This window comes from Tenrec ecaudatus, chromosome 12 (genome assembly GCF_050624435.1).
Source record: "Tenrec ecaudatus isolate mTenEca1 chromosome 12, mTenEca1.hap1, whole genome shotgun sequence".
NCBI classification, from domain to species: domain Eukaryota; kingdom Metazoa; phylum Chordata; class Mammalia; order Afrosoricida; family Tenrecidae; genus Tenrec; species Tenrec ecaudatus.
In genome coordinates, this window is record NC_134541.1 from 119419225 (window position 1) to 119490203 (window position 70979).

At 44.4% G+C, this 70979-nt stretch overlaps 3 protein-coding genes across 4 annotated transcripts in view; 1 reads left to right on the forward strand and 2 right to left on the reverse strand.

The window, feature by feature from the left end:
• Nucleotides 1–1404, reverse strand: part of NDUFAB1 (NADH:ubiquinone oxidoreductase subunit AB1) — a 19064-nt gene extending 17660 nt beyond the window's left edge. Inside the window, exon 1 of the mRNA XM_075564616.1 lies at nt 1200–1404. Coding sequence (XP_075420731.1) covers nt 1200–1367 — 168 coding nt within the window. The 5' untranslated portion in view covers nt 1368–1404. The remainder of the gene's footprint in view (nt 1–1199) is intronic.
• A 6404-nt stretch (nt 1405–7808) lies between these two features.
• PALB2 (partner and localizer of BRCA2) lies at nt 7809–37282 on the reverse strand. 2 transcript variants are annotated; one of them, XM_075564617.1, is made up of 13 exons: nt 37073–37282; nt 35266–35325; nt 35033–35132; nt 32900–34348; nt 30890–31719; nt 30507–30578; nt 28667–28828; nt 27223–27308; nt 26800–26961; nt 23566–23682; nt 14741–14828; nt 11261–11409; nt 7809–8276 (listed from the first exon to the last, which is right to left on the reverse strand). In XM_075564617.1, exons 1-13 carry the CDS (start codon nt 37118–37120, stop codon nt 8069–8071), a joined length of 3531 nt encoding a protein of 1176 aa, XP_075420732.1. In that variant the 5' UTR covers nt 37121–37282; the 3' UTR covers nt 7809–8068. The 2 variants fall into 2 exon arrangements, with proteins under 2 accessions (XP_075420732.1, XP_075420733.1); XM_075564618.1 differs by lacking the exon at nt 23566–23682.
• Nucleotides 37283–37372: 90 nt separating this feature from the next.
• DCTN5 (dynactin subunit 5) lies at nt 37373–54899 on the forward strand. The gene is made up of 6 exons (XM_075564619.1): nt 37373–37520; nt 38263–38331; nt 40450–40568; nt 44105–44216; nt 48755–48857; nt 53475–54899. Exons 1-6 carry the CDS (start codon nt 37473–37475, stop codon nt 53570–53572), a joined length of 549 nt encoding a protein of 182 aa, XP_075420734.1. The 5' UTR covers nt 37373–37472; the 3' UTR covers nt 53573–54899.
• Nucleotides 54900–70979: the final 16080 nt, after the last annotated feature.

Genomic DNA, 70979 nt, shown 5'->3' on the forward strand with positions numbered 1-70979 from the left:
TTGATTCAGCCAATAGCACAAAACTCTGAACTAATCCATCACACTAGTTGGGAAGCTCAACAAACGCACTTGGGGACTTTTAAAACTAGATGACGAGGCCTCAGCTCAAGTGATACTGACTGAATTGGTTTAGACACCTGTATTTTAAAAATTCTAACATTTAGTCATACTTGAAGCCATTGTGTCAGCGTAAGTCCAAGAATTAGAAACGGGTTTCTCATCTTGACCTTGAGAGATGCTATCCTATTCGTTCTCTACCTTAGCTGTACTTCAGAGTCATGTGGGAAACTTCAAAATATAAAATCCATGCCAGATACACACCTTACAAGCCAGAATCAGAATGGAGATGGGGATACGGGAATTTAAAGTTACCCAGGTGATTTGAATAAGCGCTAAAATTGACAATCACTGCCTTACTCAGTTTTGACCGCTCACAGGTTTCAACAGTTAACTAAAATACACCACCCCGCCGCACCCCCCAGAATTAAAATAAACCACTCACTGCCGCTGAGTCGACTTTGACTTATAACAGACCTATGGAACAAAGGGAACCGAGGGGAACTGCCCCTATGGGTCTCCCTTACTGTCAATCTTCACGGGAGGAGAAAGCGGCACTATTACTTCCCACCCTAAACGTCCATTGGTTCCGGAGTTGAGCAAAAGATGGCACTAGAGAAATTTAAGACAGACCTGGGGAGACCACTCCTCCGGAGACGGCTGCGGCCTATCAGGCTTCCCTGGAACGTTTACATTGTTATCACACTATAGATAACGGGGGCGAATACATCGAGAGTTCGGTCCTCCAGCCCGGCACTAAATCTTGTCTAAACCTCATTGCACTTCCATGGAGTAGACCAGTGACACAGACTGAGGCTCCCGGGAGACCTGTACCGTTTCAGTAAATGGCGGCCAGCGTTCGAGAGATTTGAGGTTTTGCTCCGAACTACTAGATAACCTAGCTTGAAAGCACGGCAGGGTCGGGGAGCGAGCCAAAATGTCCCCGGGGTCACGTCGCAGGCGGCCGACGGCCTCGCGGCCCGGCCTGGGACTCCTCGGCCCTCCCGTGCAGACCAGGCGAGGCCCAACTCGTCGCCTCGGAGCCTGACTGGCTCCGCTCCCACCTCAGCCTGCTCCGCCTCGTCTCCGAGCATGCCCGATCCCTGACCCCGCCGGCCCCAGCAAAGTCACCGTGAGTTCACCTGCACGAGCACCGAGGCCGACTGCGGAGCCCTGGGGCTCGTCCGGATCCCCGAGGGAAACAGAGTAGTGCTGAGTGGCCGGGTCACGGCCAGCGTGGCGGCCCGAGGCAGCGCCACGAAGGCCGCGGGGAGGCGGCGGACACAGGTGGAAAGGACACGAGCCGCCATGGCTACACCAACCCAGAATGCACTGCGCCGCAGCCTCAAGGCCTGGTTTCCCCGCTCTCCCGGCGCAGACAACACACAGTGGTGCCGTGGGGCGCCGTCGGCGCTGGCGGCCCCTGGCGGACTGGAGGATCCTGGCAGCATTGTATCCCCCGGGCCAAGGCACATGGCCATTCGGTTTGGCAGCCCATGGCATGCAGAGCACTGTGCAGATACATTTTCGTACATACTGATAAAAATATATAAAAAAGGAACTTATTTAATCTCTGAATATTCTAAAACTTATTTTTTTCCTAGACTTCCCCTAGCCCTAGCTGTAGCCCTTGCCCTAACCCTAACCTTCAGCTTCATCCTCGCACTCACCCTTTCCCTACCCCAGCCCAGCCCTACCCCTAACTCTAACTCTGTATATTAACTCTTAATCCTTAATTCCAATGTTATAATTTAAGGCCTAACCTGGCTTTACACCTAACTCTAGCTCTAGCCCTAGCCCTAACCCTAGCTCTAACTCTATCCCTTAAGTCTTAATCCTTAATTCATGTTATTCCTTAAGGTTCTAAAACTTATTTATTTAAAAGTTTTGATGACACATTCTAACGTAGGTATTAACATTTATTTCATAGCTTAAAAACTTAAAAGTAGACAATGCAAAACAATACAAAATAAGTGTTAAAATAAAAATAGGTGAAAAGCAGGAGTAGATTTAAATATATAACTGAAACTAATAATGAGGAAGTGATGTAAAACAATGTGTGTGTCTAAAACTTGAATAAATTGTAAACAACCCAATCAAGTTGATGTGGACTCATAACATGGTGACCCTATGGGACAGGGTGTAACTATTCCTGTGAGTTTCGAGATTAACTCTGAGAGTAGACAGCCCTGTCTTTCTCCCGCAGTGACTGGTGATTGTGAACTGTTGACCTGGTAGATTGCAGCCCCAGGAAGCTAGCAAAAACTGGGACATAGAGAAGATGAAATCTGCCAACTTGTTCCTATCAGCCACCAGACTTTTCTACATCTTCACTCCATCACCACTACTCCACTGGTTACTAGCAATCAGAAGAGAAATTGAATTCCCTTCAGAGTGATCAACAAATAGCAACAGTCCCCAATGTAGACGCAAGTTGCAAGGAACCACCTGTGGGGGAAACCAGTCCTTCACAACTAATCCCGGGTTCCATAGCCACAATTGTAGGGTTGAGATATATAAAGATTAAAGTCATAAAGAATAGGAGAGTAACATAAAGAAGTTAGATGCATTTCATAGTAGCATGCTCACCTCAGCTCCTCTTGGTGGTACAAGTGGAGATGGGACACGAGAGGGCAGGAGAGAGCATGAGGTTTTATTTCTAACTAAAGCTTATATATCTTTGGGGACATGCAAGCCCTCTGATTACAGATAATGACCTACATCATAGGAAGGAGTTGTAACACAGGCAATACAAGCAATAGGATGAAGATGACCTAAGGGTGTACACCCAATAGTAAAGGGAGGGAATAGGGATACATATGTGGCAAGATGGGCGGACACTTGACTCAATACAGTAGCCTACCCTTAGTTATCCTTGAGTGGTCCTGACCTTGCCTTAGGTCTCTCCTTCAAGGGAACAATCACTATCCTTATCAGAAGGGAGTGGACCCTACTTAGAGTGGGTCAGACTATATTCTTATTGCTCTAAATGGCGGATAACCCTTAGGGAGAATAACCTCTGACCTACTTTTGTTGACTCCCAATGTACATTTACCATGTGTAGCAAGCAGCGTGTTGGGTCTGGCATATATTTGGGGGAGACAACTTGGGAGAAATCTTTCCGTATCCACAACCACCTTTAGTGTATCTGTAACATTTGCATCCTCCTGGAGGGAAGCTGTGGGAAAATGCATGCAAGGGACATTGGGGAAATTGTTGAATTATGTGAATACATTCTAAGATAATATGCTGGAAGATATTGGTGGGAAGATAGACTAGAGGTCAAGAACACTGAATTGAGAACTTGATCATTGCAAAAGTGGTCTAGTTCAAAGGTCAAGAAGGGGAATTGGCAGGCTAGGACTTAATATTATTTTGAAGAGCTAAGCCATGCTAAAAAGAAAGAGTGAGGAAGAGGAGAGAGAGAAGCGGTAAACTAAATTTTGCAGTGGGATGAATACTTACTGCCATCAAGTCCATTCTCCTAGCGACCTTAGAGGCAGAGTTGAACGGCCCTGTAATTTCTGAGACTGTAAGTCTTCATGGGAGCAGAACTCATCTTTCCCCCACAGAATGGCTGGTGATTTTCAACTTGTGGTCCGCAGCCCAACAGACAATCTACTACACCACCAGGGTTCCTCAGTGAAAGGATGCATTGGATTGTTTTCTAAACTAGATCAGGGGCTTCCGCTGCTTGAAAACACGGACCAAACTCAATTCTTTTTGCTAAGGTTGATATGAAGATTCAGGAGGCAATGCGATGTTACTGCAATATATGTAAAGGGGGAAAAAAACATATGTACCTAACTGACAATAAGTTTAAAAATAAATAAAGAGAAAGTGAAAAAAAAATCATACACCTCCAACGAACTTTTTGACTAGATATGCCAACCCCACTGTTGAAGGGAGCCTGTGGGCAAGCAGAAATGGTTGCTAGGTGTGACCACCTGAATTGACCTGAGTGGAAGTGAGCAGCAGTTCTCAACCTGTGGGTCATGACCCCTTTGGAGGTGGAGCGACCCTTTCACAGGGGTCGCCCGATTAATAAACATAAGCAAAATTACAGTTATGAAATAGCAACGAAAATGATTTTATGGTTGGGGTCACAACATGAGGAACTGTATTAAAGGGTCACAGCATTAGGAAGGTTGAGAATGAGTGACTTATAGGATGTTGTTTCAGTGAGGGTGGCACATATTGAATTGTATGCATTTTAGTTTATCCTGCCAACTATGCCAAGGGGTGGACTGTGGTCATTATATAATCTGTTGTCAATTTGAGAGTATTAAGAGTGAAGTTGTGTTTAGCCTGTCAATCAGGTCGCAAGTTGATGAGCTCATTTGGAGGCGCTAAGGAGATAAACAGCTCACTGGAGGCGGGACGCATGCACACTACCTGCGAGACATTCCTGTTGAGAAGACACGTGGAGCTATGCTAGAGCCCTGGAGCTGGAGGAGCCACGTGGAGACCCCTGCCAGCACTGAGATGCTTCCACGTCATTGGATCGAGAAGACTTTCCACCCACTGGCCTGTGATCTTCCTGCATTCGGCATCCTTGCATGTGTTTCGTGAGTCTGAAGAGGACTTTATAGATTGGTATCAAACATATGGGGTAATATCAGACTTATACACTTGATCTGAGCTGGGCTGTTTTCTCAATATTCAATTGCTCTTGTATAAAAAGCTCTTTCTTATACACATGAGTATTAGGCTTGCTGCAAAGATAAACTGAGGCCAGGCCAGAGAGAAGGAGAATTTTATTCTAAGCTCATGGGCAAGATTCACAGACCAGAGAGATGGGCCAGTGAAGTCACAGCAACCTGTGGTATTCCAGATTTTAACACTGGTAAAGCGGGACACCAGTGGGACACCATTGATAAAACTCATATCCTGGAGAAATAGTCACATGGCAGCCGAAAACCCTATACCCTAGCTTGTCATGAATTCTTTCCAAAAATTGGGAGTTTTTGAAAACGCTGCAGGACACGGGAAAAATTGTTAAAAAGTGGGACGTCCGGTCACCAACAGCAAGTTTTTAAGCTGGTTAGCATAGTAAACAAGAAGGGAGTGGGCAGGAGCTGCAGCTGCAGGGGCTTAAGAGGTCTCCATCCATGGGGTGGTGTCTAGATCGTTGGCTTGATAGCGCAGAGGTGGCTCATCTTCATGGAGCCAGTTTAAGCTAGTTTTCAAGGTCTGATAAGGGCAGGTCAGGCTGTTCCTGATGTCCCCGACCTGTGCCTAACCCCAAAATGAGTATGTATCTGTGAATCTGTTTCTCTAGTCTACCCAGAATACACACCCACTACCAGGCACAATCCCAAAGCTTCCCCAAGTGGAATTTGGACCACATTTGACAAAATGTCCACACCATCTAATTCTCCTTTATCCTCCATCAGTATTTTTGTATATGGAATAAAATACATGTTTTTATGTAGTGTTTCTAACCCCCAAAGACAAAGGTTGAGTATCTTTATATACAGGTATACCTTTATATATATGTAATAATATAAATCTTTAGATAAAGGTACCTTTATAAACTGATAATAAAGAGCAGAAATAATGAAAACTAAAGCAAAATGAGGATTTGACTTATATCAGAACCTAGTTACTAGTACCTGTAAATGCCCACTTCTGCAGAAAACTGGCATCAACAATTGTTGCAATTACTGGGATCAGGACCTATAAAATCTGCTTAGGTCATCAGCGATATACCAACCTGATTCCTCTTGCCTGCTCAGACTATGGAGATGGAGACAGACCTTTGATACATCAAAAGCAGTGTTCAGCGAGACCCTGATAGCTAATGGCAGTGCAGTGAATTGTTCAATATGGTCCTTCTAGCCATTAGCTTTACTAACTCCCACCAAATGACTGGGTAGGACCAGGCAAATGAGGTACTTGTGGCTTACCAAGGGAATTGGATAGCTTGTTAATAATGTAAATAAGGTGCACGGCACCCTTGGGTGAGTGGGACCATGCCAGTATAGCATATAGAACCCTAAGAAGGGGATTGATCACTTTTGCCATCCCACTAGGCATGAAATGAGTCATCTCAGAGGCAGAAAGGGGACTTTATGACCATTCAGATGAAGAGATGAAAGATGAAGACATAGGGAGGAGACGAGCCAGTCAGGGTGCGGTGTAACAACAATGAAAAATACAACTTTCTTCTAGTTCCTAAATGCTTCCTCCTCACCCACCATCATGATCCGAATCCTACCTTTCAAGTCTGGCTAGACCAGAAGATGAACACTGGTACAGATAGGAACTGGAGACACAGGGAATCCAGGGCAGATGATCCCTTCAGGACCAGTGGTGTGAGTGGCAATACTGGGAGCATAGAGGGAGGGTGGGTTGGAAAGAGGGAACCTATTATAAAGATCTCCATATAACCTCCTCCCTGGGGGATGGACAACAGAAAATGGGAGTGAAGGGAGATGCTGGACAGTGTTAGATATGACAAAATAATTTATGAATTTTCAAGGGTTCGTGGGGGGGGAGGGAAATGAGGAGCTGAAGCCAAGGGCTTAAGTCGAAAGCCAATGTTTTGAGAATGATGAGGGCAACGAATATACAAATGTGCTTTACACAATTGATGTATGTATGGATTGTGATGAGTTGTATGAGCCCCCAATAAAATGATTTTAAAAAAAGAGAGCCCAGAGACAAGGTTGAGCCAACTCAAGGATGACCAAGGTTAGATTGTCATCTTGAGTCTAGGATCTGCCCAGTTTGTCACGTGTACCCCTAGTCCGTACCCTTCCTATTGCGTATACACCCCATCATGCCACTCCCATTACTTGTATTGCCTATGGCACAATCCTTTCCTGTGATATATGTGGTTACCTGTAATCAGGGGGGTTTGCATGCCCTTGAGTATACATAAGCCTTGATTGGAAATACACTCCCCCTCCCACCACCTCCTCTCTTCTCCCATCTCCATGTGATCACCAAGAGAGGCTGAGGTGAGCATGCTACCATGAAATGTGTCTGACTCCTTTATCTTCTCTCCTACCTCTATCTTCTATAACTTTACTATAATATTTATAATATTATCGCCTTACAATTTCACCTATGGCTGGTTAGTATCCTGCAATAAGAACTCTTGTTCATTGCTGGTGGAAATGCAAAATAGTACATCCACTTTGGAAAAGAGTTTGGGAGGTTTTTATTTAACCCAAACGAGTTGAAAACTCCTGTCCACCCAAAAGTCTGCATACAAAAGCTTCTAGCAGCTTCATTCCCAAGTGCCAGGTGCTTTGCTGTAGGCAAACGGATGAACACACTGTGAGGTGTCTATGCCGTAAAGGACTCATCAGCAATGAAAAGCTATAATCATGAAAAGATATGGAGCAAATTTAAATGGACTTTCACAATAACACATCAATATTGGTTCCCCAATTGTAACAAATATGCAACATCAATACATAGAACTCTTATGTGTGAGCATTGGTATTTTGTTTTGATTTTGTATATTTTCATATATATGAAACTAAGGTTAAGTAACTTTATAGAGTCAACTGGATTGAGAGATTACTGGGACATGGCAGAGGAAGCTGGTGGCAACTGGAGAGCTAATGAGTACATGGAAGAAATGTCCTAGAATTGACTGGCGCTGGTTGAACAACTCCTGTGAATGTGACTGAGCTACTGAGATGCATATGGGAATTGTGTGGCAATGAAACTGCTAAAAATAAATCAGCCAATTTTAAATACTACTCTGAAAAGATAAGCCAAGCAGAATGTCTCAAAATAAATATTTATTAGCATTTGGAGCATAAACCTGTTGTATGTACATCTGGAAGGGCAAATGTGCAAAATTACCACCAAAAAAAGCAGCTTAGAACCTCCCTCCAAAGTCAGTGTGAGTGATCATTCAAGATCAACAGTGCCACCACCAGCAGGAAAAGCAAGTCTGTCGCAATGAGTAAAATGACTTTAAAGGTAACTCCACGGAGGCCTTATGAGGCTAATATATCCAGAACGTGGCTCTCCTTCTATCCAAATGTTATTAGTAACGGTATACAAATACAGTTCCATCTTTCTGTCCGGCCAGCAAATGAGAATCTGTATCTGACCACTTAACAAAAGACCAGTTTTGGTCAGCGACAGGTGGCAGAAGCGCAGTGCAGCGACCCAGAAGTAAGTCCCAAACGGCAATGGTTCCAGAAGTCAGTACTGCTGCTGCCAAGTTACCTTTCACCTCACCTTCCAGGAACCTAACACCAAGCAGAGAAGAGACCATTCAAATACAGCAAACAGACTTCTCTTTAAAATATAACAGAAGCCAACTCACCAGAGACAAAAACACTTGTGAACCTGAAAGCCTGCTCCGAACCCTGGTGGCTGGCCTGCTGTGGACAGAACATAGTTGTACTCATCTGGAGGCCGCCCATCTCCCTGTCTGGCCATCTCTCCTGCTTTAGTTAACGCTGTCCTTCCCTCTAGTCTTCAAACTAGTCAGCCTCACTCTGCTCTCGGGGTCTTCCCATTTGCTGTTCCCGGTGTCTGGAAGGTTCTATCTCTCCAGCCCACAGACAGAGGCTATTTACCTCCTTAACAAAAATCAAACCAAGCCCACTGCCATGGGTCAATGCAGACGCATAGCAACTCTGTAACTTCCCAAGAATGTAACTGATTAGGGGAATTGGAAGCCCAGTCTTCCTCCTGCAGAGCTGCTGGTGGTTTCGAACTGCTGACCATTCAGATAGAACCGAATACATCACCAGGGCGTCACCTCCATAGAAAGGTCATGCCTAATCACTTATCTGAAGTAGCCAATACATTGCGTCCCCTCTCCAAAATGTTACCTGATTTTATCTTCACAGGTAGGTGAGATTATACTATTTACACATTTTGGTGGTTTATCTACTTGCCCCACAAAAATGTAAGCATCTTTGAAGCAGTGATCTGGTCATCTTTTTTAGGAGCCAGGACTCTGTATCCAACTACCTGAATTTGAATTCTAACTTTCCAATCTAAGAGTTGCATGACCACGGGCAAGTTAGTAACTCCACAGATGATAGTTCTGAGGCTTCAGGAAATGGATCCTATGAAGAGCTTAGCACAGCACCTGCTCAATGAAAACGAGCTATTATTTCTCACGGTTGTATCACTGGAGCATCAGCTTTCGAGGAATATTCTCAAGTGAACTGAATGTTTTCAATCCGTGGTTCCCACTCACGGTTGTGTAGCTAACACCCAAGTCACTCTGAGAAATTTCACAAAGCTTTCCTTGACAATCTCCTACAATACCCCACTGCCAATTAAGGTGCCCAGCCATCCTGTTTGCTCTCAGTGCAAATCCTCCACGTGGCACTCTCTATACTGAACACAAGCACTAGTTTTCTCTTTCATGAAGCTGGAAACAGTAGTGCTTCCTACAGAGTGGACATCAAGTAGGCTTTTAAGGTCTGCTGAGCTTTGACAAAAGGTTCGAAAGATAACAGAGAAAATCTTGAATGAGTACTTATTTTTATCTTCATTGTCTCTCTAGATCAATGATTATGGTTCTCGCTTCCATGTTCAAGAAAGCAAATTTTGCAAGTAAACACATGTTCCACATGGCGGTTTTGAGGCTCCTGTGATACTAGGAACATCTTCTGGAATGCTCCAGCTGGTCGGGTGCACTGGGAGAGAGAATACCTTTTAGAACATGCACTGATCAAGCAAGCTTGGTATATTATCCAAAGAAATAGGCACTGTGCCTATCAAGGCTCCTTATCCTTGAGTTATTCAAGCTAAACTTCGTGATTTTGACTTAGTCTATTTTCAACTCTTTTTGTTGGCAGGCCAGGGTGAGGGGTGGGTGGGTGTATTTTCAGTGACTGAATCAAGTAAGATCCAATATCACAACTTCTGGAAGAACCACTTGTGTTTGCTTGTCTTGTACCTTTCCTTACATTTGACCGTGGCCTCCTGCCAGGTCTTGCATTTAAGAGCAGGGTCTCTGAAGACATCCTGTGGACGACAGCTTTGTCTGAGGAGAGATTCATGGAGTGTGTGGTGGGCATGAAGTGTTAACAACTATAAACCTTCACCAAAGGCTCACTCTATGACCTCTTGACATTTTTCTTCTTGCTCATGGCAGCTGTCACTTTTTTAACCAGCAGACTACAGCTGTAAGGGTGATCTGAGGTGCCACCATCCATGTTCTTCCTGATGATGGCTTGGCATACAGTGCAGTGTCTGGCCTGGACCAGCACCACCTTCTTGGTTTTCATGAGCTTGACCATTTGGACAGCAACCGCCCAGGTCAAGAGCAGAAAGGAAGAAATGGTGATTTTCAACTCTTTTTTTTTTCAACTCTTGCTGCTGATTTCATTCAACTGTGAATAAAGGCAGTCTTGAGGAATTACATGTTTAGGCATTATTGGCTGGCCGAACAATGCCAGTGCTACCTCGGAGGTTTTGACAGCTGAAAAAATGCTTAGAATGTCAATTACTGGGTTATTAATAAGATATATCATATCCGATTAACTAGATAAATCAATAGAAAATTATCCATTGCTAAGATGATTGAGACTCGGCTTGGTTATAAGTCAGTTTTCAAAGTAAAGATATTTTCCAAAAGTACTTAAAAACTTTTTTTATGCTAATACAAATGACAGGAAGAACATACATGAAGGTTTTGTAGAAAACATTACTCTAACTTAAAGATGTTTCCTTGTCCCCTCCCAGGTGGATGGACAACAGAAAAGTGGGTGAAGGGAGACATCAGTCAGAGTAAGACATGAAAAAACAATAATTTATAAATGAACAATGGTTCATGAGGGAGGGAGAGGAAAAATGAGAAGCTGATACCAAGGGCTCAAGTAGAAAGAAAATGTTTTGAGAATGATGATGGCAACAAATGTACAAATGTGCTAGATACAATGGATGGATGGATGGATTGTGCTAAGAGTTGTACAAGCCCCCAATAAAATGATAAAAAAGTTTCCCTGATGGAAAAAACATGGGGTTGAATATGGACAAAATGTCTTATCTAGTTTGTGCTGGTCGGAATCAAGATGCAGGGAATAAGGAGATTGACTCTCAAAGCTACTAAACTTCTTTCTACTGATTAACATTCTTACTGTGATCTGTCGCATTCCATGTTCTCCATCTATCTAAGTGACGCAAGATGATCTGGTTTTGTCTTTATGTTTGCACAAGTGCCTTTCACACGGTTTTGACTCCCTGACGGGCAGTCGCACCCACTTGCCTGCCAGCCTGGCCCTGCGGAAGGCAGTAGAGCATCACGCCCACACTCAGCGCCGTCCTGGGGTTAATCACGCTCAGCTGGAACACAGGGCTGCCCAGGCACGCCCTCTTGTTGGCACGAGGGTGACTCAGGACAACAAACAGGAGGCCCTAAGTTAGGAGGGAAAATGCATTAACCAAAGAAATTATAAAGCGACTGTTGGCAAAAGGAAGGATTGGCAGGTAGCAAAGAATTCCCAGAAAGGTCACCTGAAATGCTCTAAAACGTCCAACATGTAATTCTGTTGAAATTGTCACTGAGTTGGTTGGACCCCTGGATTCTCGACTATACAGTTCCAATGTGTCCCAGCCAATCTAATAGGACACGGATTTAGCTAAAACAGCGACACCACATCTCCTGCCATCCACTGACTGGCAGTGACGTAGGGAAAGAGCCTGTGAGGCTAAGTCATCAAGTACTGTGATTGGGGTCTCAATTCATACACACATGGCTTTATTGCCAACAAAACATGTTAAACACACTTCAACCTTTGGTGGATGGCTGCAGACAAGTTCTCTCAGTTATACAATCTTAGCCTGATGATGTTGCCTAAAAGTGTCCAATCAAAACAGTAGCTTTTGGGGGGACCTGCAGGGCCAGTTAAAGTTAAGCTGGAGGTCAGGTCAGATTAGGGCAATTATTGTGTGGGACCCCAAAGGGGTAGTCTTCACAGCTTTTCTTACAGGACTTGGAACAATCATGGGAATTTTGAAGTTCTAAGGAAAATGCCGGTGGAGAAAAGTGGGCAAAGAAAGTTGGGTTGAGAGTTTTTCCCAACACAACAATGCACCTGCTCATTCGTCAAAGGGCAACAAAGGCTGGTTTATGATAATTTCACTGGGAAACCTTACCTCATTCACCCTACGGCCCTGATCCTGCCCCTTCATATTGTTCCCCCAAAGCCAAAGAACATTTAAAAGGAGGAAGATTTAGTTCCCTTGAGGATGCTAAAACTACCATTTAGAAAAACAGCACTGAAAAGCACACAACAGGTGAGGACATAGACATGGAAGCACTACCTTTAGAGGTGTATGGAACTAGTGGAGGCTAGTTCAAACATCACACTTATTTACACACATATCTGATTATTTTTCCAACAGTTTTATTGGCATATAATTCACATATCATACAATTCAATAGTTAAAGGTATTTTTGTTTAATAACGGGCTCCACAATATTGAAGCAATACCTTTTTTACCCTCATAATATGTAGAGTTCTTTAAATGAGAAATATTCATTTATGAATTTTTTTTAGACGAGTCTAACTCCAAGCAACCCAATCCTTCCAGGAGCAGGAAGACTCATCTTTCTTCTGCAGAGCAGCTGGTGGGTTTGAACTGCTGACTCTGCAGTTACCAGCCTAACACGCAACACACCAAGCTACCAGGACGCTTATCTTTGTAAGAATGAGAGTGGCCAAAAAAGAATACCACATCTATGGTTGTTTTTGTGGGGAAATGTATTAAAGCCCTCTCCTTGCTTTAAAACCATTTTAAATAAAACTATTAATGAGTAGAAATTATGTGTGTGTGTATATGTATGGAAGGATGGATATGCAACCCCCCTCACAAATGCTAACAGTAGCTATCTTTTGTATGGAGTCAATAAAATGAACTATATTGCCTGCTAAAGTTGGCCCCTACTTATGGTGACTCCATGTGTATCTGAACAGAACTGTACTTCATAGAGTTTTGCATGGCTGATTTATCAAAAGTGGATTGCCAGGCCTTGCTTCAGAGGTACCTCTGGGTCGATTTATACCTCCAACCTTTCAGTTAGCACCTGGGTGCATTATTCATCTATATTACCCCTGGGGCTCCATCATAAGGCTACTTAGCATTAGTAATATTCAGGTTTTTTTTACTTTGTACATTTGGTGAATGATTGAATTTTTATGACAACTTACTTTTGCAACTGGAAAAAGGGATTGAAAATGTTAAATGTCAGTACACATAAAAAAGTAAAAGTACTCACTGCCGTCAAGTCGGTTCTGACTCGGAATGACCCTGTGAGACAGAGAACTGCTCCCCGGGGTTTCCAAAGCTGGGCCATCTTTATAATAGCAGCCACACCTTTCTCCAGTGCGGGCAAGGTGGCTGCTGGACTTGAACCGTCAACCTTTTAGTTATCAGCCAAACACTTTAACCACGATGCTAGCAGGGCTCCTATCAAAACTCGGACTTGACAAACTATAACTCACAGGCTAAATATGGACAAATGCCTGTTTTTGCATGAACTATTCTCCAACAATGGTTTTAGTACTTTTGAACTGGTTGGAATAAAAGGTAAAGGCAAAAAAAGCCAAGGGAGACCATTTTAAGCCATGTGAAACGGAGTGTCTGTAGGCTATGGCTGCGCTTGGGCTCCAGTGGAGGGGCTGAGCATCTACCACAGAAACTGTATGAGCCGCAGGCCAAACTACTAGCTGGCCCTTCACAGAAAAAGTTTGCCGACGTCTGGTCTAAATGATAACGACTGATTCTGGAGATTGGCTTCATGAAGGACTTTTGCTTACTGTGGTACCTATTTGTGCCTTATTAACTTTTTTTTTTCCATTTTAAATAGGTATTATAATTTTAAATAAAAAAGGTATAAAGCAAGATGGGATAAATAGCCCCCCCGCCCACAACAAATAACAGAAATGTGGGCAAAGGGAGACAATGTACAGTGTAAGATATGAAACAATAATAATATATAATTGATCAAGGATTCACGAGGATGGGGGCAAGAGGGGAAAAAAGAGGAACTTATACCAAGGGCTCAAGTAGAAAATGTTTTGAAAATGGTGATGGCTTCATGTGTACAAATGTGCTTGATACAACTAATGTGTGGAATGTTATAAGAGGTGTAAGAATCCCCAATAAAATGACTTGAAAAATGTGCTCATAAATAATAGGGACATTTAATAATTCTAGTGATTACTCCTTGGAGGGATGAAGAGTTAAACTCAAGATTATGTGACCTAAGATCACACAACTTTTGAGTTCAATTGCACAAGTCCTGTTAAAGCAAGGAAAGATGCAATCTTTCCGCTCAGAGCTTGAGAGTTTTGAGAGTTGCCACTGGGGCTTGACTACCAACTTCAGCCCAGCGCTAGAGCCTCTACCTGTAATTTCAAAGGGAGCATTCACGTAGTTACCCCTGACTCCTAGACAGCGATCTTAAATTTGTTCAGATGTCAAACTGAAGTGTTGTTAAGTTGGTTTCAACTGTGGGAACTTTATGCCTAACCACAAATACTACCTGTCGTGTACCACCTTGATAACGGTTGGTATGCTTGAGAACACCAATTCAGCTCCTCCGTGGATCCGTCTCAACGATTCCTCTTGTTTTCACTGACCCTCGAGTCTACCAACGAAGATGTTCTTTTCTAGTAGCTAATTATGGTTTGCTACGTTAGTGCTCCCCCGCAGAGGGCCCCAGGGGTCCTCTTCCACTTACCATTTCAGCATAGGCCTTGTGACAGACTGAGGCCTGGCAGGAATCACCCATGTGCATCTTTTTCAGCAGCTGACCAGTTTTTAAATTCCTAGTCACCAAAAATAAGCAAAAGCAGATAAACATTATTCCAGCAAAATGATTTTCCTATAATAATATATTTATCATCTCATTCTTTTTTTAAAAGTCATTTTATTGGGGGCTCGTACAATTCTTATCACAGTCCATACATCCATCGTGTCAAGCACATTTGTACATTTGTTGACATCATCACTCTCAAAACATTCGCCTTCTATTAGAGCCCTTAATATCTGCTGCTTATTTCCCCCCTCCCCACTACCCCCTACCTCATGAACCCATCATCATTCATAAATTATTATTATTTTCTCATATGTTACACTGTCCGACGTCTCCCTCTCCACCCACCCCCCGCCTTCTTCTCTGCTGTCCATTCCCCAGGGAGGAGGCCATATGGAGATTCTTGTAATCAGTTCCCCCTTTCCACCCCACATTCTCCCCACCCTCTAGGCATCGCCACTCTCACCACTGGTCCTGAAGGAATCATATGCCCTGGATTCCCTGTGTTTCCAGTTGCTATCTGTAGCAATGTACATCCTCTGGTCTAGCCAGATTTGTAAGGTAGAATTGGGATCATGATATTGGGGTTGTGGGAGCATTTAAGAACTACCAGAGGAAAGTTATGTTTCATCGTTGCTACCCTGCACCCTGACTGGCTCATCTCCTCCCCACAACCCTTCAGTAAAGGGGTGTCTGGTTGGCTACCAATGGGCTTTGAGTCTCCACTCTGCACTCAATCACCTTTACAATGAAATGATTTTTTTGTTCCTTGATGCTTGATACCTGAACCCTTCGACAGCTCATGGTCACATAGGCTGGTGTGTTTCTTCCATGTGGGCTTTGTTACTTCTGAAATAAATGGCCACTTGTTTATCTTCAATCCTTTAAGACCCCAGACGCCTTATCTTTTGATAGCCGGGCATCATCAGCTTTCTTCACCCCATCCGCTTATGCAAACGTTTGTCTTCATTGATCGCATCAGGGAGGTGGGCACCCATTGATATGATTTTTAGTTCTTTAATGTCTGATAACTGGGCCCTTCTATACCTCGTGGTCAGACAGGCTGGTGTGCTTCTTCCATGTGGGTTTTGATGCTTCTCAGCTACTACATGGCCACTTGTTATCTTCAAGCCTTTAAGACCCCAGATGCTATATCTTTTATAGCCGGGCACTGTCAGCTTTCTTCACCACATTTGCTTATGCACACATTTTTCTTCAGCAATCGTGTCAGGAAGGTATGCATCCTGGAATGCCCATTTAATAGAACAACGTGTTCTTGCACTGAGTGCTTGAATGGAGGCCCAATGTCCATCGGCTGCCATAATACTAAACCTATAAATATATGCACATAGATCTGTTTCCCCACACTCTTATTAAATATATTTACATATGTACATTCCAGTCTTTAGACCTCTATAAATACCTTTTGTCACTTAGTTCGTTCCTTTATTTCCTTTTATATCACCTCATTCTTTAGGAAATGACCAAAGGAAAAAGTAACGATAAAACAGAATGGTAGTTTACTTCTGCTTTATCACTTATTCAGCTAGAAATAGAACTTTCCGAATAGATTAGTTTGATTAGATTGTATCTGCCATACAGGGATAAATCACTCCAACTTCATTTAAGTTTTCGTTTACCCCATGGTACTTGGCACTGAAATCAGGTACATGGTTGATCTCTATCATTATAATGTAGCAACGAAGCCTACATTTTGCATGGAAGACAAAGGTCAGGAAATGAAACTCGGTTGGGTAAGGGACTACGCCTGAAACACGTAGAATTTGTCTCTACGATATGCTTACATGAGCATTAGACCAAAACAATGGAAAAAAAAGATTTTTTAAAAAGTCTAGGAAATATTGGATTATCATATGGAATATAGTACTAGGAACAGAACAAGTAGGATGCAATTAAAGAGAATGCTGACACATTTTGAAAAATGTACTAATGTCACCGAAGTTTTTTATAGAAATTGTGAAATGCTGTGTAAACTTTTATAATACAATTTGTTGTGTAAACTTTTAGTACAATACAATCAATTGTATTTAAAAAGAGATAGAGAAGAAAAGAAGTAATTTCCTGGAACTCCCTCCTTATCTTTAATCGAAAATCTGAACACTAGTAACTGTTTTGTCATGTCACTTTACTCACAAAAAATTTTCTTTCACTGCTTCCACAATTCACTCCGATGAAGTCCAAGTTTTTAAACCCTGCGGAATCCAGTGGTGCAACACCGTGGCCATGTCACTCATTGCTCTCACCTAAACTCCTGTTACCCATTAAACGAATGGTATTCCTAGTTCACAGTGACCCCCAAAGCCAGAGTGACACTGCCCCAGTTTCTCAGGCAGTAATCTTCTAAGACCAGAAGCAGACAGTCACGGTTCTTCTGCACCACACTGCAGCTCTCAAAAACTCACTGCTGGTTAAGTTCTGTGACTCAGATCGACCCCACAGTACATGGTAGAAATGCCCGTGTGGGTTTATAAGATTAACTCTACGGGAGCAGAAAGCTTGTCTTTTTCCTGTGGAGCGGCTGGTGGTTTCTAACTGTTAGCAGCTCAGTGCCTAACCACTATTCTACCAGGGCTCACACAGAGCAGCTAGTGGGGTCAAACTGCTGAGCCCCTTGTGCGCAGCGGAGTGCTTAATCATTATGCCACCAGAGCTCCTGCAGACTGACGGGGCCTGTTGCCATTGAATTGCCTTGACTCACAGCAAACCTCCAGGACAGAGAGCTGCCCCACAGGGCTTCCAAGGCTGTACATCTTTCTGCGCTTTACATGAACTATCTTTGCTCACTCTCATGCTTCAATCCAGGAACTCACCCTTTCCACCCTTGGGTATCTATACCATCCCTCAGTGCTCAGCTCAGATAAGCCACCCCTCGACCACGTCGTGGTTAAAAGGTAGTCTCTGATTTACAAGGGGGTTCTGCTCTAGGCCTCCAATGTAAATCAGTTCTGACACAGAGAAACAATATTTGATTGCTCTATGGTTTAATAAACAATTGGCAAACTGGGACAACTTTCTTCTCCTGTGAGAAGAAACCACTTCCTGAGGATGGCAACTTCACAGAGACGTCAACAGTTTTGCTTAATAAATACAAGTCTCCATGTATTAACTACAAGTCTCAATTATCACTGAGCTAGCATTAGAAAGTAACTCCTTAAAATTTTATCCTTTACGTATTTGTAGATCTTGAGACCTTTTGAAATTAAGGAAGTGCACAGTCTTTTCCATTAAATTCTGAGGTAGGTTTTATATTAACTGCTCTCTTTACAGTGAAAAACACGCACACACACACACACACACACACACACACAAAACAAGGTTTAACCACGACACAAAGCTGATTAGCAATTTAGGGCAAAGAAATCATGTGAATGAAGCTATAGGCAAGGTCATCATTGGGTCAGGGGTTTTGTGGGTAGGAAAAAATCTCTTGGTATCAACGTAAAACGTCTTTTTTTAAAAAAAATTCTTTTTATGAGGTGTGGGACGCAGAAGGGTTTTTTCCCAGGTTGTCTCCCCCAAATATATGCCAAACCTAAGATGCATGACAGGGTAAATGACTGTACACTTGGAGGTCAACATCAGCTGCTTAGAGGTTATCTCCCAGAGGGCATTCAGCTACCTAGAGCAATCAGACTCTATTGCAGAGGTTCTCAATCTGTGGGTCTCGACCCCTTTGGGGGGTTGAACAACCCTTTCACAGGGGTCATCTATACCATCCGAAAACACATAAATATTTCACAACATATAAATGGATATTGTTTTGTGGTTAATCACTATGCTCTAATTATGTTTAATTATGTTCAATTTGTAGCAATGAAAATACATCCTGCATTTCAGATATTAATATTACGATTCATAACAGTAGCAAAATGACAGTGATGAAGTGGTAACAAAAATAATTTTATGGTTGGGGGTCACCACAACATGAGGAACTGTATGAAAGGGTTGCAGCATTAGGAAGGTTGAGAACCACTGCTCTATAGTCTGTCCCACGCTAAGTAGGGCCTACTCCCTTCTGCTAAGCATAGTGGATTGTCTCCCTGGAGGAGAGCCGAGAGACAAGTTCTAGCCAACTTAAGGAGGACCAAGGTTAGGCTGCCATCTTGAATCTAGGGTCTACTCATCCTGTAACATGTGCACCCTTAGTGCTGCCGCTTCCGATTGCATTCATAGCCTTAGCTTGTCCCCCTCCGGTTGAAGTATGCCGATTGTCCACCCCTCCCCATTATGATGTAATTAGGGGGGCTTGCATATCCCCAAAGTGTATCCATGCTGTGTATCTACGCCTCCTCCCTCTCTCGGTGCGGACCGGGCTGCTGAGGTCATGAGCGACTGCATGCCTTCTATTGTCTGACGTCTCTTTACAATTACACAACCGCCCCTTGGACCTGTTTGATTGTGGGGCTGGTACCCCACAACCAGGACGTCAGATACAAGAGTAGGTTTACTGGTTAGCATAAGCTCTCTAACAACTGCGCCCTCAGTTCCAAAGTGATTGAAGAGAGCACTGAAAAGGAAATCTTTCAAGAAAATACTATTTACAAGTCTCTCAAAAGAAAAAACACCTAGGAATGAATGAACCTAACCAGAGAAACAAAAGACATACAAAGAACGCTGCCAAACATTACAAGAAACCAGAGACCTACATAAATGAGAGGATTTTCCATGCTTATGGGCACGAAGGCTTATTGTGAAACTGCCCTAAGCAATCTACCAATACAATGCAATTCTGATCCAGATCCCAAAATCATTCTTTAAAGAAATGGGAAACTAATCACCAACTTTCGATGGCAAGCAACACACTAGTTAAGAAGAATAAAGTTGGAGGCCTCTAATTTCCCGATCTACAGCCATGGTAGTCAAAAAAGCCTGGTTCCCGACACAATGGCTGGAGCCAAAGTGGGTGAACAAGTAAATGTGGTGAAGAAAGCTGATGGTGCCCGGCTATCAAAAGAGATAGTGACTGGGGTCTTAAAGGCTTGAAGATAAACAAGCAGCCATCTAGCTCAGAAGCAACAAAGTCCACATGGAAGAACACACCAGCCTGTGTGATCGAGTGGTCCCAAAGGGATCAGTTACCAGGCATCAAAGAACAAAAATCATATCATTGACTGCACATCTCCATGATAGGATCGCTGAAGACAAATGGGTGCATAAGCAAATGTGGTGAAGAAAGCTGATGGTGCCCGGCTATCAAAAGAGATAGTGTCTGGGGTCTTAAAGGCTTGAAGGTGAACAAGCGGCCATCTAGCTCAGAAGCAAATAAGCCCACATGGAAGAAGCACACCGGCCAGTGCGATCACGAGGTGCCCAAGGGACCAGGTATAAGGCATCATGCAAAAAAAAAAAAGATATAAGTGTGTGTATGTATGTGTATATATGTGTATATGTATATATGTATGTATATATATGTATATATATATATCATATTAAATGAAGGGGGAAGTACAGAGTGGAGACCCAAGGCCCAAGTGTCGGCCAATGGAGATCCCCTCAAAGAGGGGTTTAGGAGAGGAGATGGGTTAATTAGGGTGTGAGGTAGTACCGATGAAGAACACAGCTTTCCCCCAGATCCTGGATGCTCCCTCCCCCCCAACTACCATGATCCGAATTCTACCTTGCAGGCCTGGATAGGACAGAGGCTGTACACTGGTACATATGAGGGCTGGAGGTACAGGGAATCCAGGGTGGATGATACCTTCAGGACCAAGGGTGTGAGGGACGATGCTGGGAGAGTGGAAGGTGAGTGGGTTGGAAAAGGGGAACTGATTATAAGGATCCACATGTGACCTCTTCCCTGGGAGAGGGACAGCAGAGAAGGGGGGAAGGGAGACTCCGGATAGGGCAAGATATGACAAAACAACGATGTATAAATTACCAAGGGCATATGAGGGAGGGGGGAATGGGGAGGGAGGGGGAAAAAAAAAAGAGGACCTGATGCAAGGGGCTTAAGTGGAGAGCAAATGCCTTGAGAATGATTGGGGCAGGGAATGTATGGATGTGCTTTATACAATTGATGTATGTATATGTATGGATTGTGGTAAGAGTTATATGAGTCCCTAATAAAATGTAAAAGAAGAAAAGAGAAAAAAATGGTTAGGGCAAAGACTGTACAGATGTACTTTATACAATTGATGTATGTATATGTATGAACTGTGAAAAGAATTGTATGAGCCCCAATAAATTGTTAAAAAAAAAAAAAAGCCTGGTACTGTTATGAAGCTACGTAGACCAGTGGAATAAAATAGATAATCCAGATATAAGTCCATCCACCTATAAACAACATGTCTTCATCAAAGGGCCAAAAAACACTAAATGAGGAACAGATTGTCTCTTAAACAAATGGTGCTGGCAAACTTGGATTGCCACCTGCAGAAGAGTGAAGCAGGCCCTCTATCTCATTCCAAATACAAAGACACACACTCAAGATGGAATAAAGACCTAAATGGACATCCCAGAGCCATAAAGATCACCAGTGAGGAAACAAGGACAGATCTAAGGGCCCCAACACAAGGTATAAACGCACGAGCACACATAATAAAAACACACACAGCAAAGACGGAATAGATGTCTGGGACTAAAACATGACGCTTACGTGCATCCAAAGACTCCCACCACAACACTGGATGCACAGCCCCTCCCCAAGGGGACGGGTGATAGAAATGCGGGTAAAGTGAGATAATGGACAGCGTAAGATAGGAAATAACAATATATAATTGATCAAGGATACATGAGGGAAGGAGGGGAAAAAGAGGAGCTTTATACCAAGGACTCAGCAGAAAATGTTTTGGAAATGATGGCAACACATGGACAAATATGCTTGATACAACTGATGTATGGAATGTTATAAGAGCTTTCAGAGTCCCCAATAAAACGACTTAAAATAAATAAAGCAGAACTAGAGTAGGTTAAAAAACCGAAAACAACTTCATCAAGAGTGAAAAGAGGACCCAAGGACTGGGCAATGACACATCATTAAAATGTCCATCTCTCAAAGTCTGTCCAAGACTACAGCACCTCGACTAGAATATACCCTAAACCGGCAGGCCGAGGTCAGGAAAAGGCAGTTGCTCAAAAAAGATAACAAGGCAGCCAATAAACATAGGAAGAAATGCCCCTGATCACTATTCATCTGAGGGATGCAAATATAAATAATGGTACTGACAACAGAATTAAAAAGAGAGAGAGAAAAAAAAGAAAAACAGAAAATAACAAACAAGTAGTGGTGGAGTGGATAGAGGGAGACGAGAACTGTCATACACTGCCGGTGGGACTGTACAAATGGGAAACCACAGCTGAAAGCAACACATGGCAGTATCTCCAACTGGGAGTAGAAATTCTCTGGGATCTGGCAATCCCTTTGCTGGCTACATACCCTCAAGAAGTCAGAACCGTAACACGGACATGTTCACACCCACGCTCATCTCAGGACGCTTTGCAATTGACAAGAAGATGAAAGCAACCGAATTACCCGTTAAGAGAAGACCGGATCAGGAAACGTCAGCACATACACACAATGGAATCCTATACCAAGCACGTCAGGGCACGGGTAACCGCAGAAGGCATTGTGCTGTGTGAAACAAGGCAATCACAAAAGTATAGTGTACTTTTATCAAGGAAAAAATCAAGACCAAGGTTTTTATATCAAAGGAAAATAACTTTGATGCTAGCCAAGGAGGGGAGGCCGAAGTAGGGAAGTTGAAGTCATAGGCTAGACTTGCAGCAGTTCTCAACCTGTGGGTCGCGACCCCTTTCACAGGGGTCGCCCAATTCATCACAGTAGCAAAATGATGGTGATGAAGTAGCACCGAAAATAATTTTTTGGTTGGGGGTCACCACCACGTGAGGAACTGTCTGAAAGGGTCGCAGCACAGGAAGGTTGAGCACCGCTGGGCTAGAGGCAGACAGGTGCTAACCTGGGTGAAAAGGAAGACAGTTTCCACTGCAGGGAGAAGAGAAATCAAAGGGACGGGCAGTGCAAGGTTGCAGCTGCGGGGTGGGGATGGGGGTGGGGCGGTTGCTGGTAAGTAGTTTAAGTTGAATACAAAACTGATGGTCTGAAATATAAACCCCCACCTAATTGACAATAAAAAATTCAATTAAATAAATGAAGCCAATATGAATCCAGAAGAACTATCAATGAACACCGAGATAATGCAACAGAGAAGAACGCAAGAACCTAAGGGCTGAAGATCCCCTTAAAGGAAGGTCAGACGTCAATACAGAGTCCCTCCCGGTGCAGCGAAGGTTTCTATAGGCTTCGTTACCCAGTGCCCAGACGGGGGCTGCCCTCTGTCATAAAAACAGGCAAAGCGTCCAGTGCCACTTGCTTCGTCAGTGTGTCAAGTCTCTCCGAGATCTTGCTACTCCTGCTTGCTCGGCAGCGCCCTCAAACAGTGCTTTTCTTATTTTGCGCAGTGTCTACAGTCCCTTAAGGCACACAATCTGGCTCTATCGAAGCTACTCAGCTATTACCCAGGTGCAGAAACAACTGATAATTGACAATAATAAAATTCCATTTATTTTAGAATATTCTCCTCAGATGGTCTGACCCTACTTACAGTATCTGAATTCATATGCTCTTGCTCAGACAAACGTGGTAACACTGAGAGGAAAAGAAAGAGCCAATCACGTTTCTGCCGTCGTTACTGCTCACAGCAACCCCGTGAGGTTGGGTGTATGCGCTCGGGTTACAGCGGAGAGATGTGTGACCCAGAGGGAGAGCTCACCAAATCACAATGTTGTTCATCGGCGTGGTGCCAAGCAGAGCTTCTGGCATCCCTTGGACCTCAGCAAAAGTAAGGATAGTCTCCTCAGGGGACATCAGAAATTGCTTTTCTTTGCTTCTGCATTTGTAAACAGCATAAACAAAATCAGCACTTTGCACTAAACAATGAAGCGATTCTTCTATATTTTCATGAACAATGTACAGTGAACACTACTCTAATTCTAGAAAAAGAAATTTAAATTAAAAATACATATTCTTGAACATGTTTCACTGCATATTAATGTTGGAAATACTTCAAATTCATCATAAGTAAAGCTCACGTTTTATCTTTGTTTGTTTTTTACGTTTTTATCTTTAATCTCATGTTTCCTTTTATAGTTTTTAATTCAACAAACTCCACCAGCTAACCAAGTGACCACTGTAAAAACCTGGGTATTACCCTGCCCTCCATTCTGTCTCTAGCTGAGCGCCAGTCCTAACGACGTCACGCGCGCCTGTCACAAGCCGTGCTTCTCTCTGCTACACTTGCACGTCCCTTCCGAATCCAAGCATGCCAGGCTGTCTTTTCCCTAAGTCACAGCAATGAAGGTCATGAGTGGGCAACACAAGATCCTCACTCTCCCTTGTTAGAAAAGACAGATAAATCATCACAAATTGGGGTTAATATCTGAGAAAAAGAAAGGAGGCTCGAAGAGTTCAACATGTTGAGTCTGAGGAGTCCAGGAGATATCTAAAAAACAGGTATGTAGCTCACAAGTTCACAGCCAAGGACCACTTTTTGCAAGTAATCTGCACCAAGATGAGAACTGAAGAAATGGAAAGCGTGTGGACCAAGAAAAGGGCCTACGACCGTCACTACCCATCACTACTGTTGTTCCGTCTGCGGAGTTGGCTCTGACTCAGAGGACCCTAGGTACAGCGGGCGGAAACAAGGCCCAGCCCTGCACCACTCTCACAATTGCTGTGTACACCCATCGTTGCAGCCACTGGTCAACCCACCTCCTCGCGAGTCCTTTTACACCGACGTTCTACTTTATCAAGCATGGTGTCCTTTTCCGCAAACTGCTTGCTCCTGATAACCCATCCAAAGTACGGAAGATGAAGTCTCACCAACTTTCCTTCTAAGGTAAGGTGACCAGACGTCCCGATTTTGGCAAGACAGTCCCAATTTTTAACAATTTGTCCCATGTCCCACGGCGTTTTTAAAAAGTCCCGATTTTTGGAAAGAATGCACAAGCTAGGATATACGGTTTTCGGCTGCCATGTGACTATTTCGCCAGGAATTTTATCAATGGTGTCCCGCTTTAGCAATGTTAAAATCTGGTCACCTTATTTTAAGGAGCATTCTGTCTGCACTACGTTCAGACAGAAGCCTGTTCTTCTGATCGTCCGTGGTACATGCAACATTCTTAACCAACACTGCAATTCCAACGCATCAGACCTTTAGTCTTCCTTATTTAATGTGCAACTTACACAAACACCAGGCCAGTGAAAATATCATGGCTTAGAATAGGCTAGTCCTGAATGTGACATTGTTGCTCTTTAACAATTCAAATATGTATTTTTCAGCAGATCTGGCCAATGAATACATCCTGTCTCAACTGCTGCTTCCATGAGCCTTCATTGTGAATCCAAGTTAAATGAAATTTTTGACAGCTTTAATCTTTTAAAATTTATATTGGCTAGTTGTAAAAGGTTTGCTTTTCTTTACACTGAGTTATAATCCAAATGGAAGGCTTCAGTCTTTAATTTCATCAGCGAATGCTTCAAATCCTCTTTCAATAAAGTTGTAGCATCTACATACCACAAGCAGTTAATAAGTCTTCTTCCAATCCTGATGCCAAGTTCTTCCAGCTTCTTGAATTATTTGGTTGAACAGCATACCATTTCCTGATTTTAAATTCTGCAGCATGATTCCCCTGTTCTGCAAACAACTGCCTATTGGTTGATGTACTGGTTCTGCATGAGCACAATTAAGAGTTCTGAAATCCCCACTCTCTTCAATGTTCCCCGTGATCCATAGTCAAGAGTCTCCGTCTAGTCAAACACAGGGAAACATTTTCTGGTGTGCTCTGCTATCACAATACCAGTCTGTTTCAGCTCACTAATGACAAGGAATGAATGAAAGCATTCCATTTAACTTTTGACAACTTCCCATTTTCCTATGTTCCATGTTCCAATTCTTTTTTTATGGGCATGCTGTTTATTACTATGTTTTCTTTTTTTTTAAAAAAACATTTTATTAGGGGCTCATACAACTCTTATCACAATCCATACATATACATACACCAATTGTATAAAGCACATCCGCACATTCCCTGCCCCAATCATTCTCAAAGCATTTGTTCTCCACTTAAGCCCTTTGCATCTCCATGTTCTAATTTATTAATAGATGTCTATAACTGTTTCTTCTTATTTTGAGTCCTGTCCCAACAACAAATGAAGGTCCTGAAAGCTTTACTCCATCCATCATTAAGACTGACTCTATGGTGAGGAGGTAACTCTTCTTCAGTACCTTTTAACTTGAGGGACTCATCTTCTGGCACCAAAGTATCTTAGACACTTCTAATATTTAAGGAACAGAGGTTACAAAGAAAACCAACAAAGAAAGAAACCTATGTTGGCTGACTCTCTCGATCCCCTGGTTATCTTCTCTGAGTTATCGTCTCTTATCTTGTCTAGCTTCTATCTATAAACTGCTTCTAACTTATAGCCTAACTCTAGCTATGTTAGAAGCTCTGGTGACACAGTGGATTATGTGTTGAACTGCGAACCACAAGATCAGTGGTTCAAACCCACCAGTTGCTCCACAGAAGAAAGACGAGGCTGTTTACTCCTGTGAAGATTTAGTCTGAGAAAACACAAAGGGTCCATCCATTTTACTTTGTGTCACTGAGTTGGTATCAACTTGACGACGATGGTTTGGGTTTATTATACCTATAGTAACACCTAATCCCTCTGAAGTCGCTCAACTACCCTGAAGGACAGAGTAGACCTGCCCCATAGGGTTCCCAAGGCTTTACAATTGATGGAACCAGACTGCCACATCCTTTCCCTACAGAGTGGCTGGTGGGTTCAAATCGCCCACCTTCCAGTTAGCAGCTGGGCATGTAACCATGGTGTTACCAGGTCTCCTTCATATTACACCTGCAGCACAGAAGCAATCCAGTTTCTGAGCCCTGTGGTATAACCATTCTCTATTTCATAGTTGAAAATCAACCAATACTGTTCTCACCCTCCATCTTCTGAAAATCTCATGACCTCCACTTGTTGGTCATACAGGGTCCCACTGCTGCTGACCAGCCTCCTCTTTGTCAGACCAAGCACAGCTTTTATATTTCCAGATTTCAGTAGCACCTGTTTTTCACGGACATCGGTAGAGGAATAAAATAATGCCCTAAACAATAAAAGAAAAAAACAAGGGAAAGCTAGGAATAAATCTTTAATATTAAAGAAGTAGTTTCATATTTTAACTAGAAACTTTAGTTTAAGATGTCATTCTATTGATAGTCTTCATTTCTTATTTAAAACACATTTCTTCTTAGAACTAAATTCAAGTCCTTTCAAAACTACAATATACACTCATAACAGTCTGGCAGAGGCAAAGATAAAGGAGGGAGAAAAAAACAACAAAAAATACCCCCTGAGAACAACATACCTGATTTCTCGGATTTCTAAATTTCCCAAAGCGACACACACAATATTACACATATCAGGCATTGAAACAATTTGTAATACTGGAACCTACAGAAAACAAAAAGAATCAAAGATTGTATCAATTGGTTGGTTGTAATACTGATTTCACTGAGAGAAATGGCTCTCACAGAGCCCTGGCGACACTAGGCTCTTGAAGTTCACATAACCAGTAAAGCACAGTCAGGACTTAAATTCCTTCCTTTTGGCAACAGCACGGTGCTCCCTCCCATATCCCCATATGGCCTCTGGGACTTAGTTTTTCAAACGTTTATCCCGTTTCTTTTTTCATTACAGGAAGTTAGTTTCTAGCATTAAAATCATGAAAAGGTTCAGCAAACAGTTGTAAAGCCAAATGAGTGATATGAGTAGTAGTGTTTATTATAGCAAGCCGGCCTGGTCGCACAGTGATTAAGCACTTGGCTGTTAAATCAAAAGGCTGACAGTTCACACCCACTAATAGCTTTGCAGAAGACCTGGAAATCTAGTCCTATAAAGACTCTCACATCGAGTGAGTCCAACTCCCAATGACCCTATAGAACAGTGTAAAACTATCCTTATGGATTTCCAAGACTGTAACTCTATACAGGAATAGAAAGCCTCATCTCTTGCCCATGGAGTAGCTGGTGGTTTCAAACTGCTAACTTTGCAGTTAGTAGTCCAACACATGACCAGTCTGCCACCAGGGCGCCTGTAATGATTACATCCTATGGGACTGTGGGCCCAGGGTTTGCTTGTCCCTTCTGGTACATGGGTTCGTTACGCGTTACCATCAACACAATAATACTTATTAGCAACAATATTTATTGGAGCACTAACTTAATACAGTCCATATGGCTAATAAAAAGGGAATAATTAGTAAATTTTGCCATGATGCAGCTATTTAAAATTAAAGCTTATTCAATGAACATATTTACTGAACACTTGTGTACAAACCATAGTGCTGGATATATGGTGGAGAACAAAAATGAAAATGAACAAAAAATATGCAGCAGCAAGGAAAAATAATGATGTGGTAAGAAAAGGCAGATTCAACAACTATAAGCATCCTAGGATTTCGACCATGTGTGACTGTGGACAAAGACTAGAAGGTAATGTATCTCAAAACAAAGCAAAAATAATGTTTTGGTAAAAGGCAAAGTATATAAATATTGGCTAGTTTAGAAGTCAAAATAGGCCTAAAACACCAAACTCCACCAACATGTCTATTAATACAAACCCATCTCCCTGGATAAGTGTATGATGGTAGGATAAGCATATACCAATTTTCTGTATATGTAAATAATTTCATCAGAAAACAATAATCTACACACTATACACTGTCCTAAGCCCCATTCTTGGTAGCTGCCCCTCGACAATATCATACATGATTGCACAGAGCTGTTTCAGCACTAAGCTTTCTGACTTACCTCTGTGAAGTGCCAGGTATAAATCTTTTCCCACTGACACGTATCCAAAGGTTTCCAAAGAGAAACTGCATATTCACAGGCAGTTATGATGCATGACTCTTTATAACCAGCGCTTTCCCACCACATGGTACTCACGTCTACAGAACACGAACCTGCAGGATTCTGACAACAAATCAGAAATGAGTGGTTTGAAAGTCATACTTGACATGTCTATGAAAGGAAAAAGAAGCTGAAAATACATCTCAAAGATTAGATGAATTACCAAGTTACTGTAATTTAAGTCTTATATAGGTTAAATGATAAATAGTTTGGGGGTCTAATTTGATAGATTAAAAAATATCTAACCAGATGGAATAGATTTCATTTTTAAAATTTCATTTTACAAAAAGAGTACTTATGAGAATTTATCCACTTGGATAAACATTCTAATCAACCACATAGGTTACAGGGGATATAAACATTGAAATGACAAACTATTATTAGAAACAAACAAGAGAACACAGTACATCTAAAACTACCAGGCATGGTCAAATAGTATTAAATAAATAAATACTGGAATTTATTAGAAAATAAGAATTAAATAAAGAATGCAATTTTAAAAGTTGTTTTAAAAATCACCATAAAAAATAAGATATTTGAATGAAATAAAAACACAATACTTGGTGAGGGGGGAGTGGCAGGAAAAAAAAACAACAATACAATCACTAACAACCTAACAAAACTGGTGCTTTGAAAGCCTAACAGAATGGTTAAGTTTCTGAAACATCTGATATAGGGGAGAGAAAAAATGAAAAAAAACCGAAGTAAATGCTATTAGAAATGGTGAGGGAAGGGAGAAAGCTTAATCACAGATACACAGACAAACTACATATACATATATATATAACTAGTTGCATATAACATTGAAAAAAATGAAATAGTCAATTCCTCAAGATACCAAGTCATTCAAACTGACTCAAGAACATGTTTGAAATAGACCACGGGCATTACTATCCATCTTGTGCACAAAAGGATACTGGGATTATGAAGCTAACAATTTGCCGAAGGTCATTCAGTAAGAGGCAAAAACAGTGTCTTTAGCTCTTTCCTGCACACCAATGCTTTCCATCTAGGATGATTTTGCTCTCCTAGGAGATATTTGTCTGTCTTGGTTGTCACACTGCACAGGGGTTTCCTACTGGGCATCTAGTATATCGAGCAGGGGTCCTCAAACTGCGGCCCGCGGGTCACATGCGGCCCGCCAGGTGTTTTTACCACCACTGCCTGTCCTGCTTACGCAGCAGACTGGTCCAGTGTGCATAGGAATTTTTTCAGTTTTTTTTTTTAACTATAGTCCGACCTTCCAACAGTCTGAGGGACAGTGAACTGGCCCGTTGAAAAAGTTTGAGGACCCCTGGTAGAGAGGATGCTGCTAAACACCCTACACTGCAGCAGATTCTCGCAAACACAATTGCCCCGGCTACAATGTCAACAGGCTACAATGTCAACAGCGTTCTGGTGTGTTACTTCCTAACTCCATAAGCAATTCTTCTAGGAACATTACACCGATTCCACTTTTGGTCTCAGTGCCTGATTTAAATTTAGATACAAAGTTGAATTACTTAGCCTCCTTGCTGTTGGCAATACCTTCTCATGTAAACGTCTTGGAATGGCAGGGATCTCAAAGTACAAACAGAGGTAGGATACTTTGAGTTTTTCTGGATCTATTTGACCTCTTTCATTTCATAGTTTTAAATAAAAGCACAGAAAGCTGTATTATAAATTTTTTAAAAATTATCTTAGAAATGTATTCAATGTCTCAAACACAAGATACACTACTATACAGAAACACTCTTCTGACCTGTAACTTTGAAACCAATTGCAGGCTGCCTGGGTTTGAGCTATCACAGGTCGCAAGGTCGGCGAATTCAGTCTGTGGAAACAAAAGTCACCGTGTCAGTCTCTGATTTACGTATGCTGTCAACACAGTCATCCAAAGATCTACTTTGCATATTTTTATTTCTTCCAGTAACAGCAGCAAAGTTCCAAATGCAACTGCTTCATGAATGACAAAAATAGGATCACTCTAGATTTTTAAATATATATTTTAATTTCTTCAGCATGAACTTAATATTTACAAAGACATGGTAAAACATTCTCCAATACCAAGGAGACATTGTGGAAGGAAGTTATGCTATCCATGCTATTTCTTCAAGAAAATTCCATGAAGGCAACAGACTATACCTGCTCAACGGAATCTTCACACAACTCCAAGCGTGCACTTCCAGGGAGCTGACTTCCTTTGGCAGTGGACGACTCCATGGAGAGAGGTGCTGCTTGGGAGTCCGAGACACAGCAGTCTGCTTGTCCTTTTCGCTGTGAAACTTGGGGGCCGGCACCCGAGTTTAAGCATTGGATGGAATTGTTGCAGGGCTTAGCATCACTAGTCAGACTGATTGTGTCTTTCACGTGAGAAGGTTGGCACGTAGAGTAAGTACGTCCAACAACGTCCGTAGACACGTTTTTACAGGGGGCTTGGGAGCCAACAAGAGGAGTAGAGCCTAAGATGGGGAAGGAAGACGAACACATGTCTGCCGTCAGTCTGACGTGTTCTTCGGGCGTAACAGTAATTAAAGGAGTACAACGTATCATGGATGAAGAGAGCCCCTTGTTCTTAGGCTGGGCTTGTAGGTTTGACATTTTAGGATGTGCACAGCCCGCTGGTATGAAGAGTTCCTTTCCCAAGACTCCCGTTTCTACATCCATCTGCTTAGGAATCAGTTCTTCCCAAACAGCACCCTTTCCCTCTTCACGATGCTTCTCTGCACACATTTTTGACTCAAAAGAGTAAACCATTTGTTCTGAGCGGGGCTTCAATTTTTTAAGCTTAAGAGATCCAAAGTCTTCATCAGGTAACTGAAAGTCTGTGATTTTATAAAGAGATGACCGTTGCTTTGAACTCAGCATTTCATCCACAGGCAATGGGAGTCTGACGGTATCACGATCCAAAGCTAAATAAGAAACACTACTTCTGGGAGTCATGGAGTTCTCTTTCTGACTATGACCTTCCTTCCCTAAAATACAAAAACAAGCAACAACAGTAACAGCAAAGATCAAGGTAAGAAATATTAATATCCAAGGAGTCTACTTCGGATTCAAATATAGTAGCAACCCACCGCCTGTTTTTATTTAATGGGAACACAGTACTGTTTACATACTGCCCACACCATAGCTGAGAAGTTGCACCCAAGGCAGTAACAACCCAAGGCAGTATCCACGTTTTGTTTATCAGGTAACTTTGAGTAAATTAATGTTTAAATTAGACCACAGCACTCCAGGAGCTGGGAGCCCTAGTGAGATGGAGGTAACTAGTTGGGCTGCAAACAGCAAGGCCAGCATTCGAAACCACCAGCAACTCCTTGGGAGAGGGCTTTCTACTCCCGTGGTTAGTCTGGAAGCTCACCGGGGCAGTCCTACCTTGACCTACAGGGTCGCTGTGAGCGGACATCAACTCGATCGCAGTGAGTGACTTAAAGAACTTTGATTACTTTAGACATTTTAATCACAAAAAGAAAGCTGCATTTTGAAGGTATGATCACACCTAAGAGAATTATCTTTAACGAGAAGTAGAAGCTAAAATAAAGCAAAAGCAATTATGTGTCCGAGTAAAAGTTCTCTGAAAAAGATCCTGTTGAATCTGAGCCAACACTCTTTTGGGTACCCTTAAGTCAAATTCTGACTCAGTGACTTCATGTTACATAGTACTGACCTACAGGGTCCCTATGCTACCCCACTCATGGGACTAGATCGGCAGGTTTTTCTCCCACAGAGCACTGGCTGGGTTCACACTGTCAGCCTTTTGTGGGCTACTGAGCTAATGGGTCACCAATGCTCTGCCAGGGCTCCTTGAAAAAGTATTAACTCAATCAAAGAGAAGGTTGACACATTGTGGACTGTTAACTAACGATACATTTTTCTTTTTAGTGTCTACGTTTTCAACCACTATTTGTAAGCTCTGGCGTTATACTGCCAGGCTTGCCTACATACTAATTGTGTGAATGGGTGAGACAGTTCCATTTCGCTTGCCTTAGTTTCTACTTCATACAAGACTGCTAAGATGCCGCAATAATGTAGCACTTGTACAATATTTAGACCACCCATAGAAACCAAACCCAGTGTCGTCAATTCTGACCCCATGGAACAGAGCAATGTCAACTATCACCATCACACCAACCACATGAACTCTCTTCTCACCATAGAAAACTTCTTTTTCTTTTTGCTCTTTGTGCAAGAGGGTTTCTTCCTTGGTCCTGTTAACACCTGATGTGCCAGAAGTGGGCAAAATAAGTTCCTGGTCATCAGATACTGGGTTACAGACTGCTTTTATTTTCCTTCTGTTTCTATTAGATGCCTGGGTTACTGACTTTCTAGTAAAGTCATTATCGCTTGCAGGTGAGGTGGGGCAACTTGGCTCAGTTAAAGAAAGAAATTTCACAGGAATTCTTGAACTTGGTCGTCCTGCCCATGAGTCACTCATCTGAATTCTGCTTTCATCAGCTTCTTCATAGGAAAGGTTTAACTTTTTAGTTGCTTTAATTTTCTTTTTCAATCCTTTCCTCCTATCATGCAAATGGCTTTGAATTACAGCTTCTAGGGCTCCATTCCTTTGGCGATTTGACATGCTTCGGGTGGTTCTAACGTAATATTCTGCAGGAAACAGAAGCCCTTCTAGAACCGCACAAGAATGTGTTTCATTTTCCGCAGAAACAGGACAGATAGATTCTAGGCTCAAGCTCTCAGATGAACATAGAGCCTCGTTTTCCTGAAGACTGTCATATCTGCCATCAAAAATATTAGGTTTTAAAGATTTCCCACTGAGACTTTGGTCTTTCAAGTTTTGGGTTTGACTTGCTGACACGTTATGGTAAGCGTGCTCATTTACAAAAGGTGACTTATCGGCTGCTAAGCGAGGACCTTTAAGCAGCTGGTCGTTTGCACTTTTATCTGTATTTACCACTGGGCTCTTTGTAGGGACAGTCAGTGTCTGATCTCGAGGCTCTCCATTTAGAGGTAAAGTAGTGCTCCTTTGAGTGAGCTTACAGCTTGCTGAAGGAGGCATGCCTTCGAGTTGCTGGCCACTCCTGTTATCTAAGGGCGTATGCGAAAGGACTGTGGTCACCTTGGGAAAACTAGTTTCCCCTATGGGTCCACCAGTACTTCTTTCTGGCTGGGCAGTTCGTGGAAGTACTGCATCCCTTCCATTAGTTTCCGTAACAAGTGCAGGAAAATGTGGGACTTCAGGTTCAGGACTAGAAAGGTAAGGTCTTATTTCGGATACTGGTGTCTTAGGATTTTCCCCGTTGAGTTGTTCCTGCCCCTGTAGTCTTCTTCTAGAAAGCATAAGTGAATCAGAGTACAAGAGAGATTTTCTGTCCTGAGAAATAATTGTTCTTTTCTGTTGCTGCTTTTTTCCTCCTGGCAGTTTACTGTGTCTTTTATCATCATCTGGGTGATTGACCCTGTAAGAAAAATGTTCTTGGATACCATCTGTCCTTTGTCGATGTAAGTCTTCCACTGGGCCATCTTCAAGGTTGAAGGAATCAGGTTCGATATCAGGTGTGAAACATGTTTTTTCTCCTGTTTCTTCATCATGACGAGTACTGATTTGTAATCTGTCCTGAGGATATACTTTATTTCTAGGTTCTGTGGATGAAAAATATAAGAAATATTTTCCTTTTGAAAGGGAACAAAAATATATATTTTAATTATTATCTAACATTTATTTAATAAAGATCAATGGTATTTCATTTCAGCATATCCAGGTTCAAGTTTTTAATATGCTAAGAAACTATGGTCATTTTTAGTAAACAGACAATAGGATTTTAATGACAAAAGTACTATTAGAATTAGGAGATTTAATTATCCCAATCATCTAGTCTCACCTAATTTTTAAAATTTCTTTTCTTTTAGCTAAAATAATTTTAATGTTATCTACTTCAATAATCCCAATTTTAGGATTATAAATTATCTTACTTTTAATACCAAAATGCTTGTTGGCTTTTAAAGTATTTCTATCCAGACTTTTTTCTTTGTGCATAAAAGAGGCTTTAAAATGTTCATGGAAAAAAAGGAATTAAAATAATGGAATTTTCCCATGAACATTTTGATGCCTTTCTTATATATTTAAATCATCTAATACTTTATGTATATGTTCTGCAAACTGAGAGTAACTAAATAAACAATTCAGGTGAAAGTATAGCATCTATAGTTCAGGTAATGGGAGAAGACACTGCCAAGTCTGTAAACTATCTCTAATTCACAATAAAAAGCAAAAAACAATTGGCGAACAAACAATAGAGCTAGCATGAGTGAATGTGTTAACTTTACCTGAGTGATTTAATGAAGGAGAAATTCCCTGCTGGAGCGAGCAATTTTGTTCTACTCTCTTCTTAACAGAATCCTTAACCTTCTCAGCTTTCTGGGCACGCTAGGGGAAATAAAATCTCAGAAATAAATTTAAGGCACATAAATAAGCTTCCAAATAAATCTTTATAACATGAAGAACTGTTTCTATGAAATTTTTTAACACAATGCCTCAATTTGAAAAAAGAATCACTTACCTGAAGACGGGCCAATGTCTTGCTGTATTCTCTTTTCAAATATGCTAGTTTTTCCTTCAACTGCAAGAAAGACACCCAACAATACTGAGGAAAGACGGAGTCAGCAGGAAGGGACACCGTACCCACCAGACATGAGTGTTCAGTGCTAGAAGGGGCCCTCAGCAAGAGGCAGTGCCTGGAGGGGTCCACTTGTAGTTCTCACAAACACTACTCTCTCAGGACTTTCTCATGAGCGATTTCTATTTCGTGGAACATTTCCTCCCCTACTTATTTTTCTAATCCCACTCAAATCTCCCTGGGTCCCAGGGAATAAACTGCTTTAGATTGGGTGCCCTTGAAGAGGCATTTCTGAAGAAAAGTTGAACTTAGATCTGAAAGAGAAAGGAGCTAGTTTGGGGAAATAAGATAAAAGGTATTCTAGGCAGAGTGGACCACAAAGGTAAAGGTCCTGTGGTGGGATGGGCTCGGGGGATTTGAGGAACATACAGAAGGCCACTGAAGTCGAAGCTTTCACTGTTGAATATCTAGCCAGGTACACAATGGGGATTCAAGACATACTTATTACATAAACACATAAACTTGGGGCAGAGTCCCAAGTACTACTCTGAAGATTAAGATTCCCTTGATCTCTGAATTCTGAGGTTCAAAGAGTTCTCTTGACAGCAAAGTCACCCTCTCTCGTTTTCCAAGACATAGGAGGAGGAGTCTTTTCAGGAGGTATTAGTTCCTTGACCAATAAAATCCTCTGCTCCTTTAAAAGAAACAAACACCTATCATCACCTGCCGAACACGCTTGCTAGTAGGCACCTTATTGACTGTATAAGTTTCCTGTTTTCATAGCATCCTGTTCAATAGTATCTAAAGGAGCCATTTTGCCCCTACTCATTCTCCATTCCACAACAGTGGACACTTTCACATTGTGCTTCAATTGGTGTGCCAAGAACATTTCCAACTTCCATACATTGACTCCTTTCAACCCTCCTGACTATCCTATTCGTTGAGATCAGTTATTACCCCCGTTTTACAGATGCGATTATGCAATTTGTCCAAGGTCATAGCCTTTATGTGAACTGATGCACACTCAGGTCACTGGGCTGTGGAGTCGGCTCTTAACCTCTCATCTTGACTGCTTCTCACTGAGCCTGTTGTGAACATGCGGAACCATCATGCTGCCTTTGCAATGGTCTGTCTCACCCCCCACTAGATGTTGGGAAAAGAGGGCTGAAGGGCTAACGTGAATTCGGCAGGATGCCTGGCACAGCCAGCACGCTCAAGCCCTCCGTGTTAACATGGATGTGACTGACATTCGGAATAAGAAAACCTAAGTTTAGAATCATACAGGTCAGGGATGATCATTTCCCTCCCCAAAACTACGCACTACTTGCGGGTAGTTAGAAAGTAGAACCACACCACCACTCACTCCGCCCCCCTCCCCGATAAATCCTGGAAATCCCTGTTACCAAAGAGTTTCTCATTAAGTAGGGGGTGAGGGGGGGACGGGGACCAAGATTGGAAAGTGGGCGAAGGTCCGTGGCGGGAAGGTCACGGGGGACATCGTCTTTATAAAGTTATACATTTTGCAACTTCTGCATTGGTGCTGCGATCATGAAACGTTGTTAAATGCTACCCCGTGGGCACAGTGCTCTTCAGCATTTTCATCCCGGTCCCCACTCTACCCCGAGGGGACGACAGGTCAGAGGTCGCTGCTACCTTCCGACGGCGGAGGGAACCGTCAGGCCTAAAACTAGGGAAGTGGCGGGGGGTGGGGAATCACAGTGCGTGCCAGCCCTTCCATGGCCCCAGGCACCTTTTCCTTCTCCTCACAGGTGAGGGGCTTTCCGGGAGGCTCTTCCATCGGGCCGGCAGCCGAAGAAAGGAACGGAGATCGCTGGCCCCGATCCTGCGGCCACGATGGGTCCTGGGTCCCCAGCGAGAGAATGTGGGCCTGGGATCACCCCAGCGCGTGCCCAGCTGGTCCTTACGGGTTTGGCGCGCCGCGCGCCCTCCGCCAGGCCAATTAGAGAGAGCGCCCATCCTGCGCATGTGCAGAGGGCAACTGCCGAGTTATGGAGCGGGGCCACCGAGCGGATAGTCGAGACGTGGATGAGCCGCCTCGGGGCGGAAGTGGCCGAGCAGCCGGAAGTGGCCGGAAGCCCCGGCTGTTCGGGCGTGACCGAGTCGGAGCGGCGGACCGGAGGTGGCCAGCCATGGAGTTGGGCGAGTTGCTCTACAACAAGTCCGAGTACATCGAAACGGTGCGCATGCCCCGGCGCAGACGCTCCCCCGGGCGAGCCGGCGCCCCGCGGGGCCTGGCCAGGGGTCCCCATGCAGTTGCCAGCCCCGGCCCCACCCCGGGTTCCTGTGGGAGCCAGCCCGCGATTACCTAATGACACTTCATAGATCGGCTGGCTTTGTTATTTATGCCGGGCATAGCCAGCTTCAGGCCCTTCGTTTATTTTTTAAAACGAACGTGTCTTGCTCTCGTACTGAATGCTAAGGACTATTAGGTTCTTCCTCGTCCGTAATTTACTTAGGTTTAAAGTGCTGGAAGCGGGATAAATGCCCGATCAGTATTATTATTATTATTGTTTCTCGTTGAATTCACACTGCGATGTGAGGTACAATGATCGCCCTCCTTTTTGGCTTATAGAACCGAAGCATAGAACTGCAGTTTGATCCATGTCTATCTCTGTAGAGACCTCCCACTTCCAAATTCGCAGTCCATTCCTTGGATCCCGTTTATTCATCCATCTTGCTTTTTTTCTGTATCCGGGATGCATTCCGTGGTTGACATGCCTCGTTTTAAGTTCTTTTTTCTCCAATAGGAGCTTTCTTGAAGAAACCAGCAGCCCTGAAGCTACTCAGTTTGCCCATCCCACCTTTTGTTTGTGTTGCCCAACACAAACAACCTTTGTGTTGTTTCTTTTTTTTTTTTTTAGCATGAGTTAAACTTTATTACAGCAGACTCAGTGTCATCTCATGTGTTGTTTCTTTCAGGCGTCTGGGAACAAAGTTAGTCGGCAGTCCGTGCTGTGTGGAAGCCAGAACATCGTTCTCAATGGCAAGGTAAGGGGCTGAGCCAGGTTGCGAATGCACATCTTTGCTTTGCCTTTTCCTATCACCAGCTATTTAGGAAGGAGTCCTGGTGGCTCTGTTGATAAGTGTTGGTTTGCAAATGACACGGTCTAGGGTTCAAACCCACCAGCCGATTTGCAAGAGACAGATGAAGCTAATCTGCTTCTGTGAAGCTTTGCATTCTTAGAAACCCTATTTAGGGCCAATGTGAATCAGAGTCCACGGTAAGGCAGTGGGTTTGGTTTCTGATTTATTACTTAAAGTAAGGTAGATCCAATGTCACCATGTCTCCTCTTTATTGTATATTTCCTGAGTCAAATTTCTTTTTAAAAAGGTGCCTACTTGGTGATATTTGGTGTGCATAAAAGAGTATGTGTCATGTATGTAAATTAGGAAGCATAAAAATCCAAGAAATACTAATGAACCTACCACCCAACTGAACTGGACTATAATCAATACAGGTAGTCCCTGACTTAAGATGTGTTCGACTGTCCTTGTGTGTGTGTGTAACCTTATCATTAACAATATGTACTCATTTAGTGTTACAGTTTATACGTAACTCTAATGTTATCATTCTGAGATGTTTCTTAACTAATTTTCCAACCCAAATGACAAAGACCAGATTTATAAAATTATTGATAATAAAATGAAATGATAATAAAAAACTAAGAAGAAAAAAAGAAATTCAACATACTGTAGAAGTGACTCGAGTCAATGGACAGTTTTTTCTTCTTTTTAAAAAAATATTTTATTGGGGAGGGCTCCTACAAATCTTATGACAATCCATCATTTAATTGTATTAAGCACACTTGAATATATGTTGCTATTAACATGTCCAAAACGTTTTCTTTCTACTTGAGCCCTTGGTATCAGCTCTTTCTTTTTTTCCCCTCCCTCCCCCAGAGTTGTTTCTGATAGATCCAAATTAACAGTACCTTTTCAACCTCTTTGATCGTCTGAATTTTTTGTTTCCAGGTTAGGGTTACATAGATCTCATAATCTGTTCCCTGGTAACGTTTTCATCTGCAACTCCAGCTATTTAACTTCCACTTTTATACTCATTTGCCTCATTTATTCCACAGACATTTCTAAAGTGTTTTTACCAAATATGGGCCTTTACCCACCTCAAATTCTCCATCGGATTGCTCCATCCCATCAGACAACCTCAGAGGGAGCCAGATCTCCCAGCTGGCTTTGTAGCACTTGATCTGAGCATAGAAGTTGGAGGTGGAGTCACAGTTTTGTTGGGTCCACCTTTGGAAGCCTGAAGTGGGAGGCAGTCAGTGCTGTTAGGAGATAAGACAAAGCAAGCAGCTAAGACTTGGGAGGCAAAACAAAACCCACTGCCGTCGTGTCGATTGTGAGTCACAGGGACCCTATATAAGGTTTTGAAAACTAACTCTTCATGGGAGTAGACAGCCTCATCTTTCTACAGGGTGACAGGTGCATCGGAACTGCTGACTTTGTTGTAAACCGCTGATGCGTACCTCACTGCACCACCAGGGTTCAAGTAAATCTAAGGCGGTGCAAACACTGTACTGCATTTTCCACATATAACACAGCCAGATAAATCATGGGCATCATGCTGTGTAACGGTCACACATTGGGCTGTGATCCACAGGTTGGAAGTTTGAAACCACCAGCCGTTCCGAGCAAGAAAGATGGGCCTTTCTACTCCCGTAAAGAGTTCCATTCTTGGAAACTCACAGGGGCAGTTCTACCCTCTTCTGTAGGGTCGCTATGAGTTGGAATCGACTCGATGGCAGTGAGTGTGCACAGGGCGGGGCTGCACAGTTTGCAGAAAACCCCAACCATCTAAGGTTATGTGTGTAAAACATATATGTCTGCAGCAAGTGCTCCCAGGGAGGGCGGTGTGTTCAATGGGTTCTCTTTGGAAGATGAAGGGCAACGCTTCTGATGGACGGTGGTGATCTCTTGAGGCTCTGTGGTGACAACCATGAAAGCAACTTTCTACCTGACAGCTTTCTCTTTGGCAGAGTCTGTCACCTGGTGCGTCATGATGTAACTCTCCATCAGTGTGGTGTTGCGCACTCCACTGCTCTCTGTCTTAGTCCACGTGGTAATTTTTTTAATGTGCTTGTTTTGCAGACCATTGTGATGAATGACTGTATTATCCGAGGAGATCTGGCAAACGTAAGAGTCGGACGCCACTGTGTGGTGAAAAGTCGTAGTGTCATTAGGCCACCGTTCAAGAAATTCAGTAAAGGGTGTGTAAGCGAATACATTGTTATAGTCTGGGGGGCAGATGCAGCGGCTGAAGGTGCTATCCGTGTGTGCTTAGCTGTGGTGTAATGAGCAGGCCTTGCCTTATTATAGCGGGACAGTAGGTAAGCGTTCACTTAGTCTGAGTTGGTTGGTTGCCAGAAACACAATCCTCTTAAGCTAGCAGTAGCAAAGGGGGTTCTACACTTGATCTTAGCCAAAAGGCCGAGAAGCGATGCAAAGGGCATTCTAAAAGACAAACCAGACCACCTGGGCTGGCTGAGAATGGAAGACTCCCTGGAATTTGGCCCTGAGATTCATCTTCAAACCTTGAACCAAAACTAACCTGAGTTTCTCTGTAACTAAATGGTACATTGGCTCACAATACCATTGTGATCACCCATGACTATTGTGTTTCTTTTAAAAATTGCCCATCTAATGTCCAACAGTCAACAATTATCACCTGAGAAAAATGAAAATGCCAGGAAGCAGGAGAACTAGATGAATGCAAACAGAAGGAAAGTGGAAATACGGAGAAGATTCATACACTGAGGAATGTAGCCAATGTCAACTTACATAGAAATTGTTGAATGGGAACCTACACTACTGTGTGAACCTTCCCTTCTCTGAAACACAGTAGAATATTATTTAAAAGCAAACAAAATAAATAGGAAGGAATACTCTCATTAAACAGGCAGAGGCCCATGGTGTTGGGCTGCGAACCTAAAGGTCAGCAGTTCAAAACCACCAACCACTCTGGGAGAAAGATGAGGCCTTCGGCTTTCATAAAGAATTATAGTCCCAGAAAGCCATGGGGCAGTTCTACTCTGTGCCATGGGGTTGCTGTGCGTCAGAATTGACTCAATAACAGTGAGTTTTGAGTTTTTTAAGGATGGAAAAAGGAGCTGGGTCTCACCAAGGACTAGAGCCTGGAACTAGACAGCCCAGATCGTATCAGCGATTCTGTCTCGCTCCCGATCTCCCCCGAGATTGTACTGTTTCTTTCCTGCCCTTCTCCTTCCCTCTCCTCTGTCCGGTGCCTCGGTCTGCCCCCTGCTTATGGAGCCATCCTTGTATCACTTCCCTATTTTGACTTTTAATAGATATTAACTAGAAGTTTAAGTCTCGGTTCCGATTTTCTGGGAGAGGGCATATGAGTGACTCAACTTGCGTCAAGTACCTACCCCGGGTCTAAACAGCTGTGACCCAAGGTGTCGGGTTGACTGAGGCCCCGTGACTCATTCCTGTCCAAGAAAGGACATGGAGAAGAGAACTGAACGCGATGCATGCTGCGGTGGCATTCTCTGTGCCGCTCCCCCGAGGCTGACTTGCCTTCCTGGCTGCTCCTTATGGCACAGTCAGCATTTCATTCCGTATTTCAACAAATATTACTTAGTCCCTTCCTTATGCCAGTCAGCCCTGGGCTATAAATTGAGAATATAGATTGGGGAGGGGGGCGGCAGAAAAGCATGTTCTGAAATCCATTATTTGCCATAATTTTTCTGTAATACTCTGGAATTGGGTGTCATATGTCATTACCATGAAACATCTGCTCATTCAATCAGAAGGCTGGTGGGGCCAAACCAGAAAACATTGTGGTTCCTTTTGTAGTTTCAGACAATGACTGATACTCTGCTAAAGTTCTTGACCTGACAAAGGCAGTATTGGGTTGAATATGGTCCCCCAAAAGCACCAAGAATGATAATACAAGGGTTTTATTATAGATGGAGAAATAGGTAGAACTAGAATGAATTGATTGAATTATACAAATAAATTCTCTAAATAATTAATTGAATTAAATAAATGAATTAATTAATTGAAACAGAACAACCAGAACGGAAATGAGAGTGTTCATGCTTAAAAGTATATAAACAGGAGCGTGTAACTAGCAACACAAGGATGGAAAGTGAATGCATATTCTACCCCCCCCCCCTTAGCCCCCCTGCATGTGGGAGGAAATGGCATGGAAACCACATCTGACCTGCTCCAGTTTCACTTCAGTGAAAGAGCATCCAACTCCACATCTATCCCAGGGTGTGTCCTGTGAGGCTCCATCCTTTTTCCTCTCTGACACCAACTGTCCTTCCATAGCACTCTGCCCCTGCTGGGTGCAGTGTCCGCACACAGCTCGCAGGCAGCAGTCACGGTTAGGAGAGTTTATTAAGGAAGTTAGCCGGGCACAAGAAGTCAGGCTAAGATAACATTAACAATGCAGTCCTTTCGTCCGCAGTGTCTCTCCGTAGCCACGTTGGCAGACACGTCTCTCCTTAGTTTGTAGCCATGCCATCACTTGGCCTCTGCCCTGCTCAGGCTAGTGCGCCAAAGCCCCTGGAACCCCTTCTTGTGCAGCTTGGGAAGCCCACTGCTCTTCTCGTGGTCTCAGCACTGCCTCTACTCTGCCTCTGTGTGCTTGGCATCTCAGAAACACTTCACTCTTGGTGGACGAGCGATTCTCTTCCTGCTCTGAGATGGCTCCCTTTGTGCCCTGAGGAAAGACAAAACGGATCAAGCCTAGAGTTAGCGTCCCGTTGACCTTATTTGCATGTTCCCGCCTACTTAGAAGGAATTTCACTTCACTGCAATAGCTGAATACCAGAACTGGAATATACTCTAAAGTTTGGACATTTTAATGTAAAATTAAAGGATTATCAGTACTGTTACAGACCTTGGAGAGATGAAGGAATTCGTGATTGCAGACTACTGTACACAGACTTCTAATGGATTAAGAAAGCTAAATACATCATAGCAACCCATTGCCGTTGAGTTGGCCTCTGTAGAACAGTGCTCTCAGGAGACAAGCGTGTGTCTGATCTGCAGACTTGTCTCCCGGTCTCTGGCTGGGAGTTTCAAACTGTAGCTATAAAGCTGGTACTGTCGTTTACTGCCCTGCACAGCACAGTAGCAGAAACCTGCAGGAAACCTGCCATGTCCTGTTCTTCAAGTCTTGCCTAAATGTCACAATGAAGCTTTTCCCAAACCTCCCTCTGTGTGAATCCTCCCTGTGGTAGATTCTCAACTCCTGATAGTTCTTCCCTAGCACTTTTATCCCAGTTGTAACTAATTACTCATTTAATTTTTAAAAACCTTTATTATCTTCACTAAAAGGGCAGGAATTTTGTGTCTTTTGCTCACCATTGTTTTCCTAGTTAGAGTCCGGTATGTAGTACTCACTCAAAATTGGTGAAGAAATAATTTTCAAGCTGTTGGTGCGGCAGTTGTAGCCCATGAACCTGATACGGGTCCCCTGAGACCTCACAGCACAGCGTTCTGAAAGTGTGACCAGTGACTATTTTCAAGGGCAGCAAGAGTGAGCATCATTCATGAGTTTTTAGTTTACAGCCTGCTAACCGGCTCGGAAGGTGTTGCCCTTTGCTGGGTCTAATAATGATTTCCATATTGTATTCTCATCCATGGGTTTTTTTCCTTTGCTAGAAACAGTCTTATTAAGACGAGATGGTAAAATGGAGAATATGGATGGAATGTCTAGAAACCGTGGCCTTAAGCTTACTACCTTGACCTTTGTTTTCCTCTGCTTCTCCAGTGTGGCGTTCTTTCCCTTACATATTGGGGACCATGTCTTTATTGAGGAAGACTGTGTGGTCAACGCGGCCCAGATTGGCTCCTACGTGCACGTTGGAAAGAACTGTGTGATCGTGAGTACCGTGACCCTGCTGACTGACAGCCCCGCTCTTCCTGGGGGGACCCTGCTGACTGACAGCCCCGCTCTTCCTGGGGGACCCTGCTGACTGACAGCCCCGCTCTTCCTGGGGGACCCTGCTGACTGACAGCCCCGCTCTTCCTTGGGGGACTTGGCTTCTCCAACCACACGGGTTAGGAGTAATTGACCGTCTTCCAGGGACTGAGTCTTTTTTGCTACATTTGGAGTTTTCTTTAGCTTTAGTAATAATGATTAATTTTTTCCTTGGATTATTTCATTGAATTCTCATGACTATTCAAAGATGGTGGTGGGTACTATTTGATCCCAGTATGCAGAGGAGAAGATTGAAACCTTGAGATATTAATTAAGGTATTTGTTAAAGCTCTCACTGCCATCGAGTCAGTTCCAACTCATAGTGACATTGTAGGACAGAATAGAACTGTCCCTCTGGGTTTGCGAGATTGTACCTTTTATGGGAGCAGAGAGCCTCATCTTTCTCCCACAGGACAGCTGGTGGTTTCAAACTGCTGACTTTGCAGTGAGTAGCCCAATGAGGAACTCACTGTGCCACCAGGGCTACCCTTGTCAAAGCTAGTATGTGACAAAGCTAGGCTTTGAACCAGGTCAAAGACCATATAAGACCTTATAAGGTCTTCCGGCTGCCCTACCTCAAGGACCTCCGTCTAGTACATCTATAGAGGGAATCTGGACAGATGGGTAGAAGTTTTCCCAGGACCAACGAGAGGATCTCAGGGAAGGGACTGATGTGTAAGTTCAGAAGTTACCAGAGCATGACAATAGGGAAACTGTTGGATACATGTGGGCTCTGTGCTCAAAGAACCTGTGAGGTGAAGCCTTGGCCCATAGGAACCAGGCATCATTTTAGCCCAGTTGAAGCTCTGCAGGTTGTTTTTCTTGCTTTTTTATAGATACAGAGCTTTCCATTGGGGATTTAAGAGAAAACCCTAGGTGTACATATTAACAACCAGAGTCAGTCTTCCTTAATGTTTAGGGAAAATGTTTCTTACATTTTAAATTTGAACCTGAGTCTAGATTCTAAGAAAAGAAAAAATCCCATTTTCATGTTTTTTAATGATGCATTGCTGGGTAAGCTTTAAAATGTTAACCGTGGTTAGTGGTTCAAACCCACCAGCCGCTCTTCAGGAGAAGGATGAGGCTGTCAGCTCCCATAGAGACTTACAGCCTTGGAAAGCCTGTATGGGATCTTCAAGTTGGAATCTACTCCTCAGTGGCAGTGGTGCCTGTTAATACAAAGTCATCTCTTAATCCTGGATTAAGACAACCTCTAAAATAACCCCACACTTTCAGAAACCATGCATTTTACAGCCCTGAGCCATGGGGGCTCAGTAAGGATGTCGATGCAGTGGAAAACCACGTTGCTGCAGAAAATGTTTCAGTCTGACTTGCAACTGGGAATGAAGGAAGCATCATTTATTTTGCCAAATACTCTAGCTTTAGAGAAATTGCTTGTTAGCATATATTAGCGACCGAAAATTTGGTTCAGCCTGATAGCGATGAAAGGGGGAAGATACTAAAATCCATCTCTGTGTTAGGCTGGCTTTTCCAGAGAAACTAAAGCAGTAGCAGTCATCTCTGTATAAGAAAGACATTTATATGAAGGAAGTGGCTCAGGGCAGTCCAACTCATGAGGCAGACTCGTGCAACTGAAGGTGAAGAGGATGTAGAGTCACGTGACTCCAAGGTCAGCAGGAACGTAGTACAGAGGACAGCTCCCAGATCGTTGGGCTACATGGACTGCTAGCCCCAGAAGCCAGACACAGGATCAGTCAAGCAGGAAGGAAAGGGGCAAGAGAGAGACCAGTTCTCCACAGAGCCTCTTATAAATAGGCCACATCCTCAAGGAGACATCATTAGGCTGTGTCCTAATTGAGAGGTTAGACTCCGCTCATACCTTTCCACGGATGTAACCAAGTTGACATAAAACCTAACTAACACACCCTCTATTTACTGTGACTGACAGAGCGTGGCCTTTGAAGGCAGTGTCTGCAGATCCTTTCTCTTGGTGACATATCTGTTGGACTGTTGTGAGTTGTTTTAAGGAAGAAGAACTAAAGTAGCCGATTATTATATATGAGGGTGAATTTTAAATTTTAAATATAAAGCCATGGAAATTGAACAGAATTTTACCCCCCCCCCCAAATTTTTAAAAATACACGAGCACCAATTTCAGAACATTGCCTGAAGTTAAGTAATAAGCTATTATTAAACTCACAAAATTTGACTGCCATTGAGTTAATTCTGACTCACAGCAATTCTGTAGGATGGGGTAGGACCCCCCCCCCCTGTGAGCTTCCGGTTACAGAAGTAGAAGACCTCTTCCTGCTCCCTTGGAGTGGCTGGTGGTTTTGAACTGCTGACTGTGGTTAGCAGCCCAAGGTGTAACCACTGTGTCACCAGGACTCCTTCCTGAAATACACATTTTGAGTGGAGAAAGGGAAAACTGGTGGCCAACGCAGGTAATTAGAGCGCCTGGTGACTGGAAGTGTGTTGTTAGGTGCCTTAGAATCCATTCTGAGACACAGCAGCCCTCGGCACATCAGAATGAAACACGGCCAGGCCCGGACCATATTCACTCCTCATTCTTGCTGGGTTTGAGCCCGTTTTTCTGCAGCCACTGTGTCGGTTATCCCGTTGAAGGCCTTCTTCTTGGTCTCTTTAACTCTGTACCAGGTACGATGTCCTTCTCCAGGGACTGGTCTTTTTGATCGCATGTCCAGAGTATGTGAGGCACTCTTGCCATCCTCACTTCTAAAGCGCGTTCTTTCTGTACCTAGACAAACTTGTCCATTTTTCTGGGACTTTGTGGTGTATTTAATATTCTTTGCCAACACCACAATTCAAATGCATCCATTGTTTGGTTTTCTTTATTCAGTGCCCAGCTTTCCCATGCATAGGAGGCAATTGCAAATGCCTTGGCTTGGGTCAGGTGTACCTTAGCCCTCAAAAGTAACATCCTTGCTTTTAAAGGTCTCAGGCAGCAGATTTGCCTAATGCGATATATATATATAATATCTTGATTGCTTGTATTGTGGATCTAAGTAAAATGAAACCCTTGATGATAATCTCTTCATCGTGATTGTATTTTATTATCCAACTGTGATGATTTTTGTGTTCCATGCGAGAAGGCAGGGGCTGTCTGCTCTCACACAGAGTTAGCGTCTCAGAACCCAGAAGGGCAGTTCTACCCTGTCCTCGAGGGTTGCTGTGAGTCAGCATCAGTAGCACCGAGTTTGCTTTGGTCACTGCAACTTGGATTGCGTCTTGATAATTTGCTGCCTCCTAAAGTGATGGAATGTCAAACAATTCTTTTTGGTACCAAACCAAACTCACTGCCATCAAGTTGATGCCAATTCATTTTCTCACTATGGATCTTTGCACATTTCGTTACAGTACTTTGTCTTAAAAAAAACTTTTTAATTCAAGATCTTTTATTGGGGGCTCTTACAGCTCTTATAACAATCCATACATCAGTTGTATCAAGCATATTTGTCCATATGTTGCCATCATTCTTAATGCTTTGTCTTCTTGATCTGCCTTTTGAAATCCTCTGGTTAGCTCCTCGACCTCCTCACTTCCTCCTTTCACTGTGGCGATTCTACATTCAAGAATCTCTTCTTGCGTCCATTCTGGCCTTTTTCTTTCCTGTCTTTTTAATGACCTGTCACTTTCTTCATGTGCGATAATCTTGATGCATCCCATAACTTGTTTATTACTGTTCGGTGTGTAAAACCTACTTTTGAAATGCTCGCCAAATTCAGGTAGAACATACTAGAGGTTATATTTTGGCTTTCATGGGCTTGTTTTAATTTTGTTTAGCTTAAGCTTGAGCTTGCATAGGATCAATGGATGGTTTGTTTTGCAGTTGGTCCCTGACCTAGTTCCGCCTGTTTACAATTGAGGCTCTTCATCATTTCTTTCCATAGGTGCACTTAGTTTGATTCAGGTATTCCATTAGACAAGGCTCGTGTATAGTCCCCATTCATGTTGGAGAAGATAGATACTCGCAGAAGTTGTTGGTCTTTGGAGATTCATGAGCTCTCTGGCTCATTTCCGTCACCGAGCTCATATTTTCCTCCCCCCTGGTTTCACATTCCAATCACCAGTCCTTACCAATCCATCTTGGTAACTTATAAACAGGGTTAAGCTTTTTAAAAACTGTTTAGCAGTCTAATTTTCTTGGGAACACATATTATTTGAATAATTAGTTATGCAGAAAATTTGAGACCAACCAAACCAGAGTGTCATACAAGACAGGAGGTCCTGGTAGGTTAGCATTACCTTGGCATGTGTTAGGATCGCCACGTTTCCGGCCAAGTGTATTTGATCAAATTACCAGAGTCCAAGTAGACTCAGGCTTTGATGATGCAGACTCAACCAACAGAGAGCGAAACTCATTTTCTCAGCATGCTGTCTGAGGCACACCACATCTTCCATTTCTATCTGTGCAGTTCAGTGCCATTGATTGCTTTCCTACTAACTTTTAAATTCCAGGGGCGCCGGTGTGTGTTGAAAGACTGTTGCAAAATTCTCGACAACACAGTATTACCCCCCGAGACTGTGGTCCCACCGTTCACCGTCTTCTCAGGCTGCCCAGGTAACTTCGGGTTCTGTTTTTCATCCCAAAATTCGTCCGTGATTCTCTTTCTAAGCACACGCTGGTCCCTGGCAATGAAAAGCTTGACCCACAGTCCGTAACCCAGGATAAAGTGCAGGTACCTGCTTGCAGCCCCTCTTGATCATGCCAGAGCTAATTTAAAGACTGCCTCGGTACAAAGTGCCTGTACGTTCTCCCGAAAGCACAACAGTCTTAAAATGCTTACTTGGGGTCACAAGGAGGTAGAAGGGTCAAATGAAAGAGGACATGAGTCCTAGCATGCCTCGAGGAGGCCCTCGTTATGGTAGGGTGTCTGGGTTTGCTACGTGTGTGGGATGCGAGAACCCTCGGAGAGCTCAAAGGTTCGTGTAGCACAAATCTGCCCACAGCATGGGTGGTGCACAGAGAAACTTGACCCTGTTGGCCTACCAGGGTCCTTACACTTTTTACACACTCCCTCAGACCTGCACTTATCTTATTTTGAAGTAAAAAACAAAATGGGGCAAAAACACCCAGCGGGCCGGATAAATGGCCTGCGGGCTGTAGTTTCAGGACCCCTGGCGAGACTCTGGATTGGAAAAGTCTCTAGAGAATTCTCACTATGAACTTCCATCTCACCCTGACTGGGGAATCTCCAAATGGAAACGTCAACATGAAACATGACCTGAGACTCATTTCTCAGCGATACTTGACAATGGCAAATATCTCACCCACCCTCAGCCCCGTGTGACACAATGGACACAGTGAGTCCGTCTCCCTCCATCAACCCACTAGACCCCCACTCAGAGCACCAAAGTAGAAAATATCTGAGGAAACAAAAGATAATACATGTTCATCCCAGAAAACTTGGAAACCCCTAGAAAGCAGAAGGAAATTAAAAAAAAAAATCCGTCTTCCCAGACCAGGATGTTCATTGCTATGTTTTGTTCATTTTTAAAAAACAGTCTCTTCCGCATGATGTTGGACACACTTGAAATCTTGTAGTGTGTACAGGGCTGAATTTGCAAAATTACAGATGGATTATGATGGGAAGAGAGAGATTTGATATGATAATCTACAACTGGGTGATTTCATTGTTTTTCCAACTAACAGAAAAAAAACCAGCTCTCTGAATTTGAGTTACCAAGAGATACAAGCGCATTGTGGAAATCCTTTAAGGGGGAAATTGGCTATCGCATTGTTTCGTGCAGCGCTGCTTTTGTGGGGAGGAAGGAGAGGCTTGTCCAGTTATTTTACCCATGTTTGTTGTTGCTGCCGCTCTGTGCTTTTAGGTTGATTCTGACATGACTCTGTGACAGAGGGGAACCTATTCAGAATCCTTATGGGAGCAGATTGCCAGGTCTATTCTCTCATGGAGCAACTGGTGGATTTGAACCACCCAACATTTCAGTTAGCAATCAAGCTACCAAGATTCTTTATCCTTCCCATACTGGGTTCCAGCTCTGGAAAAGTCAGGCTGTTCTCAGTACATACTGGACCAGCACAGCTCCAGCGATTGATTTAAGTGCTTGTTAGACTGGTATCTGCTCTGAGATGAGAAGAATATTGCTGGAGAAATATTCCAATTTTCTCTAAGAAAACATATGCTCACATTCAGTAGAACTATTGGTGATTGAGCATTGATGGCGGAAGACTGAAGCATTATTTGGTTGTCAACTGGGAGGTTATGGAGGAGAATTCAAGTTGCATGAGATCAGGAAACAGATCTAGAGAGGCTGCTCATCAGATGGGCCAAAGTAGGAAAGCTGTGAGGAGCCGGGACTCCCATGACCCAGTGGCTGAGCTCCCTGTGCTTCTCGGGAGCAGGGTATTTCGCGGGTGGTTGTTAAGCTGTGGCACAGAAACCTGTGAACAGCTGGCTACTGCCTTTGGCACTCCCCATTTTTGAATGCGGAAACAGGTCTGCAGGACCACGGCCCGTTTTGGGAGGAGAGAACAGCATGTCAGGTGACAAAGTGAAAGCAGTCCATGCAGAAAGGATCCTGATCAGGAGCCAGAAACTTAGATGTCTGTGGGAGCCAGGCAGATGATATGAAGACTGGGCTTGTAGCTCTCAGAACTGTCTTAAGGAGGCAGCACGCTAAAAATACGAATTTGTACATGAAAGCTCAGAATGTATGTTGGCGACTAATTTTTAAGATCCCGTTAAATACCGTGCAGTCTCAGTATAAGTTTGTAAGTCAAGCATAGGCGGGCAATTTGCAAAGAGTGCCTCTGAGAATTTTGGGGTTTTTAGACTCTTTCTAAAGAGTCTTTCCTATTATGTATGTGAGTGGATACATAGGATATATTTGCATATCATATGGATATATGAAACTGCTGATACTTAAACATTTTAAAGACTAGCCTGCTCTCTAAACGGTTCTGAAATTTGCTTTATTGAACAACTTATCTTGTGCATCTTTTCTTATCAGTACAGAGGTTTTAGTTTCATTCCTTTTAATGGCTATTCTTTTTGACAGAGGAGGCAAAGTGAAAGCCATTATTATTTATAGAAAGCAGACGGTAAATAATAACAGATTCTCAAAAGGAAAACTACCTGCCCTTCTCCACCTTGCCATGACCATCCTTACGTTGCTGGGCAAGCACCCCATGGTTCAGGTCAGATGCTGGGATCAACCATACACAGCTCAGGGGCCTGTATGACCTCCCCCTCTGCCGTTGGGACTCACTAGCCTATGCCGCTGCCCGCTACCATGCTGCCGGGCTTGTGAATCCTTCTCTCTGGCACCATACTCCCAGGACGGGAGGCATGTGATCCTTGAACGGGGCAGCCTCAGCCTCTGTTGCCCTGCGTGAGTGAGGGTCACAGCTCTTTAAACCCCTCTGGCAAGCCTGCTGCCCAGAGAGGCTGCTTCTGCCCTCTGCGGGAAGACGTTCTGCCCTACCTGGGTAGGTGTTTCACAGTTCTTTCAGCGTCACCACTAAGCAGCCTGCCCAAAGGCACTCAGCTCTCCCTCCATGGGCTGGCAAGCCCACTGCCACCACCACTTGCCATCTTCAGTCTTACAGCTCTCTCTTCTGGGTCTTCAATCAGAGACCTCAGATCCAAAGGACGTGCTCTGCTCCAGACTTCTCTTGATGCTGATGAAGTTCCCTGACTGTGGAGTAGACCCTTCTCTGGGCCTACCAATTGCCATTTTCAAGGAACAGCCCTTCCAGCAGGATCATGAACTGACCATTACCCTTAGTGGACTATGTCACTCAATTTGCATGGTCTCAGCCAAACACTCGTTTTTTGAGCGTTCAAAGACCATGGCTAGAAAACCATAGAAGAGAAATTCATGTACTGTGTCTGGTCTGGAAGATTCGCCTGGGTTCCCATCCAGTCCTTTCTGATACATGATAACCCCATGGTGTCACAATGAGTCATGGGTTTCTTACTGTATTTTGGCTTTGATGGAGGTTTGCACAATGGCTTACGTTCCCAACCAACAATCTGTGAGTGCATTGTTCCATGAAGTGGAGAACATTCTCCATGGTGTGTGAACCTTCTCGTATCTCCATGCCGTTTGTTCTGGTTACATGTCTTTCATGGTATCAGTGTATGCACCGCACTATAGCCAAGCAGCCCCTTAGAATAAAAGGCCATTCTAAATTGTGCCATGTTTATCACCATTAGAATCTGTGCTGCGTTGAACGCTCTTGTATACGAGTTGTTGTGTGATTGAGCAAGGCTACCTGTGGGATAAATGCTGAGAAGTTATTTTGTTTGGTCCCAGCCTAGGAACTTAAACATTTGGGCTCCTCTGTTACTGTAGAAAGTTGTCAGAAAAGGACAAGGTAAGTATTTTCACTGTTGAAGAGTGACAGCAAAATAATCTGACCCTGTTAAAGGTGCAAACCATAAGAGACCTGGAAACACAGGCAGTCCCATCTCGTCCCAGCTTTCATGGGCTCCACTGTATTTCTGAATTGCCCTCCAAAAAGGTGGTCTGAATGTACACTCTCACCAGCAGTGTATGAGAGCCCTCTGCCCTTGACATTCCTACACAGAACTGCTCCAGCTTTGTCTTTTATTCAGCTATTTCTGTTCCCTTCTCTTCCACGAATTGTATCATATTTAGGTATTAGATTCAGTGTTGTATGAACAAAGGGCAGTTTTCTTACTTCAAGAGCTCTCACTTTGTCTCAGAAGGTATCACACCAGAGTCCTTGGGGGTGGACAGGTCTTTGCAGCAACCCCTGATGTAGTCAGATGCCGAACTCAGCTCATCTAATATACTGTACTCACTTCTCATTTCTGGAGTATATGTGTATATATTTTTTCATTTGGGGAACTATACTACTAATTTTACACATACAGTCATGTTTTCAAGAAGATAAAGTCAGTGGTTCTAAACCTGTTGTGGGTTGCTACCCTTTTGGGGGGCGAACGACACTTTCACAGGGATCGCCCGATCCATAACAGTAGCAAAATGACAGTGATGAAGTAGCAACGAAAATAATTTTATGGTCGGGGGTCACCACAACATGAGGAACTGTATTAGAGGGTCACAGCATTGGGAAGGTTGAGAACCACGGGTTTAGACACTCATGACTAGTTAGGGTTTAAACAGGAATCCGCTGCAAGTCTTCCAGCTCCACGTGGTTGACCATCTTTCTTTCTTTCCCTAGGACTCTTCTCGGGGGAGCTCCCTGAGTGTACCCAGGAGCTGATGATCGACGTCACCAAGAGCTACTACCAGAAGTTTTTGCCCCTGACACAAGTCTAGTGTCTCCTTCCTATCTTGAATTTGCGTGAGCTCTGAGATGAACTCGGGGACAGAGTGAGCCAGTCAGCATCTGCACAGAGCTCTGTGTCTCCTTTTTTTTTTAACTTAAATTCTTTATGATGTTGTAATTCTTCAAGGCTCTAAGTTCTTCAATATTTAATAACAGAATGCCTGGAAGAATTGTTCCCAAATGCTGTGCTTAAACTTTCTTTACACCATTTGGAACACAGTCGTCCGTTTCTGCCAGTTTCAACCCCGTCCTGTGGATGGACAGATGCTGCCTGCAGCAGGCCGGCTGAGCGGACGCGCCCTGTCTGTGCATGAGCTGACGGAGCTGCTGTGCGGCACCACAGATCTCTCTCTGCGTCCCTGCTGCTGTTGACTGGTGGCCACAGCTGCTCATAATCCTGGGGGGAAAATGCGTGAATTTCAGAGCGTAGTTTCCGAGTTGGTCTGCAAACCGCCTGGTGGGCAGTTCAAAACCACCAGCCTCCTCCTCGGGAGAGACTGTGCTTTCTACTCCTGTAAATGGTTACCAGTCCCAGAAACCCTGGTGGTGCCTATGATTCAGCACTGACTCCATGGCAGCAAGTTTGGGGCTTTTTTGAGATTCGTGTTGGTACCACACGTTGGAGGGCGGACTCACGCTTCCCTTAGGGCTTCTTCCAGAAACAGCTCTGCCCCGGGCGGTGCGGAAGGGGCTTTCTGGTGTTCTTTTGTTGGCTCTTTCGCCATCACGAAACGGAGGGACGTGGCACTCAGGCTCTGTTTTGCTAACCCCTGCCCTTGAGTCTCCTGTGTAGTGGGCTGGTCTGGCAATCACTCCTGGTCTGAAGCTGCTTCCAGGCAGTGGACTATTACTGACTCCCTGTCCCAGAACCACTCAGCTCGCTCTGTGTTTGCCGTCAAGCCCACAGTTCAGACTAAAATGTTTGTACTTGAACCCAGTCCCATATAACGGGTGGGGGTTTCAGAACTGGCTTGTGAGCCCAGGCCCCAAGGATTAAAGGAAGATGCCAGTGCTGTTCTTATCCCCCTCCTGGTCACACAGCCCTCCTGGTTGCCTTTAAAAAGGAAGTTTCAGAAGTGAGGGGCGGGGGAGGTTGGCCTTGCTTGATGTCTAATTCTGCTGTAAACAAAGTAGTGTAGCTTTTAGCCCCGAACGTTAGAATCTAGCAGGAGCCTTCTCACCGTACTGTCCAACTATAGGGTTTGCAGACACAGGGAAATGCAAACATCTCCGCGGTTTCAGTGTAAAGCTGCTTTCTGGTTTGTCGCAAGTTTTTGTGTTTGTACATTAAAAAAAAGTCACCTATGAAACAAGTCACTTGAGGCGTGGCATCTCTTCCTCAAGCATGTTGCTGTGTACCGGTACACACCTGCTTGCTGAGTTCACACAACTCAGTCAGGGGGGTGCTGTTCCCATTTTACAGCTGAGAAAACAAAGTCCAAGACACTAGGGAACTTCCATTCAGGCAGTAGGCCAGTGGCTGGCCCAGGAGTCCCGTGCATGTGTGTGTGTCTGCACAGGCGGTGCTGCTCAGGTCTGACCTGGAAAGGGGAGACATGCTTACATCCACATCTGCTGTGTCTCTTCTGATACCAGCGGTGCGTGGCTGCAAGTGTTTGTGGACTCATTCAGCCGTCTCCTCCAACTCCCTTCTCCATTTGTACAATCAAAGAGTGAAATTTGGTATCAGAAGTTAGATGCTCCCTAGACTCATCTTCCAGGTCACGTGTACCAGATTAGCACCGAGCCAACAGGAAGCTGGCCATGTTCTGTGGCTGACTGTCCACTTGGTAAGCAACGAAATCAAGAGAGAGAGTGTGTATAGGGGTGTGTGCTCATATGTGTGGATGGCATTGTTTCTGCCTTTTAGCACAGTTTTTAAATGGTTTAGTAATTTAAGCTATGGATTTTAAAAATCCAATCCAATTACAAGCGAAGGACAACAGGACATCATAGTGAAGTAGCTCTTTCTTATCCAGAGTGCCAGTCTCACATTCTGTCCAGGGACAGCCACTCGGAACAGCTCTTGGTCTATCCCACCAGAGGGGGTGTGTGCATGTCTGTGTGTGTGTATTTCATACAAATGGGAACAAACTATTTGTGCTGCTTTACATCTTGCTTTTTTAGTTAACAATATCTCTTGGCAGTTGTGTTCGCACATGCTACGCAGCTTCAGAAAGCTTGTGGGGAAATGCTGTCTTAAAATTGTGTAAATGTGGCTGGCACCCTATAGCAGAGTACACAAAGTAGAGCCGACAAAATCCAATTAGATTTCTTTTTAGCAAGTGACAGAAACCCAACAACAGAACTCCAATTTGAACTAATTTTAGCAAGAAAGGAATTTTATTGGCTTAGAAACAGACTAGGTTAAGATTACTCTGACATGAAATATAATGGGCTAATTACTTAATTTCTCTATCTCGTGGTATCCTAATTAGCCCAATGGGAATAACACGCCAGAGTTGGAATGGATTTGATGACTTGCTGTGTGCAAACATTAAGGATTGTTTCTGTCACTTCAAATGCACTCATAAGTAATAGCCATTATTATGTCAGGGGAAACTATATCCAAATACTTAAACCTCTCCAGGGCTCTTTGGCTTTTTGTCTTCCCCTGCCCATTAGTAAAGGAGCGTGTAACAAAGAGGTCACTGAAATCCAGTGACTCAGACAAGATGGATGTTTATTTCTCATCCAGAGGTAGACTGTCATCCAGGGCAAATAGGTGTTTTTGGGGGGCTCCACAATCTGTGACCCAGATTGGATTAATCACAAGATGAATACTCATGGCCAATTGTGGATGTTCCACAGTGGCATGTGACTCACAACAAGGCACTGAGCACCTTTCTTTGGCATTTTCCAACTGAAAACGAAGGGAAGAGACCTTTCTTGCAGGGTCTCCCGTTGTCATGTGGTATACTTGGCCACAAGGGAGCTGTCAATTTCGTCTCTAGCTGGACAGTCACATGCTGAGCCAGACCTCTCAAGAAGGAGGTTCCGGTGTTAAAAAGGGAAAGAGGCGAATGGACATTGGTAATGCAGTGAGCAGGCTCTTCCCTGCCTGGAATTGGTTTCCTTTTTCCTTTCCTCCTCCAAGTAGGCTTTCTCCACGCTGTGGGAGACACTGCAATGGACAGCCCCGACGTACGTCTTCCTGACTTGGAGACCCTGAAAGAAAGACTCTTCCAGTTTTCATTTGGAACATGTGAAGTAATCGTTCTCAGTGCCTTGTCATGAGTCACATGCCACTTGGGCACATCACAGTGGGCATGGGTATTCCAGTTCGTGATTAACCCAATCTGGAAAACAGCCTTTCCTTCAGCCTGTGTGGTGGGAATAGAGTAATCTCCTCACCAAAGCAGCCTGCTGAGAAGACAGACAATAGCCAGTGTGCTGATAGTGTGTAAAGGTGTGTTGACAGTTATGAGCGTGCGCCCTAGGAAAGGCCAGCTGAACCCTGTCTCCTGGTGGCGCTTGCCCTGGGGACAGTCTGCTAGATCAATTACAAGAGTAAGCAGATGGGAGAGAATTTGATGAGAACTCTATCCAGTTGACTTAGTGGGTTTCCCCGCCCACTCATGAAGCTTCGAAGGCCAGCGCTAGATTAGGCTTCAGGCTGGATCCCAGGACACGGAGCCGTATCATGAAGCTGTGTCAGCACTCTTCAGCTCTTGACTCTGCCTTCCTCCTCCTTGGCTAAAAAGTCTTCCTGTGTGACCTCATAGTGTCAGTGATTGGTAGGAATCAGTTCTGTCCTTTAAATAACCCTGGGCCTGGCTCTCATTGGCCCAAATTTGGGAATGTACTCAAGCTTCCAGTCATCACTGTGGGCAGGAATATGGAATAGACTGATTGGCTAGGTCTGGGGCCTGTGCTCACTTGAAGTGAGAGTTGTGGTGAAGGGTGAAGGGGATGGTGTTACCACAACAAGGAACTAATAGATGCTGGCAGGACAAATGATCACTTGTCCACTACAGGCCTCTTGCCCTTTCTCAGATGTCAGTTTTCTCTGCCCCACCGTTCACTCTTGCCCCTTGTCCAATTTCTCCTTACTCCTGATTTTTTTTCCCCTTTCACTCTTGAGGGAGTGCATGGGCATGGATTTAGGTTGAGAGGGAAGGTGTCGCTTGACCAAACTGGGTGTTCAGTAAAGAGCCTTGTGGAGGATCCTTTTCTGCCTGCAACTGCTTCCATGCGGTCCCCATAGGACTCGGTGGAGGGGCCGTTGTCAGGGTCTGGATAGAATTCTTGCTATGTGCCCACCTGATGTGAGCTTACTCTGAGGAGTCAGACCTGAGTCTGGATGCCCAGCACTCACACGACGTCATTGTCTGGATATGAGCCCTCCCACTGTACGTACCCCAGATCAGCCTCACTGTACAGGATTTCTGGTACGGGGAACAAGGTTGAATGACTCGTGAGCCTCCTGTTGACCAGTTTTGTTCTTCCAGGCTGCACACGCTGCCTGCGCTCTTGTGTTTGCTGGGGTTTGAAGTAGCTTCAAATCAGTCTCTTGGGCATGAGCCAGTGTGGCCTCTCCAACCCTGAGGCCACAGTTCCTTTGCTAGTGTCTCTGACCCACCCAGTGGTAGCAGCCAGGCTAACATTGCTCTTATTATTTTTTAAATCATTTTATCAGGGGCTCTTACAGTTCTTATCACAATCCATACATACATCTATTGTGTCAAGCACATTTGTACATGTGTTGCCATCATTTTCATAACATTTTTATTTCTACTTGAGCCCTTGGTATCAGCTCATTCACCCCCCTTTCCCCCTCACTCCCTCATACACCCTTTATAATTTTTTTTTCATGTCTTACACCAATCGCTATCTCCCTTCACACAACTTTTTTGTTGTCCGTCTCCCTGGGAGGGAGTTACATGTAAATCATTGTGATTGATTCTTCCTCCCCCTCCTCCCACCTTTTCTTTACCCTCCTGGTATGGCTACTTTCATTATTGGCCCTGAGGGGTTTATCTGTCCTGGACTCCCTGTATATCCAGCTCTTATTTGTACCCCTGTACATGGTCTGGTCTAGCTGGATTTGTAAGGTAGAATTGGGGTCATGATAGTGGATGGGGAGGAAGCATCAAGAACTAGAGAAAAGTATGTTTCATCAGTGCTAGACTGCACCCTGACTGGCTCATCTCTTCCTTGTGACCCTTCTGTAAGGGGATGTCCAATTGTCTACAGATGGGCTTTGGGTCTGCACTCCGTCTTCCCCCTCATTCATATTGATAAGATTTTTTTGTTCTGGGTCTTTGATGTCTGATATCTGATCCCATCGACACCTCATGATCACACAGGCTGGTATGGTTCTTCCATGTGGGCTTTGTTGCTTCTCAGCTAGTTTGTTTATCTTTAAGCCCTTAAGACCCCAGATGCTATATTTTTTGATAGCCAGGCACCATCAGCTTTCTTCACCACAATTGCTTATGTACCCATTTTGTCTGCGGCGATCGTGTCAGGAAGGTGACCATCACAGGATGCTGGGTTATTAGAACAAAGTGTTCTTGCATTGAAGGAGGACTTGAGTAGAGGTCCAATATCCATCTGCTACCTCAGTACTTAACACACCATATATACTCAAGGATAAGCCAACCCGAATATCACCCGTGGCACCTAATTTTACCATAAAAACTGCATTAAAATGTGCTGAAAAACTCAATTATATACGGTATGAATATATGCATATAAATCTATCATTATATATAAATATATTTACATATGTATAATGCCTGCGTTTAGACCTCAATGTCCTTTGTCTCCTAGTTCCTTTGACTTTCCTCTTGTCCTACGATCATGTTCAGCCTTTATTCGGGTTCCAGTAATTGGCTACATTGCCCCTAATCAAGCCCCACCAGGCATCCTATACCTGCTCGCCATCAATTTTAGATTACTTGTGATTTTAGATTACTTGTCCCTGGGCTTGTGGACACCCCCTTGCTTTCCCCTGCCTCCCCAACATTGCTCTTTATTAAACACATTCTTGGAACTTTCTCTGCTATCCAGAAGGGGTCTTGGCTAGGAGGGGTTTCTTTGCTTCCTGGTGTGGTTGATGAGAGTCCAGTGGGTGTTCCTGGCTGTGACTTGACTAGCCCTCCGTCATTCTCCGGGGTAAGTTGGCATCCGACCTACCTGAGGGGAAGCTATGGGTGGTCAGATCCAGCTGGAGAGAGGCTGCATCCTGTGGTGCTGCAAGGCCCCTAAGAGGCACCAGCAGGTAGACTTGCAGTCCAGGGTCTTGATTGCTGGGTCTCCTCCTTCCTCTCTTGCGCCCTTAAAAAACGTAGAAGTAAAGTCAAATTAAGACCATATAACCCTTTATAATTTGTTACAATAAAAGGAGAAATAACACATCCTTCCTAGTTTTGCAACCATAGGATTGTAACATATTTGCAAACATTATAAAACATTTAATCCCAACTGTCAAAACAATGGGAATTTAAAAAAATTATTGTGAATTACGTGAAGATTTATAGAGCAGATCCATTTTTTCCCACTGGGATCTTACACTGTGTTTTGTTTCATCTCATTGATTGCCATCCCTCCATCCCTGCCCTGAGGCCTTGGGTACCATTCTTCCCTGTTTCCTGTTTCCATTCCTCCTCCTCTCCTAACCCTTCTGAACTTTGTCTTTGAGTAAATGTTGCCTTTTTGCTCTTGAGTGAATGCGTATTCTAAGTTGTACATACCTCACTAGTGTTATTGTTCCCCCGAATAGTCCTGTCTATTGTTTGGTTGAAAATTGAGCCATAGCGGTGAGTTCATTTCCAGACCAGAAGGGTAATTAAGGGCCATCGTTTCATGGGTGCTTCAGTCTTTATTTTGACCAGACTGTCTGGTGTTCTTTAAGATTTTATGGTGTTCTTTATGATTTTAATCTTTCACTTTCCCCTTACAGGACCATTTCGGAGCAGTTCGAAGTAGTAGTTGGGCACCATCTAGTTGTTCTGCTCTCAGAGTTATGAAGGCTGATGTTTGCATGCTCCATTAGTCCCCTGGACTAATTGTTTCTATGTGTCTTCAGTTTTCAGGATTCTCTCTTCCAGACAGAGGAGAAATTACACCTTAGATGGCCACTTGAGAATAGTAGGCATTTTTACAACCCATTTTACAGAGAAGAAACCGGGTGTTCCAGAGAGATTAAGTAAACTTGCCCAACATCACACCAATAATACATGGCTGGGTTGAAAATCAAAACCAAGTCCCCTCTGCCTTCAAAGTCCATGTTTCATGCGTTTCTCCAGTTCCCTGGGCCCCAAAGCAGTTGACTCTGAGGACACACTTGCTGCTAGATGATGAGCCCTTTGCTTTCCTTCAGTTTTCACTCTTGGGCTCTCCCTACCGTAGGCACTCCGACCTGGATCCTGAAGGAAGAAAACTTGGCACAGGGCATCTTGCTTCCTTGCGGAATGTGAGTGAGCTTGTTCTCAATCTCCCTCGTCATTTTGGCATTAGGAAAAGAGCACATACAGATGACAATCCTTAAAGATGAGATATGCAGGAGTGGAATGCACGTCTTTCTGTCATTCAACCCCAGGTCGGAACATAGGCCATAGGTTTTCTTGGTCCTACTGTTTTAGATTGTGTAAAGAAACAGAACCAACAACACTGATATACGTATAAGAAATAACTTTATGTCAAGGGGCATCTCAGCCCAGCTCAACTCCCGTCCATTTGTCTGATGCAAGCCAGAGTCTGCAGACTCAGGTACCTGCAGGCTGATGGGCACAGAAAGGGGAAGCAGGAGGCAGGGAAGTGACAGGCTGGTGGCTGAAGAGTCGCATGGATGCAAGGTGTGTGGGAGCATGGTAGGGCCCCCAAATCTCCCAGAGTTGGCAGTACTCATGGGGCTGCCCCTGGAGGCAGACAGAATCCCAGCAAGGAGAAAGGTGAAGGGCTGGAGAGAGAGAGAGGTCCCCAGTGACTCTCTTATAAAGAGGCTGCACCCCCAAGAAGGCATTACCAGGCTACCTACCACCCGGTTGAGGGGTTGGATACCACCTCCTACCTCCACACAGGCACCATCAAATTGGCAGAAATTCCAACCACCACATCTACCAAAGTGTCGTCTTTTTTCCAGCTAACCTTTGGGGTCTTCTGGGTGTTCTTTCAAATTTCTCATGGGAGCAGCCAGAGCCTAAGGAAACAGTAGGGCCTGAGGGAGAATAGGAATATTGGGAGACCTCAGGGCTGAAAGCCTGTTTGAGAAGCTGAGCTCCAAGCCTGACAGGTTTTTAAAATGGTTATATTGCTTTAGCAACTAAGAGGTCGTAAATGAATAGGACCCCTCCAGCCATAATTCCTTACAATTCTAGACCCTATGTCTGTAGCTAAAATCCCATTTTGTTTTTTGGATGGTTTTTTTTGCAATCCAAGTGAGTTTTTATGGAGGAAAGCTAAAGTTTCAAGTATTGTAGCCTCGAAAGATACACGCTACTTCTGGAAAGTGCTGAACCAAGCCGCACAGGGTTTGCAATGGGTTACAAAAAACCACGTGGAAAGTACCCGGGCAGGCCACATATGGGCAACTGGAAAGTCCTCAAAAGCCAGAGGCTGAGAGCATGTGGCCCCTGAGTAGATCCATAGCTGGCCCTGAGGAGGCACGCAGGTGCATGTGCACCCACCCATGGGGGAGACTCCCACCCTCTGCCTGCATCTGAACAGGAGCAGAGTAAGAGCGCCCTGGCCTTCCAGCAGCCGGCTGTTAATCCCTCCCACCCCATTGCCTTGGGGGTGGGTGGGGGTGGTTGAGGGTATTGGCCCACCTGTGTGAAGTCATGGGCCCGTGGCTTTAGACTTAGGTTTCACCTGCAATAGGAGGCTTAGTTTGCCTATGCTCAGTTTGGATTTTCCCATAGGTGTCCAATTAGTGTGCCTGATCTCTTTCTAGCCCCTGTATTATTGGGGCCCTTTACAACCGTTGGGGAGACAACCCCTTTTGTCCTTAATCTAGTGACCTACTACTGTTCCCCACTGAAGGAGTTATGGACCCAAATCTTTGGGGGTCCTAGACAAGGGCTATCTCTGGCTGTTGTCAAAATGGACACGGTGTGGGGCTTTTGGGTCCACACCCTTCCTACTCTTTTAGGAGGGGTTGTCATCCACTTGAGGGGGGTTGGGGTGACCCAGGCGCTGGATGATCCTGGGCTTGGCAATCTTGGCTTAGTGTCATTGGTATCCTGATGACGTCCAGAAGAAACAGCAGGTGGACAGTTTAGTTAAAGCTGGGGCAAAAGCTATGGGACAGCAATGCCCTGGAAGTGTGGGTGGGTTAGCTTTCCACTGGGAGAATTGAAAGGAAGTCTCAGGAGGTATTCACGCTGACTGACAGGCACAGGTGCAAGTTGACTTTAAGCACAGGAATTGTGTGAAGACAGTTCCTAGCCTAAAGACTTGTGGGTCTGAGGTAAGGTTTTTTGTGGATCACTTCTCTGTCTCAGGGTGCCAAAGAAACACCATCTTCAACAACGCTTCACGTGTGCTTGCTCCATCTGATCTGCGCCTGAGGGGTCCGGCTGTGACGGCTTCCATGGTTTTACCCATGACTGGTGGATCCATGCGCTCTATCCTGGAACTTTAAACAGCAGTGGGAGTAGAGGGACTTACTGGGAAAGGACCCTTCCAGACTGGCTAGACCGGGGAATTGGGGGGCCCATCCTCCCAAGTTTTTATAAGAACCAGGTCTCCAGGTAGGCCCAAAGGAGTGGTTTTTGCTCTGCTGGGGTCCGGATAAGCCCATATTGATGGAACACTCCTGGCACTGGGTTACTCTTATGGCATGTTGCTGGATTAAAGCTACCTCAAAGTCTATCGCTGGCTCTGTTACAAGGAAAGGCCACCCATATAAAATTTCCCAGGGGCTTAAACACCCAATGTGCCACGGGGCAATTCTGAGACATAACAGCTATTGGCAGTGCATCTTTCCAGTTCACCTGAGTTTCTTGTGTCAACTTCCTGAGGATTAGTTTTATGTGTTGGTTCATTCTCTCTACTTGTCCTGAGGGATTGCGGTCTCCAGGCACAGTGGAGACAATAAACTATACTTAGTGGCAAGCTGCCGCTTGGAGTCGGAGGAAGGAGGTAAGGAGAGAGTAGACAGCTCTTAATAAAATAATTGCATTGGCTTACCTGCCCCATCCATGCACGACCAGGAACAGCAATGCTTTGCTGCTGGGCCGGACAGCTGGGCTGCTTCTGTCCAGGTAGCAGTTGCAGATTCGCCAGCAGACCACTCCTCAGGTTTTCCCCATAGGACAGAGTGCTGCCAGTGGCCAGTTTGTTTTCAACCGTAGCTTGGCTCTTGTGGAGGCCTATTTCAGTTAGGGCAATCCCTTGCCCAGTGACACAAATGCCAACACACATGGCCTTGGTCCCTGTGCATGGGTCTTTGGAAGCTGTAGATGGGCGCTGATTAGTTAAGGGGTCCAGTACCTGCATGCCCAGCATCTTTCCCTTCGTCCTCCTGAGTCTAATAAAACCCCATTTTGGAGGCCATTTTCCACTCTACAAATGGACAGGATTGGGGTGAGATTAAGACCTGACTTTAATGGAAGGTGTGAACCGAGTCATACTCTTTATTTTCCATGAGGGTAGGGGGCATCTTTAGACTACTCAGTGTGGTTTACCCTATGCTTGGGGGTGTGGTCTGCTAAAAGACAAAACCGACACCTCCCATCGAAGCCATCCTTCCATGTATGAATCAGACACAGAAAAGTCTCAAGACCATTGGGAAAGCATGTTCAAGAGCTCTGAAGTGACGGAGACCTCCAGGACCAGATGCACCAGAGACTGGCACAGGGACTCAGAGGACAGCACCGCCGAGACTGTGGGACAGCGGCTTCTCAGATTCTCCTCCCGAGATTATAGGACCGAGAGAGACTTGGCTCTGGCTGAGAAGAGGCATTGGGGACCAACGACTATATTCTCCCTGTTGATATTGATCTTCATATTGATCCTGCCTTGTAATAACCTATTCACCTCCCTAATGTTGTTGTTCGGTGCCATCCAGTCGGCTCTGGCTCATGGCGACCCTGTGCACAACAGAAGGACACACTGCCCTGTCCGGCGCCTTCCTCGCTATGGCTGCTGTGCTTGAACCTGCTGTAGCAGCCATGGTGCGGTCCGTCCTGTTGCGGGCCTTCCTGTTTTTGCTGCCCCTTTGTTTTCCCAAAGCCAATGTGTCTCCTAGCAACATGTAAACCCCCTGCATCGTGAATATGGTCCGTGAGTTCTGCTGGCCGTTGCAACAAGCTATCTGACCCTGCGGAGCTCTAGAGCAGCAGTTCTCCACCCGTGGGTGTCACCATTTAGGGGTCGAACGACCCTTTCACAGGGGTCATCTAAGACCATTGGAAAACATTACAATTTGCATGATGATTCATAACAGTAGCAAAATGACCATGATGAAGTAGCAATGAAAATATGGTTGGGTGGGTCACCACACCTGAGGAACTGTATGAAAGGGTGGCGGCCTGAGGAAGGTGGAGAAGCACTGCTCTAGAGTGTTGTGGAGGAATCCTTGATAATCAGACTAGATAAAGAAGCCTGGAGGCCTGCCTGACCTCTGTCTTGTGGCAATAGGGACGCCAGAGGAGGTGGCTGTGTCTGCCTCCTTGCCATTGACTGCAAACCACAATAATAATGGAGAATGACAACCATATGCTTTTAGTGCTCTCCTCACAAGATATTTTCAAAAGAACCTGAGTAAAACACATTATTTCACACACGGAACCATGGGACGTGGCACTATAATTAACCCAACTCTTAGACACGGACATTGAGGCACAGAGAGGCTAAAGAACTTGCCTAACTAACTAACCTAGGCAAGTTAACCTGCCTAGATCACATGGCCTGCAAAGGGCGGGGTTGGCATTTGAAATGGGAGTTCTCAAGCTTACCCACTGCACCGTACAGCTCCCTGGTGGCAGGCTAGTGAGGGAGTGAGCCAAGAGACCAAGCAGTTGGGGCTTGCCAACAAGAATGAGAAGCTGAGGCGGACATAGGCAGTGTACGAAGACAGGTGTGAACACTTTGGGTGGAATTCAAACTCTGCCACCTCCTGCCGTGGTGACCCAGGCCATTGACCTAACCCAGAAGTGTTCATTTCTCCATCTACAAAATGAGAAGAATAATCCATCCTTTCTCAGGCCATTTTGAGAAGTAAATATGACCCTCTGTACAGAGCTCTTAACCCTGTATGGGGCATAGAGGAAGGACTCAGAGACAGTTTCCTGAGTGTTGTTTTTGCTGACACTGGGTAGAGGGTGCATCAACCGGGCATACTTTGACAAACCCCAGCCCACCTTGCTTGAGTCTGTTCCATCTCAGAGGGATCCTGTAGGCCGAGAACTGCTCTGTAGGATTGCCCAGGTGATAAATCTCTATGGAAGCCGATTGCCACATCTTTCTCCTGAGGAGAGGCCAGGGGTTTGAACCACTGACGTACTGGTTAGTGGCCCACTGTTTAACCCATTGTTGCACCACGCACCTGTGGCAGGCTTACGACTATATAAAATATAAACTCCATGCTGACAAGGACGGGGAGGAATATGAAAACCGGAAGATAGCTTTGAAGGACAAAAAGAGAATTAGGGAGATTTCCTTTAAAGCTTCATCGAATTTTTGTAACTATTTCTAAATGGAGTAAATGAAACATATGCAGTGTGGGCTCCTTTGGCCTCTGAATACATGAATGAAAAGCATTCTACCTTGTTTTTACTGTTTGATCCCATTGCTTACAAATAATGTCTTGTGATGCGAGTCCCAATTGGGAAACGGCTCCGGAAAAGGTGTCAGTGTAGAAGAAAGTTAACATAGTAGGCCTACAGGATTGAGTAAACTTGCAAGGAGGAAAAAAAAGGATTGAACAAAATGAATGGCTTTGTATTTTGAGGCTATGGTGTCTGGATGTGTAATAACATTGATGTGAAATATTGTATACCTCTACTTTAATAAGTGCTAGATGGGTCACTCCAACTGGAAAAACGGGGAAAGGAAAAGGGAAGGCAGGAAGCACAAAAGAACAAAAGGTCAGTGGAACATAACATCCTTGCTCATTGTCACCTGTAGGCGGTCGGAAATGGAAGGTCTCTGAGTACTGAGTTGGAAACAGAACAATTTTCTGTAACCGATCGTTCGGGGTCTGATTGATACCTCTGGTCAAAGGAAGGCCACAGAAAGAGAATCTCTAGATGAAAATACACCTTTGGAATTACAGTTCTCCTGCTCAGGCCCTCGGAGCCCTGCCAACCCAAGGTCCACAGTTCTAAACCACGAGCTGCTCTGTAGGACATAGTTGAGGCTTTCTACTTGCATAAAGAGTTACAGTCTGGGAAACCCAAAGGAGCCATTCTATTCTGTCCTATGGGACGGCCATGAGTCAAAATCGGCTCAATGGCAGTGAGCTGCTTGTTCGTTTCTTTTTCTGATCCTTGCTGTAATCAAATGTCTGAGCCGTGTGCGGCTGCTCCAGTCTTGTGTGCATATTTTGGAAGGGCGGGGAGTGGTGTCAGTTTGGACACTGACAAGATAAAAAGGGCTCAAGAAAGCCTTGCTTGTCACGGGGGCTTAGAGTGCAGCTGTCTGGCATGACAGCATCTCCTTTGCTGCTGCTGAAGAAAAACCGCTTGCCCTTTTGGGAGCCTGAAGCTCACAAGTTGCCGGAACCTGACTTTGAAGCGAACCCAGACACTGTCAGCTTTCAACTGTGCTGAACTGAGCCAGTGCCAGACTCAGGACAGCCAGTGCCCTACAGAATTAGCACACCCGTCTGTGGGGCTAGAAACCACAAAGACCTCCTGGGTACTGTCTAGTCCACTGTGTCACATACACATGCCACCGGAAAGGGGCCACCCCAAGCTGAGCTGCTGATGGCCTCTAGAGAAATAATGCACAGGCCAATTGGATTTTTCATTTGCAATTCTTCCCGGAAGGTGCACGTTAGGAAGGGCACATCCCACGAACTGTGAGCCCTGTACCTGCTTTGAACAGACATCTCTGAGTCCTCCAGGGGGCTGTCTCACGAAGATCAGTCCCGTTGGGTTTTTTGGAGTATTTGCAACTTACACTGCGTTTGAAAAGCTGACTGTGCTACCTCGCTTTCCCAGGAGCGAGCAGCCCTGACTATGAAGGAGAAAGAAGAAAGAGGTCATTGCTCCTGAAAAGACGCTTGTCTCAGGTCCCCCAGACCTGGGGAGTTCTACTCTGCCCTATAGGCCTGCTGTGTGTCAGAATCGACTGAGTGGTGGGGGCCGGGGGTTACTTTTGGAGGCTCAGAAAGGGGTGGTGCAACTGGATAAGGGCTGGACTCCTAGTAACCAAAAAGCTGGCGATTGGACCTACAAAGAAGTCCCTCAGAAGACATGCCTGGCAGCCTGCTTCTGAAAGCAGAACTTACACACATGACCTCTTCGTGAGCCAGGACCCACTTGATAGCGGGGTGGTCAACCGCCACATTGAGGCTGCTCCCTGGCGGGGCGGGGGATGGTGTGGTAGGGCATGTACAATCTTTTTTGAAGTTTTTGAAAATCCAGGGTTTCATCTTGACCAATTCGTGACGGCATCTTTCTGATTAGTTGTATGTAATACAGGTTTTCTTATGCAGACATGCTTTTGTCCAGGTGAAAAGCCTGAAGGAAAGTGAGGGATGCATAAAAAAAAAATGAAGATGATTGCTATATCTGATAGACCATGATTATTATTTTTTCCAAATCATTTAATTAGGACTTAATATCATTCAATAGTTCAGTCACATCCAGCAGGGTTGTACAATCTCTACTACAATCCAGACCGATTATTTTCTAAAGGAGAAAACACGAAAACCTGGCACCTGGGGAGGCTGGTGGGAGGGAGGGGCGAGGACGTTTGACTAATGTTTCCCAGAACAATTCCTGGAAGCTTTGCTCTCATCAAGAAAAACTCCCAGTGTTGCTGCCTTTCCAGGGCCCTCGGGTACTTGGAATTCAGACCACTGAGCTCGGTGGCATCGCTAACTAGGAGACAGTGGGCTGGTCCCCCCTTGTGCACCTTCCACGCAGAACACCGTCAAATCTTACTTGTGAGATTGGTAAACTCCTACCACAGAGAAGTAGCCCGCCTGAAACTAAGGACTTGACTGAGTATTTCAGCTTGCCCTGGGATCAGAGATCCATACCCGGCTCTGGGAGCCCACGTGGCCACCCTTTCACCCGTACTGCCTAATATGTATCTCTGGATGCCCCATCACTGAAAATTCTGTTTCTGAGGTACCGTGCGTGCCCTCTTGGACATACTTATTTTTGTTGCTACTTCATAACTGTCATTTTGCTACTGTTATGAATCGGGCGGCCCCTGTGAAAGGGTCCTTCAACCCCCAAAAGAGTCGCGACCCACAGGTTGAGAACCGCTGCTCTTGATATTGCTTTAGCCCTGGAAGGCACTCGGGTCACCTGTGAATTGTTCAGAGTCGTGCTGTTTTGGGTCGATGCCTGGAGCCAGGTAAAAAACAGCTTACAGCCACTGAAGGAGGAAGCCACTTGACTCTCTAAGATGAACAGAGAGCAGAAAAGTTTCTTTCGTGGTTGGTGGGGTTTATCTTAAGGAGCCCTGGGGGTGTAGTGGTTACATATTGGGCTGCTACCCACAACATCAGCAGTTGGCAATCACCAGCTGCTTCTTGGGAGAAACACAGGGGCTTTCTATTCCTGTAAAGAGTGAACATCTTGGAAATTCACTGGGGCTGTTCTGCACAGCCCCATCGGGTCGCTATGAGGTAGCATCGACTCGATGGCAGTGAGTTTGGTTGGATTTTGGTTTGGTGGTGCCTGGGCTAACCAAAATATTGGGTTTGAACTGACCAGTCTGTTTCTGTAAATATTACAGCCTTGGGAATCCTCCGCAGCAGGTCTCTGTCCTCCAGGGCCTTTCTCACCACCATGCCACCAGCGAGTTAGAACCATGCAATGAGTATGGGGCGTATTTCAAGTTGTGCCCAAAGGCATAACTGAGATTAAAACTGAAGGTTGGTCTCACGCTTAGGTTTGGGGGCCCACAGAGTAATTTTGCTCTCAAGTGTTGGCCAAGGGCCAAGAGTAACAGCAGGCTGGAGACTGCTAGTCTCAGAAAGGCCTATTTGCACGGCTGGTCCCTGACTGTCATCTAATCACTTAGCTTTCAGGAGGTTCTCACCGTTCCCTAAGTGATAAAAAAAAAAAATGTCCACGTGGCCAACCTACCCAGTGTCTCTAATGAGATTCCCCAGTCAACGTTTCACATGTTGTTAGAACTGCTGGCTGGAAAAATTAAGTGTGTCCTGTGGAGCTCCACAGGGAGAGGACCCGAGCATGTTTGCACCTCGTTTCCTCCACTTCTTGTGTCTTGCACCTTTCCCTTTGCCGATTTTTTTTCTTTCTGATTTTGCTTTATAGCCTTTCACAGCAATACATCACAGACCTGAGCACAACTCTAGGCCAAGTCCTCATCTAACACAGGGGAGTGATTTCGTGGACCCTGCCAACCCAGGGCACAGGGGGTTCAGAGATGATGTTGGTAATGTTCTTTTTCTCTTGGGGTAGACGCTCTTTCCATGGGGTGTGTTCAGTTTGTGAAACCTCACCGAGCTCTAAGTTATTTGTGTACTTTTTCCATGAATATATTAAGTTTCAATTAAAAGGTAAAAGGTGGGTTTGACACACAGGTTGGGGTGGAAATTGGAAATGGTGGCAGCACTGTCATATTGTCTACTAGTTTCCTTAGGAGGCAGATTAAAGAAGTACTTTTTCCCCCTGTCTGCTGACCCTTATGTTTGTTTGTTTCTTTAGTCATTTTACTGGGGGCTCATACAACTCTTATCACAATCCATACATACATCAATTGTGTAAAGCACCACATTTGTACATTCATTGCCCTCATCATTCTCAAAACATTTGCTCTCCACTTAAGCCCCTGGCATTAGGTCCTCATTTTTCCCCCTCCCTCGCCACTCCCTCCTCCCTCATGAACTCTTGATAATTTGTAAATTATTATTTTGTCATATCTTGCACTGTCCGACGTGTCCCTTCACCCTAAAGAAGTACTTCTAATATGGTTGGGAGCCCTGCTGGCACAGTGGTTATGGGTTGGATTGCTAACTACAACATCAGCAGTTCGAAACCACCAGGAGAAGGATGAGGCTTTCTACTCCTGTGAAGCGTTAGTCTGGGAAACCCACAGTGGCAGTTTCACTCTGCCCTACAGGGTCATTATGAGTTGGAATGGAACTCTGCAGTGTTTATAATATGATGATTCAAAAATAATAATATGATTTTGTTGACTATCGAGGACATCAATAGGATGCTAGGGGCCATGGAGCAGGGACTTCTAACTTGGCCAGGCTACTCTTGTACCCACAGAAGTCAGACAGGCAAACAGGCA

Bases quoted from the DNA above. Each gene is read 5' to 3' on its own strand.
- PALB2 (XM_075564617.1), bottom strand. From the start codon at position 37,120: ATGGAAGAGCCTCCCGGAAAGCCCCTCACCTGTGAGGAGAAGGAAAAG. The intron at 35,326-37,072 runs GTGCCTGGGGCC...TCTTTCTTGCAG, and splicing joins CCTGTGAGGAGAAGGAAAAG to TTGAAGGAAAAACTAGCATA. The intron at 31,720-32,899 runs GTGAGAAGAGAG...TTTGTATTTTAG, and splicing joins AGAAAAAGAAGTTTTCTATG to GGAAGGAAGGTCATAGTCAG.
- DCTN5 (XM_075564619.1), top strand. From the start codon at position 37,473: ATGGAGTTGGGCGAGTTGCTCTACAACAAGTCCGAGTACATCGAAACG. The intron at 37,521-38,262 runs GTGCGCATGCCC...TGTTTCTTTCAG, and splicing joins AGTCCGAGTACATCGAAACG to GCGTCTGGGAACAAAGTTAG. The intron at 40,569-44,104 runs GTGTGTAAGCGA...CTGCTTCTCCAG, and splicing joins TTCAAGAAATTCAGTAAAGG to TGTGGCGTTCTTTCCCTTAC.